General features: G+C 38.7%; 3 long non-coding RNA genes across 3 annotated transcripts in view; all 3 read left to right on the top strand.

Moving 5' to 3' along the window:
- The window catches only part of LOC138724234 (uncharacterized), a 3894-nt gene extending 771 nt beyond the window's left edge, over positions 1–3123 (top strand). The window contains exon 3 of the long non-coding RNA XR_011337996.1: positions 2983–3123. This is a non-coding gene — a long non-coding RNA (uncharacterized lncRNA). The remainder of the gene's footprint in view (positions 1–2982) is intronic.
- Positions 3124–13131: 10008 nt separating this feature from the next.
- On the top strand, positions 13132–44608 carry LOC138724024 (uncharacterized). The gene is made up of 3 exons (XR_011337965.1): positions 13132–13196; positions 13710–13869; positions 44475–44608. It is a non-coding gene; the product is annotated as an uncharacterized lncRNA (long non-coding RNA).
- A 24490-nt stretch (positions 44609–69098) lies between these two features.
- LOC138723907 (uncharacterized) overlaps positions 69099–72089 on the top strand; it is a 6436-nt gene continuing 3445 nt past the window's right edge. Inside the window, exons 1-2 of the long non-coding RNA XR_011337941.1 lie at positions 69099–69126; positions 71546–71673. This is a non-coding gene — a long non-coding RNA (uncharacterized lncRNA). The remainder of the gene's footprint in view (positions 69127–71545; positions 71674–72089) is intronic.

A 72089-nucleotide genomic window follows, 5' to 3' on the forward strand; every position in this document is an offset into this window, starting at 1 on the left:
TTCGTATACCCTTTCTGAGTGACCTGTATTAATTTTTCCTACAGTACTGAATAATTAATTCTTCCTGAGGAAACTGGAATTATACATTGCAAGCTTCAAGCATCAGTGCAACCTGAAATGAGCCCTCTAATATTTATCCTGTATTTATTTCTGCTTTTAACATTCAAGTAATGCAGTAGATAATTCAGAAGAGTATGTGATCAAATGCAACTTTTGAGCAAAGAGGGCAGCGAGGAATAACAAGTCCTCTGTTGAAATAACCTTTAGTGATTTGTTTCCCAGGCCTTTTCCTTTAATTCTACTTTTAAATTGACTCTGAGCTAGAAAAATTATGAACATTCTCTGCTTTGGAGCGGTACAGAAATTAATATTTTCAAAGTGTTCTAGAAACATTGATTAATCCATTATTAGTATGTATATGATTGGGTGCAGCTAGGCAGAATAACTGGCTTATGCCCAAACTGTGGCGTGCCATGTATGGACCATCATCTTCATAGTGTGGTGTCTGTTGGACTGTGTTAGAATCTGTAATTTCCAGCTTCTTTAGGGAGAAAGGTGCTGTGGGAAGAAAGAAAGTATTAGAGCTCATGAAGGGACTATTTCAGTCTAGTGCTCCTGGTGATGAAGATGATGAAGTGCCCCCTTTAAGAGGGCCTTGTATTGTGCTGCACTTCTCCTTCAAAATTAAAAAATCAGGGCTCAAACTGCCAGTCTTTCATGGGCAGGAGACACTAGAAAGCTGAGTGTAGGTCTCACCCAAACCCCTGAACTGAGCAGTATGCAGAGTTGAACATAAATGGATTAAAGATTTTATGTGGTTATTTAGGGTTTTGCAATGTGGCAGTTGAAGCAAGCTCTGAGCTTTTTTTTAAGGAGAGAACAGTGTGTTAGAACAGAGCAAAAGTGCATGAAATTACAAGCCCTCTATATTTGCCTTTTTCTGTGTCATAAGTCCTCTGGCACCTGTAGCACCACCATCCTGTCCACAGAAACCTCACCTGGTGAATACAGTGTTCCATCAGGAAGATGCTGGCACTTTCCAGATGCTGGTACAGAAAAGCATGTCACAAAGATTGTATTTCTGACACAAGTTTCTGTAACGTGCCAATACGAAACAAAGACGCTCTGTCAAAATCAAATCCTTGTCAAGTTTGTACGTAATCTTCCTTGTGACCTATCTATCTCTTTTTCTGGGGCATCACTTTAGCAGGGTGGCAGGTGGCTGTCACTCCAGCGAGCAGAGTGTTCCATAATCTGTGACCTCTCCGTGGGGTGCAGCATTGGTCTTGTCACATTCCTGTGGATCAGGGTTAGGATTTGGTATGTCATCCTAATATCATAGCACGAACACGTATCAACTGAATTTGTTTAATTGTCTGGCAGGAAAAGGAGAACAGTAATACTGGGAACATGGGAACAATGTAAAGAGCATAAGAAAAGCTTACGCATTATTTTTCTAATAATATCTAAGTGAAGTAAGAGTAGAAGTGGAACTGTCTTTCATCTCAAATGGAAAAACATATCCTCTTCTTGAGAATGTACCTTTCTGTCCTTCATTTCCTTCTTGGCTACTTCTAGTGATTTTTTTGTGATGATGTTTCAGGAAAGGATGTATGCATAGGCTGCCTTAAACACGGTTTAAAAGTCAGCCAAGTGGTGAAGCAGAGCCTGTACATTCCAGGGCAATTTTAAATGGCCTCTCTTGAGGGCTTGATTGTGTGACCACCTGAGGGACACTATTTTTTTGTAAGAGGAGATAAAATCATGGTGCTAAAAATTACTGCACATCAGAGGCGTTCAAATCACTGTGGGAGAAGTTCATGTCAGCAGTTACTCACCTGTTATTTCCAAGAGCTTGCAAGCTGGGTACAAAAATCGTCTCCACTATGAACCTTTAAAATATCAGTCCAAACAAATTTCCTGGCTATGCAAATTAGAAGTAAAGAGAAACTATATCATAGAAATACCAGAGGTATTTGAAAGTAACTATTTCAGAGCAATTTCATCAACTTAATTTGACCATGCGTGAACACTACTGGGATCTGGTATAGTACATTGAGCTGTTAGCATGTGGTATAGAAATGTAAACTGCTTATATCTGTCATTGACAGATGGTACATTTCATAGAAACTGTCAGGAAGTGTATTAAAATAACAAAAAGAAATCTAGAAAGTTTCTGAAGGGGCTACAGATTTGTGTTGTCAAGACCATGAATCTATGTAGAGTGATCAAAATGACAGCCAGTAGTTCATGCTTCTCTCTAATTGCAGAGTTTGAAATGAGTTGTGCCTGCCTTACTTGTGATTCCTCCTTTTTCTTTACATTGCTGACCTTACTATTTACAGTGCTTTATTGGATTTAAGTTATTATTCATATGCAAGTTTAAACAGTTCCTCTGGTGGAGAGGCTGAGATAAAGTCAGTGCAGTAATACACCTTCATATTACGCTACAGCAACTTAGCAAAGCAAGAAAGCACTGAGCTGTACAGAGCCTTAAAGGTAAAGGTTGTGAGAAGGGAACTACATCAGAGGCAGTATCTTTTAAGAGAGTTACAAAACTTGGCTTCTTTGATTGTGTGTTGGAACTCTGGAGTTTCTGAGTCTGGATAATGTTTGTACTTGTCCACATACTGATGAGTAAAACATCCCAGCCCGGTGTCTAAAAGGCAATTTTGTTCAGTGCTGATCTTGTAAATTTGTTAATTAATGTGTTAGATACAGACTTTATACTTTGAGAACAACATATCCCGGGCATACTGTCCTCCTGTTGCATATTTAATATGTTAGTGTAACAGGGAAGACTTGCAAGAAACAATAGGAGGCAAAATCCTAAATTTGAATATGAGAAATGTGAAGAGGTTTTCTGGTAAAAGCACTTGAGAATTAAACTGTGATGAAGACTGCTTGTGTTCAAGAATCTCACAAAAACAACTCTTTTCTAAGAGGTCTTAATTCTGATTTCTGTTTTTTTCTTCCATACAGAAGCTAGTTTGTCACGCTAATGGAGCCAAGCAAATGGCTATTTGTGAAAGTTGTGGAGGCTGAAAGGAAGAGATGGGACTCAAAAAAAATCATCCTACCAAAGTGGTTGGTGACATAAAAAAATCGGAAACTGCTGTGTAGCTGAAGGTAATGGGGCTTATATCTCAAATTCTCCTGCTGAGAACTAGAGACAATTGCGTAAGGTAGGTAAGCTATTAATAATTGCACTACACTTCTTACAGTTGTACTCTAAAGAAAATGTTGGTGTTCCAGTCTTTCTCCTCATTATCAGAGATGGCAGAGGAAAGCCAGTACTGAAGTAAATGATACATAAAGTATTCAGGCAATGTTTTCTTAATTTTCTCAATAATTAGCTATGGATGGGAATGAACTATCTGGTAAATGACTGCAACAACCTTATTAGAGTTGTTTTTAAATGCATGCTAGGATAAATTTAAAATGTGTATCCTTAATTTTATTGGAAGAAATGATCTTCCAAATTCTTAAGCCAGTACTTTCACACAAACTTCTTCAGTTGACCTGTCTGCTTGTGTTTTTCTCCAAACAAACCACAGGATTTCATTAGCCTTTCAGATTTTCTGTATAAAAATTTTTTAGAACTTGGTGCTGCACAGCTTCAGTTTCAAAGTCAAGAAATGAGTGCTAACTTGGAAAATGTCAGCTAAAGAGAACAATAACCCATCAGTGATCCAAACCAAACTAACAAAGGTGTCAAGATCAAATGTTAGCAATTCCTTGGGCTTGCAGAAACCCTATGGACAGAACAGGGGTGGGTGCTTCAGCTGCCGGTGCAACAAGAATTACTAACACTCTGTGCTGGAAACAAAACCTGTAACAATGATAGACTGTTATAAAAGCACAGAAAAGACATTCTATTTATTGTCTTTTTTCCCCACTTCCAATGATTAAAAACCCCCAACAACCCACAAATTGATATTCTGATTAAACCCAAGGACATTACCTGCCTATGGTAATGACAGAATTAAGCAAATGATCCTTCTATTGCTTTGTTCTCAGGTCTTTATATAATTCTCCTCATATTTTTCTTGTCATTGAAATATCTGAAAGCCTTTCTTTTAAACAGTGTGACTAGTTTCTCTCATAGGTGTGTTTCTGTCCTTCTTTTTCAGTGGGAGACACATAAGCACTGATTGCCTTGGTTGTTTCCAGGTTTTATTATCTTTTCAGTTTTTAAATAATATCTAATTTTTAACTGAGCATTTGCTAGGGAAAACAAGATAGTTAAAAGACCTCACGAAACCCAGACACAGAGGTGGTTTTGTAAGTGATGTGGAGTTATTTCTATAGAAATCTCTTGCCAGATGGACACAGTAATTGGAAAAGCATGAGATGGTGAAAAGAAGGGCACGGTATCATTAGAAAGGTCCACGTTACTGGGAAACGGCAACATAACATTGTGAACTCTCTGGAATTCTATAAAGAATGAAGAACCAGTGTGGTTACAGTGATAAAGGTTGACTCAAGCTCTTTACCACTGATGGATTGCCTCCAGGCAAGGCACAGCTTGGCAGAATTGCTGCATCAACTGCATTTTGCTTCATTGATTAGCATCCTATTCCAGATCTGTGACAGCTATGATACTGATGTATCTGAAATCTGATATATGGTATCTGTATTTATATTTCATTGCACAGGTCTTCCAAACTCCAGCTGAAATACCTGTTATGGATACAACCTAATTAGATAGTACAAGTTATTTAATCAGTTTTGTTTGCTTGTCCAGTTGTATGTTCTGGTTCAGTTGCATGCAGATTTTCCTGGTCAATAGCAGACTTCAATATGCACTTTTTCCCACATCAATCGCAATGCATTAGGTTTCCTTTAAATGGCTTTCAGAATAAAATTCTTGTAAACCTGCACATAAATGATTTAAAAATTAAATATTTGGTCATTTGTAGAGTTACTTGAATTTTCAGCGAACTATCATGCAGTAGAAAGAATGTGTAAGGAAAGCTTGTTTCACTGAAACCATTAATTCTTGGGAGTTAAATTCTCAAAAAGAGTTTCTTATAATATTAAGTGTACTAGGGTTAAATCAGGTACCGCTATGATGAGCTCTGAGGTTGTAGCTTTCTCATCTAGACATTGTGAAGGCAACTTTCAACACCCCCTGTGAGTGGAACTCTGCATGGAGTGAACTCAAAGCCTCCTGAAACTCCTTCCAGCATAAAGTGCTTAATGACTTTGTGTCCAAGAAATATGAAAGAAGTGTTATTATAATGCTCAATCCCCGTGTTCACATGGGTTCACTAATTAGATTCAGAAAGTGTACATGTTATTTCAGGTTGTCAGACTGCTGATACCTGAGAAGAGAAATAGCAACCTGACTGAAGGAAAAGCAGCCCCTTAAGTACCAAAATAATAATGCAAAATAAGCAAAGCGCTTGTTAACAATGTCTGGAAGTTTGTCGTAGGACGTGATCTTCTAGTAGCTGAAGCAGAAAACGAAAGCAGAAGTAGCCCATGTATTCACTCATGCAGGGAGGTTTCCATTGTTAACTTGATTTCCTGGCACTGACCACTTCTCACATGAGCCGCTTCCCTCCGATGAGGCCAGTCTGTGCTTTTTCAGTCTGTGTCTTTGACAGGACATCACTGGCTGATGGTGAAAGTCACGGCATATTTGTAAGGAGCAGAGGGCTCATCGATTTACACTCATGGAGGAGGAAGCATGCATTGGAGAATGGGGATTTTATTACCAATGGAATGAAATGTCTTCCTGTCTAAGTAATACAATAGTGGTATTTTTATGTGGATAAGTATTTCTTTAGATATGATGACTCTGGGAGGGACAGTATGTTTCCTGCTGCAGATTGCTTTTTTCTTTTTATGTTTGTTTTTTTTTTTCCTACCGAATTTTTAATTGTTTTTGTTTTCCTACTGCTTTCTAAAGACTCCCTATAAGAATTCATGCTTCGGGAGATGTGCACACCTGGGACCGAGCTGGAATTGCCTCAATAACAGATTAAAGGAAATGCAGGAAATAATTGTCTTCTTTTGATACCTCCTTCTTCATGCCCCTCTTCCCACGCCAAAAAAAAGAAAACAGCAAAGGCTGGGAAGAAAACACACAGACTGCACCAATCTACAGCAGAGACAGCAGAGAAAATAGCCTTTTCTCAGTGTTTTTGTCATTTCCAGGAGGGATTCCCTTTTGTGTGACTGGAATAGAGGGTTGCTGAGCCTCAATACTCCCCTGCTGCTAGTAGTTACCTGTGATCTCATTGTCAAGGTTTACTTCTCTTCCTCTGCATTGACAATTGCATTAATTATACGGTAGTGTTGGTCCATGTGATGAACCTGAAAGTTCTAGGTTTGGTGCCAACTCACACGTATGCGTGTGCATGTGTGCATATAGAGACGTCAGGACTATCAAAACGTTTGTATGTGTGGGAGTGTGCATGTACATATAAGTGCCCATGTAAATATATTTGCACGTGTGTTCATGCACATCTCACCTGCAGGATGGAATTTCTGTGAATTCTTTCACAGCACAAAGGGAACTCAGTCAGTAAATTACTTGAGTTGTAAAGTAAAAACCATAAGGAATAAAACATGTCAGTACTGAGATTTAATTCCTCTTTTAAGTCTTTTCTGTGCTAATGAAACTTGGTCTCCAGGAAGGTGGAAACCCCCAGGAGACTGTCCCTGAAAGCCTGACTCATGCTTGCTCAGGGAGCCTGGGCTGTTTGCCCAGGAAGGTTTTTGTACAGATTGCCTGCTTCATCATGAAAGATGCTCCCTCGCCACTGAAGTCTTTTTTGTTTGTTCGTTCATTTGTTTTTTTTCTCGGGAGACGTGCGAGATCACGGCAGTTGGCAATAAGGGCTGCAAAATTTTACTCATAGAGTGGCCTCTGCATGGTGCTACAGTTTGGGTTAAATTAGAGTCAGTTTTATGACTAACTCAATTGCTGTTATTAAGTTCATTCTCTGAAAACTAACTGCATGTTTCTTGAGACTGCGTTCTTGTCTAAAGTGATAACACAGGGCACTGGTAAGCAAAAGTCACCTAACCAAGGCTGTCCTCAAGGTGGTGGAAAAGAAGCCGCACCTGTGAGGAGAAGCAAATGGGACAGGTGACCCTATACTGACCAGCAGATAATTCCACCCATATATCCCATGCTCAGAGGAGACTGAGAGATCATGAGGGTCTCGCTCTCTTCTGCAACACCAGACACCCAGTGAGGACTTCCTCTGCCTGGTTACTCCTGATCCCAGATCCGTGTATTTCTGAATCTAATTCCTGAGTCCAGCTCCCTCCTGGCTTTTGACCCACCCCCTCGTGTTTGCTCTGCATTTCATAGAATCATAGAATTACCAGGTTGGAAGAGACCCACCAGATCATTGAGTCCAACCATTCCTATCAAACACTAAACCATGCCCCTCAGCGCCTCGTCCACCCGTGCCTTAAACACCTCCAGGGAAGGGGACTCAACCACCTCCCTGGGCAGCCTGTTCCAGTGCCCAGTGACCCTTTCTGTGAAAAATTTGTGAAAAATTCTGTGTAATATTTCTGTGAAAAATTTGTGGTCATGTAAAATCATCAAGGGGTGGAGGTGCACCTCATATATTTGGATATATTTTATTACTTTCTAATTATTTTCATTGTTACCATTATCATTCTGTTAAGACTGTAGTTCTAGTTTCCCACCTGTAAGTCTTTTTCCTCTCATTTCCCTTTCCCTGCAGGGAAGGGATTTTGGAGGCTCAGCTGCACAGTTTTAGCTGCCAAATTTGGTTGGGTGGGGCTAAACCGTGACACCCGGCCATGTAATTGGGAGGGAATTTAGGGCACCAAATGGAAACTTTTAGAGCACTACCATCTCTGCTGAGTGCATTGAAAGGAAGCAATTTAACATTGCTTTCTGCATCACCCCAGCTCAAACAACACAAGTGATTGCTCTGAAGGCTCCTGCACTTGACAGAGTCTGGCTGCTGCTTAAGTGCTCGATTAAGTAGGTGCCTGATACAGTGAATACAGGATTTCTCCGAGGGCAAGAGCTGTATAGTAAAACAATTATTTCTCATGGGCCTTTTAATTGTTGTATGATTCCACTGAATAAAACCACTAAGAAGATGACAAAGATTTGCTTCCTTTAGGTGATATTTTACATTGGTTACTCTGATAACCATTCATTGATTTTATATATTGCTTTTACTAAACTCACTTTCTTTTAGATGATATTTTCATTGCAATGTAGCATGTTCTGAATATGTCAAGGTGGAATCTTATTTCATTGGTGTGGGGTTTTTTTTTAATAGCAAAAAGAAAGGCCTTTATTTTCTCTGAATGTGGTGATTATTTTTCTGCTCATGAAGATTAAGGGCCAGAAGTACTGTGGCATGAAGCCATGTGTTTATATCCACAGGTCAGATACCACACTAGTTCATCAAATATGTTCTGTTTAACATCGACTTAGCGGTAACTCACCAAATATTACAGCCAAGTCCTGGGGTCTGCTGAGCAGAGGTTAAGTTTGCTATGCTGTGATAAACTGTGCCCCGTGGTTCTGTGACAGACTAACAGCTCTGTCTTCTGGAGAGGAGGAGAGTCTAAGTCCAATCTACTTGGTGCTCATGACCCTTTACAAAGTTTAGTTTTAGTGGTATAACTGTTCATATTCTGCCATGCAAGCCTCTTAAAGCAGTCTGTTAAAACTTATTTTACTCTGAGCAGTATTGACCATGTATACCTGCAGCTATAACGCCTATAAGCCAGCGCCAGCTTCAGTTTGCCATCCTTATGCAGACTATGTCCTGCAGGGAGAAAGCAGTTGTGTAAGAGAAACATCCAAAGATACATTAGAGAGGATAAAACTTGCAACCCTGTATCTCTGTTAATGTTATCAGTTAGAGAATGTCTTTCGTTGAAACAAACTTCTGATTTGTAGTAGTTATTTCATATTAGGATATATGTTAGTTTTTATATAATACCTTAGCTGTTGCTGGTGTTTTCCCATTGGTTCAGTCTGTTTATATCCTCCTGTTTCTATATCTCCACATATAGCAAGAGTTTTCCATGTAAAAAACTACTACAACTGTGATTTGCTCTAGAAGTTTTGAATTCTTCAGTGGAAATTGGCTCTGGCTGCCCAGCCTGATGGACCGCAGAGGCAGAGCAATACAGTGAAATACTCTCTTACAGAGTAGGGAGGCAGAAAGAAAAAGGAGCTTCAGACACTCTTGTCTCCTGGAAAGGTGAGAAAAAAGAATTCTATAGCAAATGGCTTTTAGTCTTGAGAATGCTTCGCTATATCAAGAGCTTCACCACTGCAAGGTTCAGTGGTTGTCATAGATATTTACAACCTGCATGCAAGGAAACTGTTGCAGATGGCAGGTGGAAAAAAGTACAGATGCATAAATTTAGTGAACGTACCTCTGACCGACTGGGGTATAACTGCAAAGCACAGTCTGCTGAAAGTAAAGAAAAAAAAAGGAGTCAGGAAGATATATGGGTAGCATTAGTCTTTCATGATGGATGCAGTGACATCACCTTTCTAACACGATTGCTTTTTAATTCACTTTAAGAGACTTTGGCTTTGTTGCCAATAGGAAAAATGAGATTTTTGGGAAAAAGATTGTGAAGATGCTGTGATTAATCTTGAGGCAAATCTTGGACTTTTCTGAAGAAGTCTCTATTAAGCAATATCCTAATTTTATCCTTTTCTTCTTCTCCCTTGGGATATAGTCAGTCTCTTGGTTTTCCAGCTAGAGGGAGCAGACAGGACTGCTCAGGATGGATTAACTTCTGTTCAGTACTTCAGGAATCATCGTGAGTGTGACTCCATTTAAGTAACACTATCAGAGACATAATTTATTATCTAATTGATAAGAAATATAGCCTAGAAAGCCTAGACAATGAAAGCAACTTCTACAGGAAATATTTCACTAAGAGGAAGAGTCATGGGAATGTACCAAAGGCAGAAAATTGAGCTACAAATTAAATAGGTAAAAATATTTCTTCATACATAACAAAATTCTACTTTTTTTTTAAATGGAACTTGGGAGTGCCTCGTATTATTTATTTGTAGATGTGACTTAGTAGAGAGGTCTGGAGAGGGAGAATAACAAGAGAAGTAGAAGCTAAAAGGGAAGGGAAAAGAGCTGAGAGAGCTGGAGGGAATTAGGGAATAAAGACATAGGTGGAAAGTCTTTTATAAGAGAGGAAGCACAAAGCAATGGCATTTCTGATCTCTGAGGGTATGCTGAGGTATGAAAAGATGGAAGATATTTCATGCAGGGCTCTCAGGGGTACATCACCTGCCCGAGGGCAGAGCCCAGTGTTATCAAGGATGCATTTATGTCTCTGCAAAAGGTGTTTCTGCTGCCATGGAGAATTGTTTCAATTTCATTCCTATGCATCTTTTTTGGAGTTTGAGATCATCTAATAGATGCTGCTCTATGGAAGTGTTACTGTTGAGCACATGATGATTTCTCACTTCTGTACGTGCTTTGTGAATGTAAGTAATCTATTGCTAGATGAATTTCTGTTCTTTACATGCTGTGACCAGGAAGAGATTTGATTTACCAGCTGCTCTTTTGCAATTTGTCCTTTGCCATCACTACCCCTGGGAATAATACTTCTCCTCCCCTGCCCTCCTCCAAAAGACAAACATGGCAGCAAAAGCTGCTCTAATTTAAGGTGGGCAGAGAGGGAAGGTGTGATTTAACTATCAAATATTCCATGCTTTTACAGTTTTGCCCTTGTAAACTGTAAACAGGGGAGGTGATTACTCTGTAAAACTCAAAGGCAGTCGCATCAGACCATCCACCTCTGTTTTCCTTGCTCATGTGTCTCTTCCAAACTTGTCCTTCTGCACAGACCCACTGCCCTGTGCATCTCTTCCACAAGCTGCAGCTCTCTCCTCCATGAGTTTAAAACAGTTCTTTCCTTTGCCCTGTAAATTCAGTGTTTACAGTGCACTTAAAAATTAAGGCAAAGCCTGAAATAAGGGAAAGAAGAAGGAAAGTGGAAGAAACCATCAAGTTGCCAGGGCAGCTTCAGGAAAATGATTGCTGAAGTTCAGAATTAAGCAGCAGGTGTCAGGGAGGATGCTGTGGGCTAAGAAGTAGGTAAGAGCATTGTGCTGGGCGAGCGTAAGGTCGAAGCGCTTGCAGTTAATTCACAGAAGCTATAAATGAAATAAACATGAGGAAGCTTGAAATGTTCTCTACCTCACAGGTTTTTCAACCTGCATTAAAACAAAGACTCCAACCCCAGTTTCAAGGTTAGTTTCCAAAATCAGGTTTCTTTCCCATGCGGATATACCTTTGCTCTATTCTGTATCTAATGCTATAAATTATGGGAGATAGTAAAGTTTCTAATTAAGTTTTTGAAGCTCTATACCAAACTTTTCTCTCAGCGATGAGAGAATACAAATCATTTGATGATTATTTCTAACAAAGGTCAACCAATTGGTTTGAGAAATACAAACCAAAAGGTTGATTCTCAAGTATTTATTATAAGAAGATGAAGAAGCAGCAGGCTATAATTCATCTGGTAGAATAAAATCCTTGCTAAATCATCACATCATAAAGAAAATTGCTTTTTTAATTTAATATTTCTCTTTCAGCTGTTTCTATAGAGACATGCTAATTTAGGAACTTAATTTATTATCTGGAAGAATATTATGCTAGATACAAGTTTTCCCCAAATCACTTCCAAGTGAAACCAAAGAGTCACATAAGTGAAGCATCTGAATAAAAGTGCAAATTGCCTTCTTCATTATGGCATAATGGAAAATCATGTAATGGCACATTGTTCCTCTGGCAGAAAAGGAGTGGATAAGAATGTTCTTCACTGCTAGTTTTGTCACTGAAATACAGTACACTCAGCTGTGAAAGAACAGCAGCCTTTTTGCTAAAGATGTAGCATGATAAAAAAACCATTTCTTCCTTGAGATAATGTTGGTCCTATCTAGAACTTGACCCAGCATTTGCTGAAAATTTATAACAATGACTAATAGCTCTCCTGGAAACCTGCCACTGGATCTTCATTAGCCTTTTAACAATTGGACAAAAGACTTTTGGTCTGTATAATTTACACAACATGAGGTGTCTCCAGTCCACAAACAGTGACACAAAGAGGAAATGTTTACGTTGTCAGCAGGGATGAGCGCCCCTTCAAATCCCTCTTCCTACCAGGATGCTGTGTGGACACATGCCGCTCTGATTTGACAAGGGCCAGGACAAAGCACGAAGTGTTTGGAGGACCTCAGTTCCTCAGGTTTACTTTGCCCTTTCAACCTTCCCTCTATGCTCCTCATCTACAGCTCTTGAAGTGAAGATCAGACACTCCCACTATTTTCCCAGATAACTGGTTAATCCTGCAAGGATGTGAGGAGTGGGATTAGTCACCAACAAGGGACTCTAAATGGGCACGCTGTAGAACTCAAGAATACTTCATTTCTGAAAGCTGGTAAGGAACAAAAACTAGCACGATGGGTTTGTGATATTTTTTTATGTGACCTTAAACTATCACTTAATTATTTTCAGAAATATTTTATCAAAACCATCATCACTAGAGCTTGACCAAGTTGATTACCTTTAGTTTGACTGACCAGGTGCATGACACATTTTGTTCTGTCAACTTTAGAAGTCAACATTTTGTTCTGTCAACATTAGAAGTGCTTGTATATTACCAAATGATGCTTATTTCTTAAAGTGTGTGAAGGGATAATTCAGTTAGTTCAGATAGAGATGTCTCAGTTAACAAACTGCAAGCCAATTTCGATCTTTGTTGAACTGCAGAAATAAAGCGATTTCTTTATGTACTTTAAATGTGGTTTATGCAGACCATAAACTATGTTATAGACTCTGTATTAAAAAAAAAAAAACAACCCCCACAAAAAAACCCAAAAGAATGCTGTGCTGGCCTAGTGCAGCAAATAAGCTCTGAAACATTAGCAATATTTACAAATAAAAAAAATGTTTCTTTTATCTATTATACATGACATATGATTAAAAAATATCGATAAAATGAAAGATTGTTGGTTCTGTGGTACTATATTGATGTGTAGAAGTTTTCATGTGTGGTAAGGAAAAACAAGCAGACTGGGAAATGCCATGAAGACATTACTGCAATCAGTGAAATTATTTTTCTTTCCAGTCGCCTGTAGCTGTGCAGAAATTCACTTTGTGTTCAGGTTTCTGCATTTTCAGTGGTTTCATGTGAGCAGACTGGTATGGATTTGTTTCATGAAGTCTGCTGCAGCCTTCGTGCTCTCCTATGGCATTGCACATGCCCCTAGCCAGCATAAAAATCCCTAAAGCTACCTGTCTCAGATTAAGAAAATCTTGTATACTTGCTCTCTTGTTCTTCTTATCCAATTCTGGACCTACTTGGGAGCCCAGCTCTGCAGGAGGCCTGGTATTATAATGGACAATATCAAATGCTTTAATTGTTTTTAAAATGTCCTATTTTGGTTTTTATTTTTCCTTTTATGCTGCAGACACATACCCTGGCTTTATATGGGAAGCACTTCACCTTTACTACTTATGGGTATTTCTACAGCACAAAGGTATAAAGATGAACTTTGTGATCATTATCTCATTACTTTACCACAACTGGTCTTTATTTGCTGTTTGCAGTTGATTTCCCTGTCTAATAAAACATTTCTTTTTCATTTCCCACAGATTGATCCCAGGCTACCAAAGGCTAAAAATCTGGGTTTTTTTCTCAAGGGTTTTCATGTTCCCAGCTTGTGAACCTGGAGGATATTGCTGCTACTATTCTCCCTTTGTGCTCTGCTCATGGGGCTCCAGGCTAGACACCAGATTCTGGCAAGGAGACAAAAGCATCCAAAACCTAACTACAAATCATTTCACGCCTGGGACTGCGAAGGTAACTCTTGATGTCCTATGTAACACCTGATGTTTGCATCTCCCTTGGGGTGATGCTGACCTTCATCCCTGCCCTCGATGCTCACTGCTGGTTAACCTGCTGGAATTGCTTGTTTATTTATTTATTTGTTATTATTTTTTGCTGCTATGACATATCTGTAGAATTGTTTGGAACATTTTTTAGATGTATGGATTAATTTGGAATTTGTCAAGATATTGGTTTTATTTTCATCAATCTACTAATACAACTGCCCAGGCTACTCACCTGAAACATAGATAGCACATTATTTTAGTGAAAATGTCATGGTAAAATTATTATGTGCATTCAATATGCAGCTTTCACAGAATCACAGAATTGTTTAGGTTGGAAAAACCTTTAATGTCATCAAGTTCAACACTAAACCTCATGCTGCCAAGTCCCTAAGTGCCATGTCCACACGTCTTTTAAATCCCTCTGGGGCTGGTGACCCAACTGCTTCCCTAGGCAACCTGTTGCATTTCCTGACAGCCCTTTCAGGGAAATAATATTTGCTACTATCCAATCTAAACCTCTCCAGGCGTGAAGGAATGCATGAGGTCACCACCATGAGCAGATGTTCAAAACCAAAGCGTTCTGAACATGCACACAAATTTCTACCTTTTGTTTTCAGCAGGAGAAAGCAAAGTTGGTGGCCTGCTTCTTAAAACTAAGCTTATGGTTTCATTTCCTGGGTGCTATTAATTTAAAGAATTACATTATTTTCGTCATATAGATCTATATAAATAAAAAGCTTATTGGCTGCTTCTAGCTTAGAGGTGGCACGGTGGCTGGCTGACCATTGATTTGAACCCTGGAGAAAAGGATTGTCTTTCTACTGCTCTTCTAGGAGTTAGGAAGGCAAGATTTTGGATTTTTTCTGAGAGGAAAGCTGAGAATTAGTCATTGTTCACAGGGCTGTAACTGAGTCCTGTCTTGGAGCTGCAGCAGCTGAGCGGTAACAAAAATGTGTTCAGAAAATGCAGTAAATGCCCAGAAGAATTATTCAACTTAAGTTACAGAATAGTTACAGAATATAAACAGCTCAGCTTTTTCACCTCTTTTAAACAATTTGATATGATTACTAGCACATGTAACTGCAAAATTAAGGACTAATCAATGAATTATAATGAGCGTCTGTGTTTTCACCAGATAGCTGTTCTATTTCTGAACAACCTGTGACAAGGTACTTGAACTGATAGCTTGGATTAGATGTTTGGGTACTTCTCTTTGGCTGCTTCTCTAGAAATTGGTAGCACCAACTGATAGTATTTTTATGAGCACACACTGAGACAAATATCTGCTAGGGAAAACTGTGATATTTGGAGCATTAAAAATGCCTCAGTTGGTCAAATCAACATCCTGGTCAGTACCACAAAGCTGTTAACCCTCCTTGCCTAAAGATGTGACCAGCAGCTCTGAAAATGAGTAAATTTCTGTCAGTTTGCATCTGCATAAAGTTAAGCTTCCTTATCTGTTTCTAATTATCTATTTCTAATAACACACCCCAAAATAACTTCACAAAATCTGCTTACACATATAGCCACCGTGTCTTCTGGCCTTACCAGGAAAAAAATAAAAGGAGAAGGTAGGGTTTCCCAGAAAATAGTTACGAAAAATTCATGCATTGCTCTTTCATGAAGTGGGAAGATCACAAAATGATAAAAGCATCTTCAAAGAGTGGCAGATTTTAGTGATGTGCACTTCTCATGTGCCTCCAAACCACGCATCAACCCTTTCTTATCAAAAGCATAGCTACAGCCGTGTGTGCACATTAGCTTTAGACCAAATATACGTGCGGTACTTCCCAGTGTGGTGCAGACTTCATTGTTAGCAGCCAAGCACAGGCAGAGTGCAATTGATTTTCTGATACAGGGCAGTGGTTGGAGAAGCAATATGATCCTTGCCTGAGGAAGGATTACTCGATCTATATTAGACTGTGATGAAAAAACAGAAGTTAATCATCATCAGAGACAAGTTCAGCTGATAGATTTTGTAATCACCATGTGTTAAGTTGTGATGATTTACTGATGGTCGTATATAGACTCTAGTGAGGTTCTCATTCAGAGCAATAATTCTTTTTGGTGTAAGCAGTACAGATCCTATACAACAATAAAGTCACTGGATCAAACACTGCACACTGGGAGGTTGCTTATTCTTATAAATGAAATAAATCATGATATGTGTTTAACAAGTATGTTTTCTTCTGATAAGGAAGTTATTGATGGGTAGAGGAAAGGAAGAAATGAGTGGGTAGAGGATAAAAGTGGCTGAAAGATATAGGATGATAAAATCTATCAACATGAAAAAGCAGAATCAAAATAGGAAGACTGGTCAAACAATGGAAAGCGCAGAAATTAAAATGAAGAAAGAAGATAGAGCAAGAGCCACATAATGGGGTTAGGAACATTAAATGGAAAGTAGAAGATTTGAAAAAAATCTCAGTGTAGCGTATAAGCCATGTGGTGAGCAGAGACCTTGGGTGGTCTGGAGGTAGGAGGTAGAGAGGCAGTTGTGGAGAAGTGCATGTGATTAATGATGAGGTCCTCAGTGCCCCATGGAAAACACACCTTTGTGGGAAGGTTCTGCTCTCCCACGTTGCTCTGATTGCTACTTGCTAAACCCCTCAGTGCTCTCAAACCATACTCTTGGGTTTTGCTTTCTACACAACAAAGCAAACTACTTGGCCTCCTCTGAACTCTCCAAGTGGTCCATAGGTTTGTTAAGGGCAGTGCCAAAAACTGGACACAAGTCGTTACTTCTGGGATTTCCACTCCCTGAATGTGGGTTTCTGCCTCCTGCACAGACCTCCAGTAGGTTCAGAGACCCACTTTGCACAAAAAGTGAGTAATTTTATTCACCAAAACTTGAATTATCTTCTTCATGACATTGCTATTGCCATCTTCAGTATTTCAGTAGATCCAATAACATGCACTAAAAATAATTAAAGATATTTGTGCTTCCTTTTCAGTTTTAATTGCTACTGTATTTCTAGATCACGGAAAATTATATTACTTCTCATTGATTGTATTTAAGTTGTATCGAGGAGGAAAACATAGGGCTTGGGTTCCCACAGACAAGTTTCTGACACAGAGCCTATGAACTAAATACTTTCCTGTCATGAAAAAACATTTAAGGTTGCTGTATTTTATTAGAATGGGCTAAAATATCTCTGCTGATAAAATTTTTGTATCTGTTTAATTGATTCTAAAATCACATTGTGATTTTTTTTGTCAGCATCATAAGAATGATCTTTTCTTTGAAAGTAATTACATATTGACTGCTGATTTTCAAGCTCTGCTGAAACTATTTTGAGAAAGATAAAGTTTTATTAGAAGTAAGGAAAGTAAGTGCAACAAGCTTGGCAGAAGCTTTGCCATATACAACTAACTTCTGTAGGAAAGGATGACAGATCTTGATTTATAATTAGGGAAACATAACCTTTGATTTGTTACTTTTTTCTGAACAATTCTTTTTGCAAATAAAATTAAGTATTGTTTTGCAGAAAGGCAGTATTCAATGTCCTGAAAACGCCTCTTAGTGTTTAAGCTCTCATCAAAAATGAGACATTTTTGCAGACTTTTGTTGCGTGTTTTTGTTGGCTGAGATGAATATAAGTTGCAAATCTCCAGGAAGGCTTTCTTGTGACTGTTGGCACTCTGTTAATTCTGCAGAAATACATGTGGCTGTGGGGAGCAGCCACCCTGAAGCTTTTTTCCTGTGCCACAGGTCACTTTTTAGCTCTGCCATCCTTTGCTGAACGTGCTCTGGTATATTAATATTCCAAATGTTAAACCATTAAAGCCTACCAGTGAGTTAATTACATTAGAGGTTACTTTTAAAATCTTCCAGTGATACTCTCCTGGGGAGCTGCATTTCAGAGGCACCATTCGTCAGCAGCCCTTCTCGTGAGAGAATTCCTCGACTAAACTGAGAGCAAAGAGGATTGAATGTTTTCAGAGCATCTTTAAATTGATGTCTCCGAGAGTAGCTCTGGTGCCAGGTATTGGAAAAAAAAAAAAATCACAGAGATACTGGAGATGAAATCTGAATAACCAATTTTAGCTGATGCTCATGTTTTGACTTTGTGGAGTCCTTAAGCACACATTGCTCCTCACCAACTTAAACACGATTTTCTCATGTGGCTGGCCAGAGTTAGTGCTGTGACAGCATGGCAGCAGTGCTGTACTTCTAAATATAAGAATTCAAAGTGCGACCTTCCAATACCTGAAGGGGCTACAAGAAAGCTGGGGAGGGACTGTTTACAAAGTCGTGTGGTGATATGATGAGGGGCAATGGGTATAAACTGGAGAGGGGCAGATTTAGACAAGACTTAAGGATGAATTTCTTCACTACGGGAGTGGTGAGGCCCTGGTCCAGGTTTCCCAGGGAAGCTGTGGCTGCCCCATCCCTGGAGGTGTTCAAGGCCAGGTTGGATGGGCCTTGGGCAGCCTGGTCTGGTGGGAGGTGTCCCTGCCCATGGCAGAGGGGTTGGAACTGGATGATCTTTAAGGTCCCTTCCAACCCAAACTATTCTGTGATGGACATGCATTACACAGATGCTGTGTTAGAAACACAGGTAGCAGTAGGGTTGGTTGAATCAAAATAGCTTCTTTCTCTGGGTCTTCTCAAAACCCAGTCTGGATTGAACTACTTTTTAAAATTAAAAATAAAAATAAAAAAAAGAAGGTAGTGAGTGGTAACAAAGCTCCTCTGGCTGCTCTTTCTAAATAGAAAAAAGAAGATTACCCAGTCTAATTCCAGACAATTAATATGCCCCTTCATATCTTGTCTAAACCATAGTTAGTCCATGCAGGTCACCAATACCAATATTACTGAGTTTAAGGATTTAAGGAGATTTGAAAAGGATTATATGTTTATATGGATAATAAGAATATTCTGTTATTTATTAAACAGGGTAAATATACTGCAGGGACCCAAAATGCTTTTGTTTCAGAGTAGAAATATACCACTGAAGGTTGAAGTTAGGATTTTGCTGTTATCTGTCGATGTTTGTCCCCAGTGAGGTTTGGTAATCCAGAACAAGCAAAGGTGTGAGATGCTCACAGAAAAGCAGCACATCAGCTGGGTATAGGCTGTGGGTGAGTTGGACAAGCACCAAAATTAATGCATGGTTGTCTGAATATCTTGGAGAACCAAGTCATTCCAGGTGGGAGTAGTTTTTAGTCAGGGATGCATTTATGACTTTTTCCACTGCTAAGAAATAAGGAGATTTGGGTATAGTTGCTTTGATCAGCACTGCATCCTGCCGTGTAAGAGATCCCTTTATGGGAAAGGGGAAATTATCTATGGAAATCCTGAGAGCAAACCTCAGTCACTTTGTCATCATAAAACCCTAGTGAAGCATTTGTACAGAGACTGAAAGTAGGTCTTGCACAGATATAATAGCCCATGAAGTGCTAACTGAAAAAGAGAATATGTATCAAATATCCTGATGTATTTAAATTAAAAGACAAGCCTTTTTACCTAACTGATTAATGGCAGGCTGCATTGGGTAAATTAATTATGGAGAAGGAAAGGCAGAAGAAAGTGAAATACTGTTGCTGTTGTAGTGGGATTAATTGTTCTCCATCTGTCTGTAGAAACTGAAGTGAAATGGGAGATCAGCTCTCCTGGGACAAAAAAGGAGAGCTCAAAATGTTGGTTGTTAATATCAGAAAAAAATCATTAAAATTTTGACATTCCCTGAAGTTCAGGAAACACCCTACTGCTTATAAGAAATGAAAAACAAGTATGAAACAAGTCAAAATGATAAAGCCATAATTCCCCATGACTTTGATAGGTGAGGAAAGTTTCCCCAGGGAGGAGAGTGTCAGTCAGCTCTCCAATGGCCATTAACCCCTTGAGCTCCTCCTAGGAGGGGTCTGTAGTCTGTGAGGACAGAAGCTTTGGAGAGGTTGCTCCCCAGCCTCCCTCCTAGCTGGCAAGCAGGTCTCTTCAATCTGCAAAAGGTAATAGTCAAAATAGGAGCCAAGCTTATAATTGATATCTGGCTTAGACACCAACAGAATTTGCATTCATGTTTAATTAAAAAAAAAAAAACAAATGCACAGAAGTCTTTTTATCTTACTAAGGGACATAGTTCAGAAGCTCAGTGAGATAACTCAGCGTTAGCTTTGTTAACTTTTTAACTGTTGACCAAAATGTAAAAACAACAACAACAAAAAAAGAGATTTATTGCCTGTATAATGCCTTAATCAGATAGCCTCATTAACAGAGATTATCCTCTTTATTCCTAATTACTTCTGCTCATTTAAATGGTGTGTCTTTAGAGACAGAACTGAGGGGCAAATCCCTGACTGTAATGAATGACTGTTTAATCTTCTCTTTTATCAAGACAGCATTAAGAGTAGATGGAGTTTGGGTTGTAGATGCAGCTTGTGGTAAAAAGTAGATCACAACTTGTTCACAATTTGTTGTGTTCGCATTAAGAGAACATGCTTTTTAAAAATGCTCTCACTCTTCAGTCTTTTTTGTTCAATGCTGAGAATTCTCCTGCTAATTAAAATCCCAGATCCTTGTCAGTGGTGTTGTATTTAAGTACCAACGTGTGCTTTAGTGTTGGAGCAGAAGGGCCCTGGAAATTTTCCTTGGGACTGAAGGGTGCCTTGAAAACATTTTTCCCTCATGCAGAATTAAAGGAGAAAAATTAACATTTTAAAATAAGTTCACGGATTTTAACTGGCTAAACATGCATATACCTAGGTGAGAGTTGCTTAGCATTAAGTCTTAGACCTGCATTTTAGGTTTCTATTTTGCTGTTGTCACAGAATCACTAGGTTGGAAAAGACCCACAGGATCATTGAGTCCAACCATTCCCATCAATCACTAATGTGTTCACATAGATCATATATAGTCTTTCCTATGCAGGGAAAGCCTAAACAGCATCCAAAAAAGATTAGATTTGTGGTTTATATTCAAGAAAAAAAGCCTTTATCTGGGGTATATTTACTGGTCCCATAATTTTTTTGACAAAACCATTAATGCTAAAAGTAAAAAATTGCAAGTGCTCCTTATGATGGAGAAAGTAAGAGCAAAAATGGAACAATAAAAGAACTTAAAATCAAAACAGCCAGGAGGGAAGAAAGATACAGATGTGTTCTCCAGCTGTGTTAATTTGCAAACTGGCCATTAGCCTCTGCCCCGTTATTCCACAGAGCTCACCAGAATAGAAAAGTGAGAAGATTATTTTTCCTGAGAATTGTAAAGAGATGCAAGGCATTTAATTCTTCTGAAGTGTGCTAAGGAAATACTATGTTCCCCAGCAAATGCAGCTCAGCTGTATTTCAGTGATAGCAATTGTGAAGAGCTAATTTGTCCATTAAAGTCTGTTGCTTTGCCTTTATTACATACAAAATAGAAATCTGAACTCTGCTAATGTACCCTTTTAATGCAGGATTAGTGTTCAGCCCTTTCACTTGGGTGGTACCATGGGGTACTTTGACCTAAATGTCTGCATTCAGGAAAGGAAATACCAGTTATGTACACTAATACACACCTGTTGCTGTTTAGAAAGAAGTGGAAATTCTGCATTATAATATTCATGATCTCCAAAAGAAAGTCAGAGGAGACTATGGCCCAACTTGCTATACTTCATTCTTCCAGTTTCCGCAGTTAAACAGTGGGGAATGATTGAAGAAGAGAGAGGAGAAAATGTGAAAATGCCCTGGGATTCATAAGGCACCAGCCCTGATAGTTGTAGTTTTAATTCTCTTTTATACAGAGATGGACTGTGAAAAAGATGCACGTTGGTTAAAGGCAAGGAGTTATGATATAAACAGATGCACAGTATAACTCATAGTGGTCAGTTCAGTCAAATTGCTGTAAAATTCTCACATGCACAAAGAAGGCAAGCAATTTCCTTGTAATTTCAATCAGAGAAAAGGTTCCCTTAAAATGAGAATTCTTCTGGGCAATGAAACTGTGTTTTATTTCTAAACTGTGCTGCTGTGTTTAATACGCTTGCACTAAGTGATGTTCTTGCAGCATGTGTGTGCACATGTAAGTTTGGTGGCCTTTTGTAATATGGTTATGCTCAAGATTACATCAAATAGCACAGTTCAAAAGTGACTGAAAAGCCTGGTCTGCAATATCTCTTTACAGTGGTTGAACAGGGTTTTTTCATTTCATAGATCATTTACAATTTGCTGCAGTGATTCTACGAAGTCAGTACACATCCTCCAGACAAAATGAAGAACAGAAGTAAATAGAATTTTTTTTAAGATCCCTGTTGTCATCATTACGCACGTTTGGCACCAATCTTATTTCACTGTATCTTGCCAGATTGCCTAGAGCACTGTTTGGCACCTGGATATAGAATTCAGCTAATTTAATTTCTAGAGTCAATCTTGTCATCACATCTTTTCCCACTGCATGTGTATGCACCTTCCATGTAGGACCAGGGAAGGCAGGGAGATCCAGCTGTCCAAAGCAGTTTGACAACCACCTCAAACAGAGAGTTTATCTGCTGGCATTTTCAGTATCAGTACATGCACAACAAGCCTTTCTTCCCTCTGCAACGTCTTTGGCTTGGCTATATCCTCCCCTTTCTTGGAGGGATTCTGGTTCCTTCCTCCTTTTTCCACAGGATGTTACAAGGTAGAAGCATTATTAACAATTTTATAGGTTTTATTTGAGTGACCTTGGAGGCAGTGACAAAAATGGAGAAAATTGATGAGTTTACTTGTGATGTTTTCTTTGAAAACTGTTCATCAATCTAAAATGCTGCTTGAGTTTTTTTGACAGTTGTGTATATTTGTAGTGAACTTTAGGCAAACTCTATCTTCAAGTACCTGTTGTATTTTTCCACCATTAATCTGCATGTTGGAACTAGAGAGTTTTAAGGCTATCTCTGTTTGGGACCTTGGTTTAAGAGATTTGAATAATTATGAAGGTACAATGTCTGACAATCCATCTTAACCTTTGATTTGCAAACTGAGTCTGGACATTTTACAAGAGTTGTGTCTTTAGATTTTATCTTCACCATGGCAAGGGAATCCTAAGATCATAAAATCAGTTAGGTTGGAAGAGATCTTTAAGATCATCAAGTCTAACCAAGAAAGAAGCAGCTTCCATCTCTTGGTGTCTCAGAACCACTTTTGCTCAGTGGAGACTGAAGGAAAAATAACACAGTATCCAGTTCTAATAACTTTAAAATTTTAAGCATTCTCATCCTGTTTGTTGTTGCAACTCTGTTCTCCTCTTTTCTCCTGGCTTGTGGCTGGTTTTATCTCTGCTCCCAGAAGTGCCTATGGTTTCCTCTTTCTTGTTATTGGGGAGATCAGAGTCTGCCAGTTGTCAGATGAAACATCATTATTATTATTATTATTAATGTCTATTCTGATTCCATTCAACCTTTCTAGATACCATGTACTGTCCAATTATGCAGATTTTAATAACTTGGCCAGTTTTCAGCATTCCCTTCATCAGATTTAATTGAACTTTAACTTCAGTCATTTAAGACTTGATCATTACTTTCAGGGCATGTTAAAGTAGGTAGTAATTATATCTGTACAGTATAATATAAGAATCCTTATGGGTTTTTAAGACACTTTCCCAGTTTCTCCACTTTAATTAAAGAATTACTTTAAAACTATCTAAGAGGCTATTATTTTTGAAGAGTGGTTTAATATTTTGACCCTTCTTCATGCAAGAAATAAATTATTTGGAAGGCAAACTTTTGCAGGTAAGGAAGAAAGTAAAGCAGATTGAATCACTGTTCAGAAATGAAGGAGAAATTTAAAAAATTGTGAACTCTTTGCAGTGAAATCGTCTGCCTGATTGCCTTTCTCCTGTGTGGCTGAGAATTGCAATAAAACTGGGAATACAGCAAAGATTAATGATTTTGCAATGTTAGCTTTCTTGTAGAGGTGGATGAATCCTTGGACAGACAGCCTCACTCATGTTTTCATCTGAGGTGAATTCTGCTGAAAGGATGTCTACAGAAGGGACAGAAATTAATAAAGCTGTTAACATAACCACTCCTGTTAACTTGATAAAATGAAGGCAAAGTCTGATCTGAGTCTATCTGTGCCTGCAGCATACAGAGGTACCAAAACTGTTGTCAATCATGCTGATTTAACTTGGTGCTTTGTAGGTCAGGGTTTTGCTATTAGTTATCTCAAACCCCACCTTACAAACTAGCACAGGTTTCCTGCCAGCAAACTTCCACCAGCTCCATCCAGGAGCATGTTGGAGCCCCTTTCTGTACCATAGGCTTAGAAAAGTGCTGGGATCTGGAAATATCTGCCTTGTAGGACTGGGCTGTGTGTTATCTTGCTGCATCCTGGCCTTATTTTAACTGGGGAGGTTGGAACTGGTATATGGGGACATACGCCACATTAGTAGAATGTGGCCGTGTAATTTCCTATTTTTCCATTTTCATAAATATTTTTTAAATTAATCTGAAGCGCAAGTAATTTGAAAATTCACAAATTTGGGTGGGATTTGGAACAACTTCGAGCAGGAGAACAGAGCAAATGAATATTACGATTGTAGTATCTCAGTGTTACCATGATCTTTTGGTTCTGACAACACTCAATGGACTGTGCTAAAACTGGTGGTGATGGCATTGTAGACTGCATTATTTATAAACAGGCTAGCAAATCCAGGCTTATTTATTCAGTACATAAGCCATTAATTCATGATCATTCCAAGAATATAGCCAGAATTAAGATTAAAATGAAATTTGCAGCTTGTGTAAGAAAACAGATGCATTGCTAAAGTTTAACGGACGGTGCCCTATTGAACAAATAAATTTTTGCTGCTAATTAAATGTTGTATGCAGTATTTTAAGAATAGATCCATACTGATTCTAATACTAGAATAAGGGTTTAAGGGTTTTCAACAACATCTTATACTTCTATTTCATATGGAATCAGGATATAAAAGTAGTAGAAACAATAAATGTTGTGATGCTATTTGTTAAGAGTAGTTAAAACTTGAACAATTTTTAAATAGACCTTACTCTTAGATGTTGGCCTGCGAAATCCAGGGGATACATGACTAGCGGGCAGTGCATTAGATGCCAAAATTGGTGTTTGATTTTTAAATCTTGTTTCCATTTCATAGGAAAAACAAAAACCCAGAAAATCTATATATCCAGATTTGTATCCCCTTTTTGTATCTCAGGGATCAATGAAACCCTCAGAGTTGGAAGAATTTGTTCAATGAAGTAATTTCCCTACATTTGTAAAAGCCAATCTGGAGAAAATTCATAGAATCATAGAATCATGGAATAACCAGGTTGGAAGAGACCCACTGGATCATCGAGTCCAACCATTCCTATCAAACACTAAACCATGTCCCTTAGCACCTCGTCCACCCGTGCCTTAAACACCTCCAGGGAAGGGGACTCAACCCCCTCCCTGGGCAGCCTCTTCCAGTAGCTGATGACCCTTTCTGTGAAAAATTTTTTCCTAATGTCCAGCCTAAATCTCCCCTGGAAGAGCTTGAGGCCATTCCCTCTCATCCTGTCCCCTGTCACTTGGGAGAAGAGGCCAGCACCCTCCTCTCTACAACCTCCTTTCAGGTAGTTATAGAGAGCAATGAGGTCACCCCTCAGCCTCCTCTTCTCCAGGCTAAACAACCCCAGCTCTCTCAGCCGTTCCTCATAAGGCCTGTTCACCCGGTTCTCTTGCATGTGCTTCATGATAGCACTCAAGATCACCTGCTCCATGACTTTCCCTGGCACTGAGGTCAGACTGACAGGCCTGTAGTTCCCTGGGTCTTCCCTGTGACCCTTCTTGTAGATTCAATTAATAGAAAACTATATCAAAACTTTCTTAGAAAAATATGTATTTTACATGTTTGAGAGGCTATCTGTATGATTAAATACATTTTTACACATGTTTTATCTGGATTATAAATGCAGATGTTTTAGTGTTTTGATCCATTGGAATTTTAACAAACCCAGGAACTGAGGAGAAGAGTGAATTAAGGATGTGTAGAATCTTAGTAGATTTCGTCATCTTTCCATTTCATTTCCTTGTACAGAAAGACCAGTTTTGTTTTATTTCCTGTAATGTTCTGTTCCACTCTCTACACACAATAAGTAGAAACCTTACTCTGTCTTAGGCTTGACTATTTCAGTTCCTAGACCATTACTGGTTGTCGGAATGATTTTAGGCTTTTTAGCTTCATTTCATCTTAAAATCATTACATAATATCTGTTGTTTAGGGGACAAATATCTGGCCCTCCTGCTAGAGCAAATGACACCCACTAGGTGTCTTCAGGAAACTGAAGAAATTAGGATATTTATTTCTGGTTTTAATTTGCACAAATTATCATGATGTTATTTTAGGAAAACTGGTGTTTTGCCCACTTCAGTGATAAAACAGACAAGAGGACAAGGAATACTTTTTGTTTTGTATTGAATACCTTCATTATGTATCGTAACTCTGTTCCTTCCAAAATTCTATATTTAATCCCTTCTATTGTAGTTTTTCTTGAAGATATGAAATGTGATGGCTGCTGAATTTTGAAGCTATCTCTATGACAGAGAACTCTGTGTCCTGCTGAAATTCTGCTGAATAATAGAGACCAATATTATAATTAAACCATCCTTATAATAATTATTTTCAATTACGTGCTAAATAGACTAAGAAACATGACTCATTATCAGTTACTCTTGGATAATTCAACTACCTCGTCACTGAAAGTGTCCAAATATCTTTTCTCTATATCGCACCTCAAAAAGAAGAATGGAGCCATGAATTTCTTGTGACCAATGACACCATTTGCTATTAACCATATTTGTAAATAACAGCCTCACTAAAATTTAGGATTAGCTTCCATAAGGTCATAGAACTGTTGCAGGGGGAATCTTAATAAGTGTATAACTGTGGGTCTGGAAAACAATGAGATGAGGAACTTGCTAATGTGTTTGAATGGATGTGCCCTAGAGTATTTAAATAGGCGTTTATGAGCAAAGAGAATCAGAAGAAATATATTATGTGGCTTTTCTGGCAGTGTTCATTTGCATTGCAGAAAGCGTGCACTGGTGTCAGCATGAGAAAGCTGATAAGCTGCAATGCAAAGATCAGAAACACTAAAAAAATGAACTGCATTGGGCACTTGTCATCCGTTTGTACAGTGACTGTTCAAGATATGATTTACATGTCCTGCTCTCTGCATTGATTTGTTAGGAGGAAAGTTATAATCATGAAGAACCAACAGTTCCTGTTCACTGAAAATTAATCAAGTAAAATCTTGATCACTTAAGTGAGCAACAGCTTTTCTTAATATCGGAAACAATGAAGAATACAGGTTTTAAACAGTTTTACTGTTTTAAATTAATAACTTCACATCTGCTTAAAAAGATAACACTGTCCTGAATAAAGCATGACTTTCTAGCTTTGTATAATGACTCTTTTTCAGATGATATTACAGAGAGCCATAGAATATGAGATGAACCTTAATTAATATTCTTTCAATTACAATATATTTCACTGTCAAATTCTTCTAATATTCATGAACTAGTGAGGAGCTGGTTATAAATCTAATGACTAGGAAACTAAAAGAATATGAGAGTGCAACTCCATCCCCTCCTAGAGAAGAGAACTATTTAATTCTTACCTTCCATGCATTATTCAAATCTTTGCTTTTAAAAGTAGAGGCAGTCCTCCAAATTCTGCAATCACTTATATGCAGAAAATACATAACTATTAAAATTTCATTGAAAGTTCATTTCAATTTTGTTCAAATTTCTTGATGGGAAATGTAGCCTTGTGTGGATTACATTCTGGGGCAGTATAGAGCTTGGTTTTTTTTCTGATTTCTGTTGAAAGTAACTATAATGATTCTGTGTTATAGCAGCTTTAGTGATGGTGTTTTTCAGGCTCTTTCTGAAGGAAAGGTTCAGGTTACCAATATTGCCACTGGCAAGAGCAGGTGAGTTGGTGATACTGGGTTGTGGCATTCGCTATCAGATAAGACTCTTGTTTAAACCCTAAAAAAAGTCATAAAAGCAATAGAAGTAGTTTTTACCAATCACGTTGGAAGGGATCAGTGCCAAATGTTCTCCCTTTTGAGGTGTACACCTTAAAGTTTAGCTTCTGTGTGTGTGTGTGTAACCTGTTGACCTCCATTCATGATCTGTTAGCAATCATCTCTGGCCCTAGTAGCTTGTGGTTGATTGTAGTGGAGCCCAAACAGGCCACGCTTGGCCCCGAAGTACCTGATGGATTGCTGGGTTTGAGATATAGTCAAAGAAAGCCTTGCTTTAGACTTTGGACAGGATGAAATAAAAAAAAATTTTCTCAGAAAATTTCCACAATGACTTAGCAAGACATAAATTTGATTTTTACTACTTTTTTTTCCCCTATCCAAGGCCAGCTGCATTTAGGCAATGGAGCTGGCTCCATACAGCCCATATTCAGGATATTGACCTCAGACCATGCGGGGTGTCCTTAGAAACCTGGTGCTTGTGGCTGGCTCCTTGTCATCATCACAGCCAGCCCCTACTGGGTGCAGTCCTTCTTTTTGGATAGCTCACAGAGTAAAAGCCGTTTCCATGGAATGGATGCTCACACATAAAAATGCTTTCAGATTCATGCATTTGAGATAAAAAGCACATTTAATAAAAGTTAGCAAGGCAAACTACTATATATACAGGTTTTGTAATTAGAAAGCAGCTTTCCTTTGCTATGGCATTTGAGATATAAGATAGGACAGTGCAGTCATAAAAAGAATAACTGTTCAAAATAAGCTGCATTGTGAGTGAAAAATAATAATTTTAGCAATAAATAAATTACAAGTCATGTCCATAGTTCCTGTAGTTTAGAAATAACAGCTGACAAAAGAAATAAAATCTCGATAGTAAAGTGTGAAAGAAACCACTTTTCTGTTGACCTGCTCTAAAAGTCATTAACTAGCAATGTGCTGACAGTACAGGAGAAATAACTTCACAGAAACTTTTATTAGTTTTCTTCCTGAGTTTCAAGTAATATCAGAGCCAGTTTAGGAATTTAATATGAGAATTATATAGCATATCCTTAATTATTTCATATTGCATCATTTCAGTGGATTTTGTTGACTAATTCACAAAATATAAACCTCACCAATCATTTTAAACATTAGGTGGCAGTCACTTTAATAATGAAAAGTAATCCTACTTGGTAGTAATTTAAGATCAAACCGTTTCCCATGCACTGGAAGCAATGGGATTTGTTTATATTATTCATAGATACTATAGTCTGAATTCCTTCCTTACTTTCAAATTTACCTAAATAACCTGTTCTTAGAACTACTACTTCCAAAACCCACTTTCTCAGCAGAGATTACCTAACCTTATGATTAAATCAGCACCGTCTACTGAAGTGTGGACTGGTGGACAGCAGAACCTACTCCAAGTGGACAGTGATTTGCATTGATGGAGCTGAAGTGGTGCCACAATGTGGAATTTAATTCATTACCTATACCTACATATATAGCTTTTTAATTGGCACATTTTACCAATGTCCACTTATAAAGAAGTCAAGAAACAGTAAAACCCACTGCTATTTATTTATAGTGTTTTGGGACAACCCTATAATAACTGGACCATGAGTGACTGATGCTACATCATCTCAAGGAGATATACACAAGACAGGAAATTCCCTTCTCTCTGGCCAATTTAAAATGACACAGTCTGTGCATTACCTAGACTAAATCATATTTTTTTTATCAAGAAGAGAATATTTTTCAGCAAAGAAAACACTGAACTCCTCAAATCAATTTTATCTAGGTTTGTTTTTAATAAAAATGTCTGTAATCCTTTTTCAGGATTGAAGTACACTTGTACTTGAGCACTTGGGGGCTCAGACCTTCATTGTTTAGTGTGTTGCAACTTTCATAAATTAGCAATGATGGATTTTGAGTAAAAGTCTCGTGTAATTTATTACTATTTTGTGTGTTACAGTTATTGAAGGACACAGTCACATTAATTCTACCCCTTCCAAAGAAAGACAATATTAAATTTGACAAGATTTAAGTCCAGGACATGACTAGACAATAACACTTGATCTTGTCTAGGCTCCCTTTCCCATAAAAGACCGGACCAGATGGTCTTTTGAGGTCCTTTCCAACACTGGCTGTTCTATGGTCCTGTGAAGATCATTGTGTGCCCTGTGTTTCTGCTACATCAGTTGTCTGCTCAGAGCTGCTCTTAAAAAGGCAATCCAAATGAAAAAAAACCCTAGTAAAACAAAACCTGAAAAGAGTGAGTACTCAAATCAAGAAAGTACTCCAATATTTTTAAAGAAATACCTGGGTATAAAAGTGCCTGCCGCAATGGCACACCAGTTGTCAAAAATGAAATAATCCTGTTAAACTCAGCAGGCAGTGCAAACCCAACCCCATGAGTAATGTTCCTGCAGAAGATGGTGATGCTGACAGATAGTGCCAAGGGAGGTGTGTTGGAGCTGGGGTCCAAGACCAAGCTGCTCAAAAAAGTTCTCTCTACTTTTTGCAATGTTTTTTACTTAATGCTCATGGTCATGCAAGCTTTAAGAAGGAGGAAAAAATAAATCGGGACATAGAAAATAATATCTGATATGGCTTTTTTCAACCGTGGTCCCATCAACATTCAGTGCTGATTGACCTCATAGCAATGGTTCCCTGTAGACTTCTCAAAGCTGAAGGAATCCAGGATTTGTCAGATTTACTTCATTTGAGGTTCTCAGGACTTAGTTGACAGGTGAATGCATCAAGGTGATGCCCCTGCGTTCCCAAGTGGTAAGGACACCACAGGTTCTCTCCAGAGCCCTTGTATTTCAGTTGTGTTTCCCCATCAGTTTAAAATAATCCAGATTTCCTGATTTTTAGTTTTTATTTTATTTTTTAAAAACTTTATTTTTCCAACTTAGAGAGATGAACTAAAAAATTGCTTTCCTAGGGGAATGAGATAAAATACCTCTCTTTTGTATGCTTAAAGTGAATTCTTATGTCATCATAATTTCTGCTGCAACAAGCATATTTTCCTGTTTTTTTGGGACTTATAATTTTTATTTAATAATGTGGTTAAGATTATTATGCCAGTTAACAATACAGAAAAATAGTTTGCTTAAGTAAGTAAAATCCTTTAATGTTTTTCTAATATTTAAAAAAAAAGTAATATAAAAAGATGTTTACAGTGTTGCTATTTATTTAATTTAAATATAACAATGGGGTTTAAAGTGTTATAATTATTTCAGATGTCTTCCCCCTCTGATAGAGATTTGATTCTTTTCCTATTTGAATTCACTAACTTGCAGGAAATCTTAGAGCTTTTATTGAAGATATGATAATTTAGTTTCTACAAAGCTAACTGAATTAGCTGTTAAACATTCCCTGCAGCTTTTATAATCTACAAAGCTGGGCATTCAGTGAATAAAAGCACTTAGGAAAAGGTAGAACTTTTTGCAAGAGACATTTCTTTAATTTGTTTTAATGTGTGAAAGTCATCGCTGAATGCACCACACACTACAAGGATGTCAGCGATGATATTATGTTCTTCCTCCAGTATATTGTAAATTAAGCCTCTGAAATCCACTGGCTCTCTATGACACAGGTATCAGTGTTTTGTAATTGCAGTACAAATTGCTTTCCAAGGAGATCGTGTTAAGCTCTTGATTTCTTCTGTGACATTCCTGAACAGGTGAAGTACTTTATACTTATCATTAAAACCCAGTGATCTATACAAATCACTTCCCAATGTGGTGCTCATCCTGTTAGGTTGAGACAGATAACGGGTGCATCCCAGATGAGCTTCAGCTTGCATCTGGGTGACAGATAAGAAATTTCATTGGACAGGTTTCCGCTGTGATAGACAGAAGTAATATCTCTGGCAGCAGGAGGACTCTAGCACTTCAGTCTCTATAATGTGAACACTTTTGGAGTAAACAGTTTTTATGCACAAGGAGATTTATGGAACATCTCAGAAAGTACTCCACCATGCATGCTCCCACATGGAGTTAAGGTCTCAGGTGCATGCAGAAAGCCACTGTAGATTAGCTGATGCTTAAACACCTACCCAGAAATGTAAATGTGACCTAGAATTGCTTGGCTGAACCTTTAGGGAGGGAAGCTAATTGATTCAAAATCAGAGTTTTCATAGGGAAAGTTCTGTATTGGTAAAATTGTCCACCTGTATTTGGCAGAGGAGGGGAGAGAGAGGAGGGCAGCTCCAATAACTCCCCAGGTGAAGCTGCTTTTCAGCATCACTTATCTGGAAAGTTAAGATTGTAAATTGTTCTGATTGGCCCAGCCATGGTCTTTTTTTGCATTTTCTTTGATATATGGCAGTAGAAAACAGTGAAATAAAGGCAATAAGCAGCATGGGAAAATGTAATCCACCTCTACTCTCATTAGGTGCTTTTCACCTTTTATACCCATAATTGAGCTCTAAATACTGAGAAGACAAAACAAAACAAGAAGCTTAATCTGCCAGGCTTCCTGATGCCTTACTTGTTGTGTGTGTTCAGCTGAAGGCAGCAGACATCTGTGGTTTTGGGGAAGTCCTGAGTATTGGTGGCAGTCTTGTCCATGGCACATAGATAACTCCTGTGCACTCAGCAAAAGTTGGTATTTTCACCTAGAAAATAAGCTAAGTGTAATAAAAATGAAGTGCCTCCTTTTCCTGACACACTGGCCAGTATATTAATATCTAAATGTTGAAGCAGTGCTGGTAGGGGATATTTCTTTAAGTCTGAAGAGTTAAAACTTTAAAAGTGAATTCAAGATAATTAATGAAAGTTCTATTCCACAGGTTGTTGCTCCATTTGAAGTTAAAGCAATATGAGGCATTGTGTTCTTATGGGTAAACACATAACCCAAAAAGGACAAACCATTAGGAACTGGAAAAACAACCCAGCCACTATAAGATGTTTGTTGTTTCTCCTCCAGGTAGGGAAATTAATTGTGGTTTTGTCTTGCAAAAAAACATTTTGTGCCCATGTCATCAGTAGAGGCTTTAGTAAAATGTCAAGGAGCAAGAATTCAAGCCTTCCTGACTCAGGGCTCAGTTTTTAGGGCTTCCCAAAAGGAAGGTGCCTGTGCACCAGGGCAGCAGGTGGAATTGCTCAAGAAAAATACTTCTTTGTATTTGCATCATAGTTCCTAGGTATGTAAGAGGGTTTCTATGCAGTCATGATGTTTCCTCATATAATCAAATATTAGATAAAATAGCTCAGTTGTTAAAGAAGGTAGTTACTGGGGTCTCTTGTTCCTTTAAATTTTAGGTTTTTGAACTTTAGGCATTTAATCTTTTACTTTGTCAGGAGTGTGGTTGTTCTTATATAATGAAGTAGAAAATAGCAAAAATTGTCTCTGCTAATAATGATGATATTTTTTCTGTTTCTCTCTGCATGTAAAATGACTGCACAATTAAATGCAACATAGGCAGGAAACAGAACTAGCTTTGCAGTTGATCTAGTTGTAAAATAAAGTGCTTTTAGAAAACACAGGTTGCCATGGGTAAAATGTTTTGGTTTCATTTCCTTTTTCTATAACAGGCATAAGAGAGGACTTGAGCACAGACACTGCTAGGAAATGAATCTGTGGACAAGGTGCCAGTGCTGATGACAAATGCCATTATGCCAAACCAGCACTGCACTGCAGCTTGCAAGGTCATGAAGAGTTGCAATTTGGTACTTAGATGACACTCCAGATCATGTTGCTACGAGGGAATTCAGGTCAGTACTATCTGATTTATTGCTGAAATACCTTGCTCCACTATAGAGGACCTAAACATTCTTTTATATGGATGCAGTGACTGGTTGAGAAATGTTATTACAAGATATGCACTTTTTTTCCTCCCTACTATGTGATAAATTCTTTCAAAATGCTTTACACACTCAGAAATGTTTTCTATACTCAGGAAAAAAATCAACAGGGATCACTGAAAGGAGGATATTAGGCAGGGATGACTTAAGGCAAAACCTGCCATCAGCATTGTGCCCAGCAGCGCAGACTGTCAGTGCTCCTGGGCAGGCGGGGACAGAGATCTAGGGACAGGGACGCCAGGTGAAAAACCTTTAATAAAGTGTAATTAAAACTTGTAGGAGAATAAGGAAAGAGAGCCAGTGTGCTTGTTATTTACTGTTTATACTGTATTAAAATCTTAGTGGTAACTCGGAGTTTATAGGGAAGGGTTGATGTTGTCCTTGACAGGATACAGTTTATATTTCCAAAGTTATATCAAGAAGGGTTTTAACAGAAAAACTATATTAGACTAAGAGTTGTTCCTGCACTAAAAAGAATCAAAAAATCAAAATGGTTTGGTTTGGAAGGGACCTTTAAGATCATCCAGTTCCAACCCCCTGCCATGGGCAGGGACACCTCCCACTGAATTAGGCTGCCCAAAGTCCATCCAACCTGGCCTCAAACACCTCCAGGGACTGGACAGCCACAGCTTCCCTGGGAAACCTGGGCCAGTGTCTCACCACCCTCATCATAAAGAATTTATTCCTAATGTCTTATAAAAATTTTCCCCATTCCAATTTAAAGACTTTCCCCTTGTCCATGCCTTTGTAGAAAGTCCCTCCCCAGCTTTCCTGTAGCACCTTTCAGTACTGGGAGGCCGCTCTAAGGTCTCCTGGGAGCCTTCTCTTCTCGAGGCTGAACAACCCCAACTCTCTCAGCCTGACCTCATGGCAGAAGTGCTCCAGCCCTCAGATCATCTTCATGGCCAAAAAGAGAAAAACAGGGTTTGATGTTTGGATACAAGACATCTGACATTGTGGTTTCATAGCTGGACATGTTAGCTGCTGAAACTAACCTCCTAAAAGTGTAAGATACCAACCCTATCTTTCACTGTGTGTTTTAGGACTACTTGCTGTACGCAGTAATGATGATGGAAAACTATAAACAGTTACTTACTAAAAAGTTCAGAAACTAATGGGCACAGCTTTTTTGATTCAACTTTTTAAGATACAATGGAGACAACAGGAGGCCAGGTTGAAAGCTCCTTCTGTCTCCTCCTCACGGAGGAGCATGAAGCAGGAGGTTGTGGGTTTAACAAGACTTATTCCTCACATCCTGGGGGCAGATGAGAAACAGACTTTTACTTTCTCTCAAAAATGATCTTAGAAACAGAATAAATCAAACAAATAGATGAGTGCAGTTCCTGTGCCTTCTGAAGTACTTTTTGTACATTGCCAAACTCACCTCCTAACATTTTTCTGATGGAAGGATGAAGGAGGAATAGAGAGAAAAAAAAAATCTTGTTGAGAACAGACAGCTTGTATGAAGAGCATGGGAAATCCAACATTCCTCTTCGTGGTTCCCCTAAAAAAGAAAAAAAGAAAACAATGCACGTTCTGAAATGACAATCCTAAGTACTGTCTCACAACGCAGAGAAAATAATGGAGTTTGATGTGTGTTATCTAAGGGAGGAGGTTCTGTGCAGCAGTATTTTGACTGCCCCTGCTTCACTTGTCTCCTACAAGCTGTGGTGTTTGACTGGGGTTGTAAGCAAGTGGAGAGTCCTAGATGCCATGGTTTTACACACGAGCAAGTAAAATATCATTTTCCTACATAAATAAAATTATAGCTATAAATTACTCATATTCTACATTCCGGTATTTTTATGAATTCAAAAGATATGAAAGTACATAACATGTCTCTCAGAAGACTTTTTAGAATATTTATGAAAACAATTCATAACATTAAATCCCATTAGTTCTAGATTAGCACTTGACATTTGTCAGGCTAATAACTTGCTAGAGGGGACACCCTGATTTTCAATAATGCTTAATGGGTTTTCTTCCTGATATCTATTTGGCAGTGTTATTCTTATTCTTACTTATACAAATGGCACTGATCTGACAGGACTGCATTTTTATCTGGAATGTAAACTTTAATCTGTACTTTTCTGCTAGCTATGTATATGCACATGTGCATTTGGCATACCCAGCTAAACCACTGCTCACATTTTTTGTGTGCTTAACCATCAGCTTAAACATGACAATTCACACCCATTAATAACAGCAAAATCATATTTTTTTTATGCCAATGCCGGTAAATTTTTTACATAGTTACATGCATTTTTGGAAGGAAGTTTGTCTTGGTTTGATTAATACATCACAATTGTTTATGAACCGTGTCTGTTTGGCTGTCACACTCTATACCAGAGACAATATTTATAGAGGTTTCTTAAGATACTTATTTAACTTTCCTGGTCAAACCAAATCCAGGATGTAAGAATAACTGTATCAAGCAGGTATGTTTATATCAAACATACCAAACTGTATAAAATACTAAGTTGGGTATGAGAATTTGAGAAAGGTATTTTTACCAAAGCCTGTCACACACCTGTGTCTTCACCCTGCAAGTTCCTGATTGCACTGGTTGCATAGTATCTGATGATTGGGAAGCAACACTTAATAAGAGTGTCCTTATTAGACACTTAAATCCTGTTATCCTAGCTCTGTAGAGTTTCTCCCTTATTATAATCTCTACTTTTACCTTCTGATTCTTACTTATCTACCTAGGCTAAGTCTGCGGACAGGAAGCTCCAGTTATACATGACTTACACATACTTTCATAAATTCTCATTCATAGAAACATAGAATTATATTATTTACTGAAAAAAAGCATGTTTTCACCTGGGAGCTCGTTGTTTATATATGCAATTGTGCTGACTTTGGCTATGAAGTTAAACAAATGCATCTAAATTGCCACAAAAGGGCTGGAAACCATAAATGTGGGTAGTAGTAAGCCAAAGCTCTGTGAAAACAGTGAAAGATGTGCCTCTGTTTACAAACTGTGGTATAAGCACTTTGATCTCTAACTTAAAATCAGCTCTGAAATCCAGAACTGAGTGCATTCTCAAGGAGAAAGATGTCTGCTTGATGCCTTGGCTGCATTCCCCTTCAGGTGACAGGAAGATGAAATAGGTTTAAAGTGTCTGATCTACCATACATGCAAACTAAGATTATTTTGGTACCTATCCATATAGCTATGCCCTAAAAGTTGATGAGTTTGTAGCACATGATTAAATAGAAAACTAAACTGGCATAAATTTTGTTCAGTGTAAGGCAATCCACTCTGAACATGGTCTACTGAATCTTTCCCACCCATAACACTTTGCCTGTGGCTTTAAAACGTTATCATCTAAGCAAAATACCAGCTTAGTTAGCAACAAAACCTGAGCCTAAAAATTTGTGTTAATCCTGGAGATCCCATGTGACCTCTTTGAGTGTGAATGGGGTGCCAGAGATCCCTGCTGCTACAGTTGCTCAGAGTCAGTTTGACAAATTGGTCACAGCATCAGGCACTTGTGGTAGAAATGTGTGTTTATTACAGAGAACATAGAAGTGTTATTTTTCTTGAAGAATCAAAAAAGAAATAGTGTCTTATCTCACACTTCTGCAGCCTACTTTGGGTCAGGGCTTAGCTCAAAAACTCTTTTCTGGAGATTTTCCTGTGATTCCATTAGTCTTCTCCTTTTTTTTTTTTCCCCCCTGTTTCCAACTTCAAAACAGGCAGCCTGCATACATGCTTTCTACACCTTTGCTTTTGTTGGATAAATGTATTTGTGTTTAGACTGGAGCATACAATCAATGACATGATCTTCCTCCCTAATGGAGCACAATGAATTAAGCCAACTAGTTTAAGGGTAAGATGGTGGTAATTTCAGTGAGTATGAAGTTCTTCAATAGACTAGAAGAAAGGCTACATAAGTACAAAGAGAATAAATTGGTGTAGATAAATTTAAATGAAAAAGAGCAGCCTTTATGCAAAATAATCATTGTGTACATCATAAATGGTTTCTTTTTTACATAGCGTCTACCACTAAAAATCCACTGCTAGTTGTAAGAACATTTTAAAGGCTATTAAAACTTATAGCTGTGATATACACTCGTAAGAGTAAAAAAATACAGGAATCATTTATAGTGCTTATTATAATTTCTGGAATAATCCATTCAGGTCTCTGGAAGGTATTTCTTTTTTGGGCTGCTTTTATTGGAAAAGTGTTCCCTGGAGCCCTTTGTGAGATAATGATCTGGCATCTTGTTAAACAGGGAGGTTGTAGAAGTTGCATGAGAGGAGTCTGTGTACTTCACATGTTTGCTTTCCTGCTTCAGAAGGTGCTACTGTATCCCAGATCTGGAAAACATGAGGAGTATCTATAGTGGAACATAAAGAGCATGAAATAAGTAGGGTAATCTATAGCATAGTCACTCGTTTCCCATTGGGCTGTTAATGGAGCACATCTCACCCTCTGCATAGCAGATGTTAATGACTGATCCGTGGAGAAGCAGCTTTGTCTTCAAGTGAAAACACTGCTTAAGGAGGTGATCTGGTGAGAAATCACTCTAGAGCTTCCAATAAATTTGCTGTTTATTTCCCTCATCATTGTCGCAGTTATTGTCATCTCTTTCATATGCATTTTATTCCAAATACTCATACCCACAAACAGCTAATATCTAGGTGGGAGTGCTGTGACTCCATAGGATCTCCATCTGTGGTTCAAACTGCTTGGAGAGGTCCAGCAAAATGGGAATGAGGTTAGAGTTAATTAATGCCATCAGACAATGAGACAAAGGGCAGTTTGAGCTAAATATTGCCCTCTTTGTGTTTGGGAGACCCCAGGATCATGGCAAGGAAATGAGGAGGACTGAAGATGTCATTATCTGGAGCACATCATGCTTGCTGGCTTAGCATGAAGCTTTTGAAGAATTTTCTATGTGCCTTCATTATACGGTCACTAGCTTAGGAGTCTTCTAATATTTTCTTACATATTCTTCATAATAAAAAGGCACATTATTTGGTTCCAGTACTATACAAAATCAGCAGTATCTCAGGAAAAACATCTAAGGGTCATTGCAGCTAGATTGATAAATATTATATGACTACTGAATGTTCAGTAGCTGTAATTAAAGCAAACGAGAATCTTGCAATTAGCCATAGGGAGAGGGGAATAATAAAAAGTAAAGCCACTGAAATTATTTATTGCAGATGTTTAGACCCTGATGTCCAGAGACTCTCATATTTTAATGTGTGTGCACTAACTAGCTGTTTCGGGTTTGGCTGTCATCTGCAAAATGTATCTCTTTTCTCTTTTTTTTTTTTTTGTGCATTTTCTTAGAGCTAATGAGGATTTCTCCAGACATTTTGGGGACTGTGTATGAACTACTGGTGGTATGGCCCACTCTTTATGCCACAGCTGAGCCCTGTTGCACCGTAGTAGTTTCTTATTAGAAATATTAAGCCCTTTCTGATTATTGCTAGAGTGTGTCTTTTTTTTCAGTTGGCGTGGGTTTTTTGACGCATCTGGAAAATATAGTGCATTTTGCTTATTGAAGAGAGTTGTTTGAACTGAAGTTGTTAAGTGTTTATCAAAACGTAGGAATGTGTATGTGACTCCCAGGGACTTACAAGAGCCCCAGGGCAGGAGCAGCTCTATAGTCTGAGAGGTCATTGCAGATGGCAGCAAGGATAGCCCACCAAAAGCCTGGTTGACTTGGCAAGAGATGAATAAGGTAAAAGAAAAGGACAACAAAGGTAGAATATCATTAATTGCTAGGAAATAGCAATTTGTTTCCTGAACTTATCCAAAAGCATTTTTCTTCCTTACTTTCTGATTAGTTTCTGATGGGTTACAGACCGGCCTGTAACTTTATTACTTCATTCCCTCATAAAGACATTAATTGACATTTAAGGATGTTTTATAGGTACTGCCTGATTTAGGACCCTTTCCACTTGAGAACTGAAAGGATTTTTAAGGAGTGTTTTCAGCCCATAATTTGGCTTATGCTCTGAAGAAGTTACCGGAATCTGTATGGAGCAGATCAAAAGGCTGCAGTTGTTTGCTGTTCATGATAAGTTTTATTAAAGAATTTAAGATAAGTGTGTGACATTCAGTTTAGTTGAGGCCAAAATGAAATCACAAGCCAATCTCTAAGGATTTATAAAAGTGCTAAGTTCTGAGAGGCTGGCTGAGCCCATTGGGCGATTAGAATGGGTAGGTGCCAAAGAAGGGGACAAAGGGTCTGTGCTACATGTCCTTGCTGATCTGTGAAGAACCTGACTTGGGCTTCTCTCATTCTTCTGCTTGCCACTCTGCTTTTGGAAATCACCCTCTTGAGCTACTGTGTTGTTTCTGATTTATTTATTTATTCATTTCTGTGACAGAGAGCAGCCATTCTGCTGTTCACCACTTGAACATTTGCTGTAGCCGTGGGTATCTCACAAACACAGGCTGCTGGTTGCAGAGCGCTCTGGGAAGGATTGCAAGGGTTTGATTTCTATCTCTGGAGTAAGAGCTTTCCATTGTGAAATAATAATGTGCATTGCTACCCATGACAGAAGCTTTGAGGATGTTGAACATTCCTGCCATCGTACAGGGCTAATTATACACTGTGTCAGAGAGGTGATCCTGCCCTGTCATGGATTTGAGGGGGGATTTGGGAGTTCTGGTGTGTGGAGGAAATCTGTGGGTGTCACAAGCATCATGCCCTGCAACAGACCAGCACAGGGACAGAACCAGCTTTGTAGCTTTGTCTGTTCTCATGCCCAGTAAGTGATTTCATCAGCAACTTGTGAATCTTGGTCTTACCCAGTAATTCTGCTTTTGAGCTGTTTGCAGTTCCAGCAATAATCCTGGTTGTTAATTCAGGGAATAGCTCTCTGAGCAGAGCAGTTTTTCTGGCATACATCTAATATTGTGCAAAGCAAACATATGCAGCCGCAACAGCTTCAGCAGCCTCTGCCAAACCCTCTTACAGGTGCGACAAAGCTTTGTCAGTGCTACCTGCGCTGCCTTTCAGCTAAATCTATATCCAGATAAGTACCTGCAAACCAGATCCCAAATCTCAAGTTAGACACAAACAGAAAATGAAGAACAGTATATGTTATTACTATCCTGAATTTTAATCTTCTCTAATAAGCATCACAATTCTGGTGATATGAATTGAGCTTTATGTTGATATTTAATACATCCATCTGCCGCAGTAGTCCAGAAGGACAATTAATTATGGATGTAGGCAAGAGATCTTGTTATGTATTGGAAAGATGCCATAGCAAACAAAGGGATGTTTTTTAGTCTCGAGATCCTGGCATCTGTAAGCTGAAAGGCCTTCATGTTTGTTAAGATATACAAGATTTCCATTGGTTCTTTTTTTCTCATCCAGTGCTCAAATCTCAGACTCACTGGGCAAATAGCACTGGTTCCAGAATTTTGGTATGGAATGAGATGATTTGCAAGAGTGAAAGCAGAGGAAGGAAATGTAAATCCGTACTGTCATACCACCAGCAGGCTGGACCAAAAAGTACTGATCAAAACTACTTTCAATTGTTGGGTTTTTTTAATTAAATAAACCTAGGTTTTTTTCAAAATGAAAACATTAGATTGAGTTTAGACACAATGCAATATTTATTCTTTCCCTTAAATTTCACATCTACACTGATACTATCACAGAAATTCACAGTTTTTTTTCATCAAAATTCAAATTAATACTACGTGGTGAAAGGATGATGCTGAGAAAATCATAAGAATATTTTTAAAGAACAAATCTCCCATCTGCCTTTGATACCATATAGTTAAGTGGTTTACTTTCCCAAACTTTTCTTCATTACTAACCACCTTATGCTATCTATCTATCTATCTATCCATCTATCCATCTATCCATATTGACTACATGAATTACTCATTTATATTTTTTCAGGCTTTCACCAACACATGATAATTTAATACTATAGTTTTGTTATTATTAGAATTAGTTAACCTTGGTCTTGATCAATATAGAAACCAATTTCACCAAACACCTCAAATATTCTGACAAAAATGCCACAGTTGCATTTTCCTTTCTCAGAACCTTCTAAGGTACTAATGATTGAATTGCATCAAGCCAACTACTTAAGCTTATATTTCACATCCTTGCATTTTTGAAAAGCTAAAATATGTCTTAATAGGATTGCAAGGAACCTTTGCAACAAAAAGACGCATGCATTGTATGGGAAATATCAATTACTGAGGCAAACCAGAAATTCCCTCATGAGGAAGTGCTCGGTTGTGGCTGAATTGAGTTCCTGTCCCTTGAAGTCCCTCTTCTCTGGCAATGGGAGACAACACACTGAAGGGCAAAGGGATCACCGAGTAACCACTCTCATAGGGCAATATTGCTACTAATAATTATAAAAATCTGAGAAAAATAATACAATTAAAATGCTGGCATTGACTGTGGGCTAAGTGAGAAGGTGTTGCACAGCAGGTGAGCCTAGGCTAACATGCATGATTCATTCCTATTCAAAGAATTCTATTGTATTTCAAGAAATTCCTCCTCAAATGCACTAGCTGGAAACGTTTAAGTGACTAAACTGTATTAAATCACACTTTGGTTTTGTTCTGGTGCTTGGATTGGGTTTGGTTTTTTTTTTTAATCCTTTTTTTCCCCTTTTGCAATTAAGTTTCTATTAAATGGAAAAGGAAAGTGTTGTGTATAAAATTAAAATAAAGTAGAAAGTCAAGGGTCGCATCAATTTGTTTACCATATTGCAGGAGCATTTAGAAATTGCCCTTGTGCTATGGATATCCAGATATTGTCTTATTTGTTGTAGTTCATAACAATTTGATGATGAGAAAAAAATTATAATTTGGTTTTACAAGAAGCTTTTACTGTGCCTATTTGTATGCTTTCTTCATCTGGAGGAGGAAAGTGTTGCAAAATCTGGTAGATATCTCTGAATATCTAATAATGGAAGGTACTTTTTGGACTTGATTGCTGGATGTACATGAATTTTTCCTATCAAGCAATAGGTCACGTCGCAATAGATCAGGCTGCCCAAGGCCCCATGCAACCTGGCCTTGAACACCTCCAGGGATGGGGCAGCCACAGCTTCCCTGGGCAAAATATCAGGCAGCTTAGGAACCTGAATTGACTTTCAATGATGCTTTGTAACTCAGCTTTGAAATTGAGTCTTAGGTTCCTGTATCACCTCTATGGTTTTGAAAGGATCATCTTCGACTGCTATCACATTTTGTAGAATTTGCAGTCTGGATGGGAGAATTTGCAGAGAAAATGAGATGCCAGTAACATGAAAATTAAGGAAATGAACTGTAGAGAAATGTCAAGTGAATTATTTCAGAAATTTCTTCCATTTCACTGTGTCTTATCTAAAAATTTGTATCAAATGGAATCATTAAGTATTTATATTATCTTAACTTTCATCTGACAAGAAGCAGATCAGCTTACACTAGCAAATTTAGTATATAGGAAAGTGGAATTTGAAAAAAAAATGTACATAAAAATCACCGCAGAAAACATGCCAAGAGCCTTTTTTACAAATTCTGCTCTGAGATTTATAATCAGATGTGTTAATAATTGACCCAAGAATGCTTTCTGCTTGGAGATGGTACAGTCTAGGGTGTGGGGGTGAGGCTCCTGTTTCTTCAGGACTGCAGTTTACCCTCTAGCAGGGGTTGCTTTTGACTCATGCCTTGTAGATATCTGTATGGTCCTCTAGTAACCACAAAACCTTCAACTTCTACTGCAGACATAGAAATCAGGTTTTTTTGAATGCTGACTTTGGAGGTATGCAGGGGATGGGTCCCAAATTACAATCATGATTAAGGTAGCAGCACCCTTCTTCCAGAGTAGCAAAAATGCTCTGTATTTTAAAGCAGCAGCACATCCCTCTGTCTTTGGGCTCTCCAGGAGTGCAGCAGTGAAGGTTTCTCCCAGTGTGGGAGATGTGATGCTTGTCATATCTTGCCTGTCTCCCAGGCAATGGCAATTATAAGTCCTCCTCACATTTTCTTTAAAAACGTAGAGCACCACTTATTTAAAGCAAAAGTACTACTAAACAAATATATGTTGTAGAGAGAAGATGCAGCTTTCCTGGGCATATATCATAACCCCCTACTTTTATTCAAGGCCTTGCAGGTCCCACCCAAGTTCGACGTAAGCTGGGTTTATTCCTTTTTGAACAGATCATGACTACCTCTTTATGCAGTTTTCCTTCTTTATATGGCAACTTCTTGAAGTGGAACAACTGTATATATGAATATGTGAAGCAGTGATTTACATTAATTACCTCCTAAGTGAGTGATTTCTCCAGAAACCCCCACAGTGCAATGTACATAGATGCATACAGCATTCACAGCAAAGACACCCTGCTCTTTGAAGATTTCATGCTTCCTGTGCCACAGTTAGATTTGTCATGTTGAAGGGTATCAGCCTTCAGGGGCTGCTACACTGGAAAGAGAACAACATATGTTAGAAATGCAAACACGTGTCATTACATCTATTAAGGGGACTCTTGGTGAAAAACACATGTAGGAGGAGTCTTTCATACACTATGAGCTTGATCACCTTTATGCATTGTAGGTGAAAATGTGAAAGCAACTCTTTGTTGGTTAGTACTGAGATGATAGAAATTAGTAAACAACAAAAAGCTTATTGATTTCCAGAGCCATAATATAATTCATAATTTTATCTTGGATTTTAAAGGACAAGCAAAAGGAAATTTAATGTCATCTGGGCATCTAAGAGATGGAAATCTTAAGCAGTAAAAAGTCTCAGTTTTATTGAATGTGTTGTATGAATGCACTAACACAGATATTTAAAGATGGAAAATAATTGATCCTATGCCTTTCTGAGTTTTGAAGATGGACATCTGTCTTGGAAGTATTAGTTGCTTTTGGATAAAAAGAACCATCTCCCAGGACTGCCCAGATAAGAGGCACGGGTGGCTACCTGCCACAGCACTTGTGTCTCTCATTATCTGATCTGTCTACCACAACCTTTGGAGTAGTATCATTATTATTTCACCTTTGGCACAATGCTGCAAATGCCTGCCACGCTGCTAAACCTTACACACCAATAACATACGTTGTCTCTTCATTACATTTGGCATATTGCGTGTTTCTTATTTTCCGTCAGTAATAGGCAAAGGAGGTGCTCCATTTTTTCTCACCTCACAGTACAGGCAACAGGTCATGGACTGGTTTTCAGCTGGGATTCCCACTGAAGGCATTCCTAGATGTTGCATGTAGCCATAATGTGCCCTTCAGTAGGAGGAGGTAGCATGGCCATGCTGGTTGACTATTCTGGGACTCAGGAGAGGCAGACGGGGGTCAGGTATGGTGCCAATATCTTCGGGCTGTGCAGAGACAAGGTTTGGGCCCCACAGGAGTTAATGAAACAGAGAGCAGCAACCAGAGAGTGCTTGTCAGGAAGAAACATGTGTCAAATGAAACTCATTTCCTTCTGCAGAAAAGTGAGAGACCTTGAGGTCTGAGGAGCAAAGGAAGAGGTCATGGGCTTTGCCTTAGTGGTTTGTTAGAAACTCTCTGCAGAGCAGAGAACTCAAATATCACCTCTTCCATCACCAAACATAAGCTGTCCTTGATTGTTTTTGTCCTAGCAAATGGATGCTACTCTTTGGTGATGAGCAAACTAGAAAATACTTCGGTTTTCTTTTCGAGCACAAGGGTATCATTCTGCTTGTTTATAAATTCAGAAAGATAATATTCATTGAATAACCTTGATATATCTATCCATCCCACTAATGGGATTAAACAATTCCTATGTTTACTATTGTTCCTGTCATATTTAAGCCCCCAAAGTCCTTTCTCTTCTATAGTAATGTTACTGCTTCCAGGGATGAATTTTCCCTTGATGTCACTAACCATACAGTCTCTTTGTGCTTTATAGTCTGCTTGGAAAGGTGATTGGCACCACACCTGAGAATAAGCGTGGGGTCCCTTCACCTTGCTGCTACCACCGCTCGTGAGTGTCAAAGCTTGCTGCTGCCTCTGCTCTACAGACAAGATGCTAAAATATTCTTTGCAGGGACTTTCCCTTTGATATTTGGTATGTATATACATGGATTCATAGGCAGATTCTAGTGCGCGTAGTGGATGATAGTGAATACTATATTTAGTCTTTAAGTGCACTGTTCTGTATTTATAATATCTTTTTTTTTTAAGGTAAAGACAATATTTACGGTGTGGGGGAAGCAGGAGGGATGACACAGAGAGGACAAGACAAAAATAGAACTTGTGAAAACATAAAAATTAAGATTTTTAGTATCATTTTGAAATTCTGGATAATTAGAGGGGGGAAAATGTCAGTCATGTTATTGTGACCCTTGTATATTAAATCCTTAAACCTTAAAGATTCAAGGTTATGGAATCACAGAGCTCTGAAGTAGATTTTTAGACATGTTTCTTTGTTTGACAAATCCATCTATGTGTGGATATCCCTCCTGGCTGGATATGGCAAGTCAAAAAACAAATTGAAGAAGAATATCATCACCCTTCCTTCTCCATATCCATTTATGTTCCACACATTCAAGGCCTGGAGGACTGAAGCTCTTTTGGCACTCATTTACTTAGACATAGAGGAGTTATTTGCCGAGGGATAGAATAGTCCCGAGGGAAGCCTCTCCTGTGGAAAGTGAATCTGTTTTGAATACCTCTATCACAAAATGCCCACCAGACAGATGTAAAAACTAGTTTACATCTATTTTCCTTGGAAACAGGCTCTGGCTTGACAATTGAATATTACCATGTATTCTTTCCATTCCATTGACATCTCTGGATCCGCACATTTTTATATTTACTCTGTCCAAGCTTGCTGTGCATAACTAAATGTATTCTTTGTAACTATGACTATGTCTGAACAGAGTAATGTGGCTTCATCATGGAAAGTAAATAAAAAGCAGATGCAGAGCTTGTAGATGAAAATTACTGTCATGGTAATCCAGAATAGGAAGTAATGTCTGGCTAAACAGAATTAAATCATTTAGCTTTTGCTTAAGGTGAAAAACTAGGAAAAAACCCCCCATAAACTATCGAACAAACAAGAGGGAACAGGCCTAAGAAAGAATAAAAAAAAATCCCTCTAACAATGCCAGATACAAAGAGATACAATTTTCAGACTTTGACTGAAACCTACAGTGTCACAGTGTCCTTTGATATGAAACTCGATGCTGGTATTCTAAAACAAGCCCATCATCCTTTTAGTGCCACAGAAACAAATTTTTAATGTGGAGAAAAAAAAATTAATTTAAGCCATATTTATTTCAAGGAACTGCAAGATGCAGAAGATCTGAATTCAGAAGAGTAGGGAAGACAAGAATGAAGCAAACTCATAAATTCAGTCCCTTCCTGCCCTTTAAAGAGGCTGTACTAGAGGAGACTTCTTTTTGCAGAGATCCTCTTTTCTGTAGTCCTCTGTTATACAGAAGCTTTCAGTTGAGTCCAGATGCACATTGGTATTGGTGTGGATAGGACTCAAGCACTGCAGTCATCTGAGCCCATCTTTCCTTCCATGCTGAGTTAAAAGTGACTTTGCGTTCTTTGAGAAGTACGTTTGCAGGCAATAGCTACTAAAACTGTGAAAAAAAATTCTGCTTGAATTAAAAAGCAGAATTATTTGGCCTCCCTTTACTACTAATGGGTTTAGCAGTGGAGTGTGTTGTCATTGCATTACACCTGCTGAGATAGTGGTAAAAAAATGGCATCACTAACTGTCTACTAATAATTATGGAACATATTAACAGTTTGCAGTGGCTGATTTAATTGCTTCTTCCCTCAGCAAAAGAAATTTTACAGACTTCAGACTACTCTTATTTATGACACATTTAAAGCTTTTTCAGTAGCCTCAGCAGTGAATTATTGAACATGCGTGTAACATGTGAAAGTCCAATGTGCTAATGTCCATAATTGTGAAGTGTTATTGAGTATTTACACTATTGCTTTTGTTGCCACAGTTTATTTTCCCACTTGGACATTAAAATCTGAGCCTGGCTAAAATAATCTTTAAACGATAAAACTAAAGATAATTGCATTTAAAATGGGCTTTCAGTGTAATGAACTATAGTAACATCGTTTCCTTTTTTATTTGCATCTCTGTTTACTGAACAGGTCAGATGAGTTGGGCTGTGGTGAGGAAGACAGCCAGTTTTTCAGTTCTGCTGTTATCACCTAGACCATCACCAAACCTGGTGCTTTTGCCGGCAAAAAAAAAGGGAGATCAGGGAGGCCAGAAACGGGCTAAGGTGCCATCTAACATCTAGAATCTGGAACATCTAACAGTACAGGTGCTAAAATGGCTACTTTGTACTCAAAGCATTGCTGGGTGAAGCCCAGTGTATGGAAAACGAGCTTGCAAGAGGGAGGATGAGTCAAGATCCTCTTTGATGCCATTGAGAACGGTCTTGCAGAGAAGGACTTGGGGGAGCTGGTTGATGAGAAGCTCGACATGAGCCGGCTATGTGCGCTCGCAGCCCAGAAGGCCAAATGTGTCCTGGGCTGCATCAAAAGCAGTGTGGCCAGCAGGGCGAGGGAGGGGATTCTGCCCCTCCGTTCCTCTCCTATAAGACCTCACTTGGAGTTTTGTCCAGCTCTGGAATCCTCTACATAAGAAGGACATGGAGCTGTTGGAACAGGTCCAGAGGAGGCTACAAAGATGATCCGAGGGCTGGAGCACCTTCCATATGAGGACAGGCTGAGAGAGTTGGGGTTTTTCAGCCTTGAGAAGAGAAGGCTCTGAGCAGATCTTATACCAACAATCCAGTACATGAAGGGGCTACAAGAAATCTAGGGAAGGACTGTTTACGAAGTCTTGTAGTGATAGGACTAGGGGCAATGGGTATAAACTGGAGAAGGGCAGATTTAGACTAGACATAAGGAAGAATTTCTTCACCATGAGAGCGGTGAGGCCATGGTACAGGTTTCCTAGGGAAGCTGTGGCTGCTCCATCCCTGGAGGTGTTCAAGGCCAGGTTAGATGGTGCCTTAGACACCTGAGGACGTGCCCCTGCCAAGGCAGGGGGTTTGGAACTGGATGATCTTTAAGGTCCCTTCCAACCTAAACTATTCTATGATTCTACAATTCTATGATGAAGACCAGCTGGACCAGTTTTGGTTTAAAGTCACCCAAGGGGATGCATACTTTGTACCTAAGCAATTAATTGCACTTTATTCCATAGGTACTCCTTCTGTCCATCTCTGGTGCCTCTCTGTGCCAGCACTCATTACCTTCTCACATCTCATTGACTGCAAGGATGTACCTTGGCCCAGTACCACGAAATGCTGTGCAGACCTACTTCATCCCCAGAGAATGATTTTGCAGTGTCATGAGTATTGCAGCAGGAGGAAGTTGGATGCTTTAGGTGCATGAGGAAAAGGGGTATGAAGAGGAGGCACATACAAATGAAACTGCTGCACTGACTCCTTGATGAAACGTTCCCTCTATGTGTGACAGTCAGAAGCGTTGCTCTTGTTTAACTTCTCTGCCTGCATGTGTCCATGACTGAGTTTTACTTGTGCTCTTCTACGTTTTATGGATTTTTGACAATGCACCAGTCAGAGCAGAAACTTTGCCTGCTTGACATAACATGGCAAATTAGGCCACTATATAATTAATATAATTTTTTTGTAAGGCTATGTTAAAAGAAAGTTTTTCATATTGTAAAGGCAAGCAATTGAAGGTCAAATTCATATTTGTCCCTGCAACCTTAATGCTTCTCCATACATTTCCATCCTGTGCATTGAATGGAAAAGATATTATGTGAGCATGTAATTACAGACTGTATTATAGCACAATAATTCCCCAGCAAGACAGCTAAAGACTGACTGAGAGCTAATCTATCCAAAACCAATATAGCAATCCCAGCACAAGCTGGACTCAGGCCAGGATGTGAGCCAGGAACAGCTTTCATGACACTGATTAATGCCGTTTAGCTGCTGATGGATGGAGAACAGACATCCCCTTTTATCCTCCTAGACCACTCTGGCATTCAATCCTGTACCTCTATCCTGCCTGAAAGTAAAAGCAGAATGTTCAAGAACATGCTAACCCATTTCGAGCTTGTTTACCAAGAAGCAGTGACAGAAAATTGTTTTTCTGCAACTAGGCCTAACTGTGGAGCTTGGCAAGACTTAGCTCCAGCCGAGACTGGCCAGCAGCAGAGCCTGAATACTTATACATTGCTAAAACTGTAAAGGCAGCCTGGTTCTAGGAAAGAATCAGCTCATAACTCTATGGAGAACAGCACTGGGGTCTGTAGGAGGAAGCTGCAGCTGTGAACTAAGTACATAGTGGTTATAATACTGTATTTGTTATTATTTAAAGAATAAGAAGATAACTGCTGAACTCATGCAGTGTTATACATGCACGATGGACCTGTCCTGTTGTTGATTTTGACAGCTCCCTAAAGAATACAGCTAAAAGGAAGAAAACAACAGTTCTGGGCAATTGATGGGTCAGCCAGAGCAGAAATGAGGGGGAGGGGACGAGGGAATAGACATCTCCAACTACAAGGTTTTGTTCTCACTAAATTTGATAAAACCACTTGGAAAAATGGGTTTAATGGCTTTTCTTAATCCGCCACCCAGCACTGATAATGCTTTTAATGGAAAATAGGAAAGAATTTGAAAGAAAATGCTTGTTATGCAATTTCCTATGTTTCTTAAAGTCTCAGACTACCAAACCAAATTCAAAGCAACTTTGGGAATGTTAGGGTATTTTTGAAATAAGTGGATGTTGCTGCTATATTTCAGTCGGCTGGATCAGCTAAACTGACAGCTAAACAGAAAATCCATTAGAAAATTTATATGTGTACTGCTTTTTGGAAGTTGGAAGAAAACATATTTTGATGCTTAGATACAAGAAGTATGATGTTCAGGGACTGGAATAATCCCCATAGGACACAGTTCATTCGCAGTACATCATCCAAGGACAGTCAGCTTCAGGCTCCACTTTAATTTCCCGGTGAGCGTCACAGTAATATTTAATGTGCAGACAAAAGAAACTGCATCTAGTGAATATTTATATCAGAAAGGGAAGGATTTTTTAATAACTGGTAGTACATAAATCCAGGAACAGGAGAGACTGGAACAAAAATTGAAAGTTCTAAGTAGGCGGGTAGTTTGGTTGTAATTTCTAATTAGAAAGGAGTATGGAAGGTAACCGTTATATTCATGATTCATTTTTATATAGATGGAAGAATAAGAGTTTCAAGCCAATATTTTGCAAGTATTTCCACCCAACGCATCTGCTGTAAATCACATCACCTGCTGTAGCCAAAGCACCATTAGTGTTCTCTATCACCCTGGGTTGGTGCATTTGCACATCATTGTCACACCATGCAGGCTACAGCCACTAGTCCCACCTGGGTGCCAAGGTGCAGGGTCATACACTATCACTTGGGGCTGATTTCTTGAAGCAAGGATTGAGAGTAAAGAGGTGGAACAGGGCAGGCAGGGAGTAGTGCATAAGTGAGTGAACTCTTCCTTGAGAAAGCCTACAACAAGAAGAAATTGTGTCTGGTATGTATTTATTTTGTAAGGAAATAGATTCAAGATATATTAAAAAAAGCGCAAAGATTTACACTTCTTTAGCTAAAGTTATAGTACTTTCATGCAATTTGACAGCATCATGCAGTAGCTGCTGCTTGATGCATACACATTACTCCAGGACATAGTCAATGTAAAAAGACCTCTGGTAAGGAAATAAGAACAAAAACGTACATTGAAAACCACTTTATATCCATTCTGAGTATTCAAGATGAGTTGAAAGTGCAGCAAATTACAGCATCTATGGTGTCTTTAAAAAAAAAATATTGTCTGAGAGAAAAATTTTACCATTTGTTAAGGAAAAATCTCATCAAAGGGAAACAGATCTTCAAAGCACCTCCAGTCCAGCCTTCTGCTCAGAGAGGGTCAGTGCAAAGAGGTCACTTAGGGCCCTGCCCTACTGAGCTGTCAACATCTCCAAGGATATTAAATGTACAAGATGATATTGGAAGATTAGAGGCAGAAATCACTGTAGATTCACCAGTGGCTTTAGCTTTGAATGTCATGTGAACTCTGGGTTGGAAAACCACACTCTGAGAGCAAAAGCTGCTGTTGAAAATGTACGAACCCACAGTGCCACTTCCAGTTGGCAGCTGAGATCCATTGAAATCTCATTAAGCAAATGTTTCCCTTGAATATGAAAGAAGGGGGAGGGAAACTCTGGGTTTTTTTGGTTTTATTTGTTTGTTCACTTGTTTTCTTGTTTGGGTTGGAAATGACCATGTCCAACCATGTCACCTAGTCCAACCTGACCTTAAGTGTTTCCAGGGCTGTGGCATCTACCACCTCTCTGGGCAACCCGTACCAGTCTTTCACCACCCTCAGTGAAAATAATTTCTTCCTAATGTCTAGTCTAAACTTCTCTCTTATTTTCATCCACCAGGACCCCCAGGTCCTCCTCTGCAGGGCTGCTCTCAAGCTCTTCATCCCCGAGCCTACATCAATACTGAGGGTTGCCTTGACCCGGGTGCTTGACCTTGCACTTTGCCTTGTTGAATGTTTGCTATTTCTGAGCAACCATTTAAGAAAAGATGTCAAGTGTAATGAAAAATGAATTACAAAGATTGGGACTGTGGTAATAAAATCTGGTGAGATCTAGCAAAGGGAAAATATCTTGTGAGAAGAAGCATTAGAGGTGGGCAGAAATTTCCTCAGCGTGAATAACGCAGTGAGCAGCAGAGACAAATGCGACAGAAATTACAGGTGTGTTTTTCCGTGAGTTCCTGATCCAGCTTTCACTTTGTTATGTCAAACTCAGCATGCACTTGTGCACTGTTGTCAAGGAACAAAATTTACCTGTGTCCAGAGTGACAGTAAAAAGCTTTTCTAATAGTTATCTTGCACTCCAAGTACTAGACTGGGAAATGAGCAGGAACGTGCAGCATGCAGATGAATAATGCCATCACTTGGTCTTGCTCATAGAGCAGTCGAAATGTGAACATTAGTAATTGCAAATAAGGCGCAGTTGGGAGCCCACTGGTGGAACAGATGCAGAAATGTAAGTTACTGCCTCTCAGCAATTCATTTCCAGCCCTTAGCTGAGACACAGTGGCTGAGGTGCTCACCACCTCTTGTAGCTGTTTCTCTGCAAAGTAAAACAGATTAACATCAACCCTGTTCAGCAGCAGTTTGAGTTAATCATCTGTTCTGTTTTGCAGTAGATGACTAGGCAAGGTGGGTGTAAGCATCCTAGTGGATGAATGGTTGGGAGCAGCTGGAGAGAGTCATCTCCTTACTCACTGATACTCTCTCACTGGGACAAGTCTGGTGAAGTCCCAGGAAAATGCTTGGATACCCATGTGTTTGTCAGCATGTGGGACACATATCCCACCCCTCCTAAAAGTAAGGGTGAAAAGCCAAGGTTGAACTCTTGCTCTGAATTCTGACATTGGGCTGTAAGGGCTCTTGGGATGTGGGGTGCCTCAGAGCCAGCTTACTTCACCCTTTTGAAAGACCCACAAAGTCAACTTTACATGAGAAAAGATAGAGAAACACACTGGCAAATACTCTCTCTTTTCCACACCTGCAGATTTTTCATAGAAAAAATGAATTGATTGTAGGAGAGAATAATATTATAAATCAAGCTGTATTTCTATTATAATGACAAAGGGAGAATATACTTTCTATATGCTAAATATATTCATGGAGTTATATTATGGTAACGTTCCTCAAATTGATGGTATTTATCAGTTGGGGAAAACAAATTGCTATATACAGAAGAAAATAATTAAAGTAAAGGGAAGAGTAATAGCAGCATCAGAGCAGTCAAGTCTAGCAACGTCTTAACAGAAATACTGATGTTCTTTTGGATGCATGTCAAAGAGAAATGGAAAGATAGCAGTGCAATTTCTTCTACAGTTACAACTACAAAATATCTTTAAACACTTGCAGTCATATATACCCAGGATGAAATTCCATTTCCAGCAGACTGCCTTGTCTTTACTTTCACTGATAGGAAAAAGAAAAATGGGTTACAAGGGAATTTTTGTTTATTTGTCTTTCCGGAAACTGTTGAGTGCCATCTATGCTATGCTTAGCCTAATGTTTCAGAGGGAAAAGGACGAAAAAATACAACCTGCAAGAACAGGGATCATTATAGGGAGGCCCAGTGGTGCTGTTATGCTTATTTAAGGGCGATATTGGTTTTCCATCATTTCTCCTCCCTTTTTTTCTTCCAGCTGCTAATAGTTTGTCTGTTATGTTTGCCCAGGGTGAAATTTTGTGTGGAAACGTACAGGTCAGGACCAGACTAATTTCATGTAAGTGGGCTGAACTCAATTCCATGCTCTTAAGGCAAGGGCTTGTTTTTTAACGTAAAGAGAGCAGATCTGAGAACATCTGGAGTGCAAGAGGTATTGCAGCATCCGTATCTCCGACTCAACAGTAAGGTGCAAAGCGAATGGGAGAGGCACATATCACCTCGTTATCACCCTGTCAGTGCCTAATTGAACAGCTGCAGTGCCGCAGAGTGTGTGAAGCATTACATGTACATTCACCTAATATATATACATATCCAACAAGCTTGATGGGCCTTTTATTACAATGCAGGAATATAGCACTGTTGCTAAAGCTGTCAGGGCTTATATTGCTCGAAAAATAATTGTCCAGTCTCTGAGGACCTGGTTAGTGCTTAACACAACAGTTTTTCTAGGTCATAAAATGCAGCATGACATTAATGTACTGCTACTGCGCCTTACGATGCCAAATGCCAAAGCTAACTTTCAAGGCCTGCATTTCTCTGGCTTTACTAGGGACTTCCATGCTAAAATTGGGAATATTCATGCAAAGTTTGCTTCTAGAGCTCTCCCTTGAAGGAGACGATACTGATAACATATCTCCAGGTGCTGTGGTTGCAGCACACTTGCACCAATGAAGAAGTTGTTTTGAACATTCTGTTTTGCTGCACACTTTCCTCATCCTCCTCTTGCAGAGGATTCCCTCTTTCTCCAGAGGCACCAATCAGCCAATTTGATGTCTGAGTTGTTCTGGAGCTGTCTCTTAACTGTGACTTCGCCCAGTACCTACCCTCAGGAGACATGACATATTGATGCTTACATAGTAAGTAGGAATAAGTGGGAATTTATAGAAAATATATTTCTCAAGTTTTTTGAAACTCTACATGCTTATTTTTAACTCCAGCTTCTTTTACAGATGTTCTTATAAACAGAAAACAGCTTGTTAGCAGTAAGAAAATGGAAATTTCCTCTGTGCAAAACAAGCTTAAGCAATATACATTTATGAATATGAAATACTGCACTCTTCATTGCAATAACAAATGTGTGTCTGTATTATACATAAAAGCAATACATTACAGTCATTAAGAAATATATAGCATTGACATTATTTGAATTGAAATGAGCATATGCTCAAACTAATAGAACTGAATGAAAACAGGTGAATTGTGTTTCAGAACTGACGGAGCAACTGTGTAGGAGAATAATTTCTGGGCATAATGTGTCTGTTATCCATCAACAGCATGGTAAGTGAATAGGATACTGGTAAAGGCATCTACCCAAAAGTAGATTTTTATTGTAGCTTCACAAAAAATGGCTTTTCTTACATGTTAGTTAGCACAGATAAGCAAAAATAAGTTAACAGGTAGTGAGGTAACCCAGGTACATTCCCTAACTGGAGACAGAGATGAACTAAATAATGTGTAGCACTAGTAGCAAATAAATTATATGTATTTCTAAATTTTCCAAGTTGTTTGCATGGGTAGCTAATATACTACTTTCAAGCAAATCTATCTTTTTGGTGTTGCCATGTCTTCTGTTGTACTTCTACTGTCCAGTACTACACACAATGTAAATATTCTACTCGCTGAATGAGGGCTTGGTCTTGTCAAACAAGATGTTAACTGTCAGTTTCCGAAATGTAAAAGAATTATAACAGATCAGTTTATGAATGCTAATGTTTCTAGTGCAACATTTGCATTACTTTTCATACAACAGAAAAGTGATCAGTCTGACATTAAAACAAGTCTTGTATTAAGCAAAGTAAGGCCTAATTTTTTTTGCTAATGGAATCTTACATTTCATTTGCATATCTTTTATCAACAATTTTATGCTTAAAAAAATCATTGCCCTTTTGAATCATGTGAGACTCTTTTTACTGTGAGGCTCCACTAATTGGCCAGCCTCATGTGTGTAATTAGTTTAATTAGCACTACAGCTTTAATGAGAGCATCAATGTCTGCTGTATGCACTCTGTTCTTTACTGGACAAAGTAAAAAATTATGTTTCTTAATCAGCTGCAGCTGAACTACTCCAGTCCTTACAAGACTTCATAGAGTTCCTGAATAGAGGTAAGATATTTTGCCTTCTCTTACACATTAGGCTCTCTATTTTCTGTAGAATGTCCGCATTCATTTGGGCTATACTTAGAAAATGTATATACACTTCGGGTGTGCTCAGTGAACTGGTTTTCTCAGCTTTTAAAATATGTTACCTTGGCCTTTCAGGTAATCCCTAATTAATAATGGCACACAAACCAAACAGTATCCTCACTATCTGTGAACAATGTCTGCGTAATGAATGAGGAGAAAGAGACGTAATGCATCTTCTTTAATAGAGGATAAGGATATTTCGCCAAGCCCTGTGAAAGCTTGACATTGAAAACAACTCTTGGGGAACTGTCAAGATGACAATAGAAAAAGCATTAGTAATTTATCAATGTGCCATTAGCCCTGCATGTTAGACCTGACACTGTACAAAGTCTATACATCATTTTTATGTTCCACAATAGAAAAATTTGAGTGGAAATGGAAGTGTATGACCTCTAGGCTACATTAAACCAGTATTAAGAAAAAGATCATTATCTAAAAGGTACAAAACAGTATTAATTCTCTCTACTTGTCTGTCTATCACTGAGCATTTCTGTTCTGTTTACTCTCATGTCACACGGCTTTTGATGCATAAATGTTCAACAGAAGCTCAGTTAGTCAAGCACAGACTTAAGAAAGAGAATGAATTCCCCAGTATAAATATAATAATTCTTAAGGAAGTAGTAGGGTTGTTTTGTACTTCAGACTTCTCTTTCCAGGATGGTTGTGGCAAACTTTGAATTCAGGTTTCCCCTTAAGAACCAATTTATGTTCTGTATGTATTAAGAGAAACACTTTTAAGCAATCACAACACATGCACGCACAAAACCCCCAATTTTTTTCTCCTTAAAAGTACAGTTCTTTAAACAAGAAACTTCTGGAAGCAAGCTAAGCTGTTTCAATTCAAAGGACCCTGCTTTTATTTATCACGCAAATACAGCAAACATATTAATTTTTGACTGCACATGCCAGCCATTGCATGGAGTCTGAGATCAGGTACTTTAAGAGTAAAGTTCCATGATGGGCTTTTTTATTGTGAGAAAGAAACTATCATCATCAAAGCACCACAGTGTGTCTTCTTCATTTTGCATCTGAAGGCCAAACTGTTTTGGAAGATTACATTTTACCTGCAGATATTTGTAATAAAGAGTATAGGAGTGCTTCTCTTGTTTATGTGTTGACTATAGCAAAACTCATATAGTGCTTAATGTTGTGTTCCTGCTCATTGCAGAGTCAGTGCCATCAGTCTGGGAGGCTATTGAAATGAGAGATTTAATTTCTGGACTCACTACTGGTTCAGGCACAGGCTGCCCTGACAATAACTGTTGTTTTGTATTGCACACAGAGAAATGGCAAAGGATGTCTGCTCACGGGGGAACTGTTCCCTGGGCCCACAGCATTTTGTTTTTAATCTCTGTGCTCAATTTGTTTTATTTTAATTTCAGTTGACTCTATTACTCTGTTGCATGTTGATTTCTAAAAACTATTTTTATTGATTTAAGACCGTAAAGCTGTCGGAATAATGCAGTAATGTAATACGATAAAACAACAATAGGTCTTCCTTTTGCTTGGCTGCAGAACAGCCTAATCTTGGAGCGTGCAGCAAGTTTGCGACAGAAATGCCCACCATGATGCTACAGTTTGGCACATAAATACACATTTAGACAGCTAACCACATGGTCTGATTTTCACAGGAATGAGGAAACTTCAACTAATGTAAATACCAGCTGTGAGTGTTCACCCCCTAATCAATCAGGTGGCATCTGAATGACTAGCTGAAGGTAAACAAATAGGAAACAGAGTATCTAGGGCTGCTCTCTGATATATTAGGTAAAAACTTCAGAGATGCTGCTGAATTAAGCTAGTGCAAAACCACCAAGGAAAGGAAACCTGTTGGAAGTTTTGCTTTTGCCTAACCAGCACAGAAATTCACACTAAGTGTTTTTCCTTATTTTAGCATGATTTCTATCATTGTGATTCCTAAACCTAGTATGGCTTTTATTTTTTTTTAGTTCCTAATTTTAAATTAGAATATTTTTAACCGCTGTTTCTTATCCTAGTTCAATCCAAGGGTTATACTACTTTTGTTTTAAAAGGGAACAGGTCTGAATTAGGGGTTGTTATAACCTAGAGTGATATTAACCTGTTGTACACTGCTGTGTAGGCTGCTTGCAGAAATGAAACGAGCAACAGGTCTTTGAATCACAACAATAAGACTTTGTGCAGCTCTGTCCCAGGCAGCAGAGGAGATAGCAGCAGGGATGTGGAAGGATGGGCTAGATAAAGGACCTTAGGGTGTCAGCTCCTGCCTGGGGCTGGCTGCACCTTTGGAAGAGCTTGGGTGATGCCTAGCCTCCTTGTGCTTGTGCCAATGAAAAAACAACATAAAAATCTTATTTTTCTTTTAATAGAAATGTGCACAGTGTTGGCACAGGCAAAAATTATAGAACTGAAAATTAGCCTATCATTATATATACCGTTATTATGATATTATTTTTTTTCCCTTCTTTATGGTATTTGGTTAAAGGTTTCTTATGTGCTGTCTGGCAGCTGGGGGTGGGGGTTAATCCAGAAGAAAGTAGCTGTTTTCACAAGTGCAGTGGTACACCAGCTCTTCAATTTAAGTTCCAGCACTAAACAGTGCAGTAGGACCAATGACCAGCTGTGCCAGTGGCATTAACGGTGCATTTTACATCGGTGCAGTTCATAAAAAGTCTGTTTAAAACACAATGTTTATAGCTAAGTAACTGTATGTGTATATCAAATTCTGTGGGAAGATAAAAAAGTAATTCAGGATAGGAATTATTGCTTGATTCTGTTAAATTGGGAGAGATTCAGATGGAGAGATGCTGTGATGTGTGTTTGGGCTTGCTGAGGGCACCTGCTTCCCTTCCAGGGGTTTTTCTTGGGTTGAGGTCACGCACATCCAATGATTAAGGGCATAAAGACAGGGGAGCAGGGAAGGGATCCCAAAAACTGGCTTAATAAAAACCTCCTAACTGTAAATGGATAAATGAATATTAGAGTCTGGCCAATGAAATACTTAAATGGCTTTTGATTGACACGTTGCAAATAGGATCCAGACTCCTGGACACTCTGATTTACCCAATGAGTGATATATAGCAGGCTTTCTGTCAGTGGCTCCTTGAAAAAAAAAAAAAAAAGGTGACAACTTAAATATCTGTCAAGCGTTGTAGAAATATGAATACAGACACAACTGACATTTTTCCCTACACCTTCAATAAGCATAGTTGGGATGTATCTTTGTCATTTAACTTAGTGATGAAGAACACAGTTAAGGAAAGAGCTGTTATTATTTTCTAGCTGCAATAACTAAGATAATCCTTAAGTAGTAGGAATGAGCAAACAAATTTAACTGTCTTATTTAATGGAAAACAACAAACTTATAGTAGGGTGAGTATAGTTCAATATGTATTTGAAAACTAAACAAGACCTACAATAGATCATCTTCTACTTCAAAAATTTGTTTTAAAATTATTTCATAATTTAAAGCCATTTATACAAGAATGGTAATTAAATTTATTCATCAGAACATGGAAAACAAACAATGTTGAGGTTTTGGTGGTGTTGCTGCCGAGGTGAGCAGTTCTGAGAACCTTGAGACAAGTCAGAATATATGGTGGATATGGTGTTTTGTGCCTCGTGAGCCTAGATTAAATTGTCTGATTTATTACCTGTAGGTCTCTGCTCATTTCTCTAAAATAAACATTTAATTGGTATGCAAGAAATCAGCCATTCATGAGTGTCTATACTGAATAAAACAAAAGGAAAATATTTAGATTTTGTTTTTATGGGATTAATATATTTGTTGCACAAGTATTATCTTAATCCAGGAGCCATCCTTCAACAAGTTACAAATGAGAGCAAGGTCTTTCTGCCAATGGATTTTGTTTAACCAGCTCTGATTATTTAGGAGATGTTTGCAATTCTGAGCCCCTAAGAGTAATAACTTTTCCAAACAAATTAATGTGAAAACTCCCTTGGTATCCCCCAAATAATCAAATTCTTTTGTCAACAACATCTCCAAATAGTTTTCATTGACTTTAGCAAAAATATATTAGAATTCCAAACATATCCTGAGGCACGACTCTTTCTCTGCGATTGGAAGATTGTTAATTTCCAGGTTAAATAATTGTTCTGTTTTTCAAAGATCTCTCGTCAAGTTCTTTGTACAGCAAAAATGATCAGAAGAAATGAAAGCTGAAGTGCCACAAGATGCATCAAATGAGAAGTACCTTGACTCCCACTGTCCTTGACCTCACAGGTGAGTAACATCTTAAACCTTTGAGCAGCAAGAATTGCAGAATTGCATCTTCTTCTGAAGCTTTAATTGCTGGGTGCTAGAAACAAGATAAAATTCAGAAATACTGTGCAAATGTGATGCACAGAGAAGTATCGCAGCAGCAAGGAGCTATGCTGGATTAAACTGTCTAGCGGGGCTCGTTTGCTGCCACTTCACAGATTGCTCAAAACAGAACCAGATGGCTTTCCCCCCGCTTTTTCCTTCAGAGATACTTTGGCAAGCCAATACCCACAGGAATGGTAGATATTTTATGCACGCGAAAATAGCACAAAACAATTTTAATAAAATATTTGAAACTCCTGGAGGATCTTTGTGTTGGGAGCTGAGCAGGCTGTAAATAATTGAAGCATTAATGATGATTAGCACCCCTGGGACGAGCTGTAGAGGATTACAACCTCATGGAACTATTTACCTTGAGAAAAATGACAAAACTTCCAAGGACTGATGGTTCCTTGAGAGAAGATTTGAAGCGGAGGCTGCACTTGGCTTGAGCCTATCCGCTATCAATTCCAGTTCATACAAAGACATTTGCTCCAATTATTATTATATCCCTGCCCTTTCTTGCCCTTGAAGTATTGGTACGGTGGCTCTGAAGACAGATTCAATTAACAAACTGGATGGATGCTGACCTTTCTGGGACTGTTATTCTATCCTTGATTTGCTTCAGGGGAGGAAGATTTCTTTCATGTATATATATGAAATAGTAAATAAATAACCCAAAACTGATTTATAGTTTAAAAAAGAAAAGGGAAGGGAGAAAGAAAGGAGAGAAATGAACTGACTGAGAGTAGACACTGGTATTAGCAGAATGGATTCAAGAATTTTGGACTTGGATCACTCACCAAGAAGCTGCCATCCATCATGATTAAAGATTTGTCAGAGGATTTCTAGAGTAATTTTTTCCAGGGAATGAGGTAACTTAGCTTAGTGCTTTTCATGTTTTTGTTAAGCTTGTGATTGATTTTCTGCAGACCAACAAGGAATATTTTTTTGTTCCTATTTCACACCTTACAGATACTATCTCTCACCATCACTTGTAATTGCCAGGATGGCAGGTCTGAGAACCCCTCCAGGCAGGCAAGGACCAGGACCAGGGCCAGGATGCTGGGCAATAAATGCATCTAGGCAACAAGTTTCTTCATGTTCCAAAAAATGTTAGCTTTATACTTCTAAACAGCTTTCTTCCCTTCTCCTCTCCACCATGCACTTACATGGAAAAAACTCAAGCAGTGCTTTGGTTTTCTCTAAAAATGATGTGATTATTGGACAGTATTAATGCTTGAGAAATGTTGAGATTATCCTGCTCAACACGTAAATATTTATAGTTATTGTTGTTATAATTTTAATTATAATTATTATTTGTTTGTTGTAATTACTTTAATAATTTCCAAGCTACAGTGTTACAAGCATGAAATTTAAATCTTTTAAAATGCTTACTCTGCTACTTTTCATCTGAGTACCAGGTTCTTCCATGAATTGTGCCACTTACACTGGTGGGACTGCCTTGAATTTCCTTCTTTCAATTTGCTGCCTACCCTTTTCTGTCTGTTTTTCTATCCACTTCTAGCAAGTAACAAAACACCATGTTCAGATACACAAAGTCTAGCAATCCCCTTTCTTAGAGCCAGACTTAAGCATTTCTATTTCTGGTCTTGCCTGCCTCATCCTGATGTCTAGATCACGACTTGGAAAGAAAAAGTGAAATTTTCCTGCCAGTTGGAAACGGCATAAAATGTTTCAGATTATTAATGTTCATAAGTCTGCAAAAAACTGAGACAAAAAAAATCTGTCTTGGACATCATGGTAGATGAAGGAAAAGGTCGATTTTAACATTAATTCATAAAAATCTTTCCTTCCAAGTGGTGGAAATAATAAAATCCTATTATATGGTATTGCTGTAACCTTAGGTTACCCAGTAAAATCAGAGAAGTCTTTGCAGAAAGAGAAGGAATTAGATATTTCAGATAACTCTTTTGTATATTGTTACACTACATACTTGCACAGGGGCACTCCTTCCCAAACAGTATTATAAAATGCATCATTACTTATACGCAAAATGTATTAACTGTGCGTTCACTCTCTATTTTAAGTGTTCTTGGATCAAATGATATTTATTCTTAAATAAGCCCCCAGTGAACCAAACGCCAACATCTCACAAGGTACATGGTACTGCCGGTTCAGTGATGGGCCAGACTGACAAGGGGAAATGGAGACATCAGGGGTCCTCCACCATCCTCTGATGGTCCTGGATTAGAGTAAAGTGTTCCTCTGGTCTGACAAATGGAGCCTGGTCCACCAAACTGTACCTCAAGGTTTAGTGAATGAAAGTGTTCCTGCAGCACTAATGACCTGCCTCAGAAATTGTACATCAATTGTCATTTCATCACAGGTTTAGGGCACCTATGACTACTAAAAAGAAGAGTGACAGATGTGCAGTTATGCTGTTTATACCAACTATAATACCTAGATGATCTTTATTTTGTGTGCTGCTGGAAACCTATTGATGATCTAGTTTTTAACTTGATGAAGACTGCGTCACAGATTTGATTTATAAAAGAGACTTATTTTCTGTTTTGATAGAAACTGCAGACTTTTCTGCATAACTTATTAAAGTGTAGATTAAAACTGACGTGCTGATTTGTTACTGACTTTGAGGATTTCTTTCTACGCAGTTTGCCTCCAGCATTTAGCAGTCCACTGAACTCATAGCTTGTGCATGAATCCTCCTTTTTTGAGTCTTGGGACTCATACTGTTATTATGTGTGCTGCATTCAACCAATAAAAAGGTAAATAGAAAGACTGAGTTTATGCCAGCAAGTCACAATAAACTGTGCATTGGCAAAATATTTAATCATGCTAAAAATGGATTCTGGGCCCTTCCACATGGTTTTATTTTGGCATTGCAAAGTGAACATTTTTTAAAGGTCAGAGTTTCCAATTTCCATATTCTTCTTTTGCTTTTATTCTGAGAGTTAAGTTCCTTTTATTAGTCTGTTATCTAATATTTCGGTACCAGGACTTCTGACCTTTTCTGTAATATTTTTACCTCTATAAATGAGCTGTCCTTACTGCATAGTAGTCCCATGCGCACACTTTCATATACCCATTTCTAGTCATCTGAACATATGAGAGTCATGCCAGGAGTAATAGGAATGCTGCACACCTGAGTGCATTAGCACTCCACCAAGACTTAACAGATCACTCTATATTTAGAAGAGTCTAACTTTAAGTGTACAGTTCCTTACTGAATTTTCTGTGTTTAACTCTTCCAAGTTATGAACAGGACAGAATCCAAAGCATGTTCAATCATATTGTCTTGGTTTTGCTCCATACTTTACTGGCTGTAACGTTCTTATAAGCAGGACAGGAACTGGTAAAAATCCAGCTCGGTTTCTAATTAGTCTCATATAGGAATATGACTATGAGCCTTGATCTTACATAAATTGAAAGTTAGTATTGTGTAAATAAAAATATTTGAGCTCTGCAATGTGATCAAGTAGCCCCGAGACACTGTGGCATTGAAAACAAAAATCTCAGAGTTAAAAGCACCTTTGTTATTTTCTATTAAGTGTTAAAGTTACAGGCAGTTTTAGAAATATGAATGGCTACACAAATGTTCTAATTTAGAATCACTCTACCCAGCCACCTCTCATGGTTTTCTCTTTAGTAGGGTGGATGGTATTATTATTTTTTGTTGTTCAACTGCTTTTATTACTTAATTTTTTAATCAGCAGTCATATGCTTGACATTGAGCAAAGGCATTTGGATTGTGCTTTCCTTACATCAGTTTGCATTTTCTGTTGTTAAAGTGTGCTTGAAATTCCTTTCCCAGCATCAGTCTGCATATAAATCCGCTGGAGTGGTACCGCTTCCACAATGTAATGCCCTGATTTGTAAGCATCATTGTCTGCTTGATACTGTATGCAACATTGGTTGGCAAGCCTTGATTGGGATGTCAAGCCAGACACTGATGTGATACTAGATGGGAAAATCTTCTTTTTAGTTTATGATTTCCAATTCAACCCAATAGAGTAACGACAATGTAGTTGCCATCGATTTAACCTCTATTTTATTGTCTGGGAGAAAGAAACCTTATTTATAGCATTTGCTCTTTAGATGATCAAAGGTCTTTGCAATGTCACGTTTACTAAAGCATTTATACCTCAGCACAACTGTTTCTTCTGTCCCACCTAGGCAGTAAAAAACTCCGGTGTAGAAACTGGGTTCTCTAAGGCTTCTGAAAGCTGATTCTTCTCCAAACTGCAGAAGTAAATCTGAAAGCAGATGTCCCTTCATGACGTTTTGCTCCTAAGGATTCCAATCTCCAGTAACTGGAAAGGAGAGGAACTTTTTTTGGTCTATTAGGTACATGGGTTTGCTTTAGGACCAGATAGGTGTTTGTTAGAAGGCTGTAATGTATTCTCCATACCTAAACAGTGTGGTCTTTCTTTACAAGGTTCAAACCTTAGCATTTAGGAAACCACCAGCTCATTTTCTATTTCCTTTCAGAAATCTCCACAAAACCCCTCTTGTCCTGACCTGTTCTAATCTCCTGGTTCTCAGGCGTTAATACTTTTCCTTTTCACCCACTTTCAGACTATTTGCTGGCATCATCCAGCAAAGCCGTGCAGGGTCTTGCACTTGAGCTTTGACCCTGGGCTCCTCTCTCCAATCTCTCACTGTTTCTGATGCTGCAAGTGTCAATAATTACCATCCTGGTGAAGCCATGGACAGTTGAGATCTCCATTTCAGTCATTTCTGGAAGTTAAAGACATGCTGTTATCTTCTACCTTATGTTAAGAAAAACTCAAGGATAGTCAATTTGCTTCAGGAGGTTTGGCTGGGGAGGGTTACCTGGAGCACAGTAAAAAGTGTGTCTCCCAAGTCCTCTGCTAACACTGTTGTGGCTGTTTCAACTTTCCTCATCATTTTTCTCCTGCAGAGTATTATGAACAGTACAATAAAACAGAAGTTTATATCATTTCCTTTTCTTTCTGTTTCTTTGCATCTTCCCTTCAAATTAAGGTATTGTTCACATCTGTCTCCCTAGGATTTCTGTGGATCTCTTAAGTAGTAAACTAGGTACTGATGGAAATTAAAGACAGGAATAACAACAACAAAAAATTAAATAATTTTCTATTTCTCAGATATAAAAGAGACTGTAACCCTAATAGGTATTAAGATGACTATTCTCAGATCAAATTGACTGATACTGCAGTACTTTCACAGACATTTTGTGTTTTCTGATGAATGAATATGAGCAGAAATGAAAATTAGAAATTTGACAATCAACATCAGAAGTGTTAGTTTTCTACAATTTTGTCATTTATTTGCAAGAAACTTAATATATATCTTCTATAGCTTCATTGCTCCTTCTTTTATGAAAGCTCTATATGCCCTACTATTCTATTCAGTGAACTGAAATAGCTGTCAACATAAAAGCATCTTCTCATAAAAGCATTGGGAACCAATGTGGTATATTATTATGCACACTAGTATTACCTAAGGAAACATTTAAAGGCTTGAATAGACATTTTTAGAGGGAGTGGAAAAGAAAACTACTAAATTAAAGATACGTTTTTTCTTGATTTAATTCAATAAGATATTTCATCTACCAAAATTCATATGCATGGGGTGAAGAAATTATCTTTTAATGAGAAACGATGCAACAAAACTATGTTTTCAATGTCTGGACTCACCTGCTCTGATGTGCCTCCCTGTCTGTAAGACTAAAGCCTCATCTCCTCTCTTTTCAGTGATGTTTCCACTCACTGGACAGCACACAGGGATCCCACATGTCCTGGTCAGACATGCAGCCTCACAGGGACACTGCCATACTGCTTCACCCCCTCCAAAAACCAGTTTCTGGGTCTCGTCGCATCAAATAAGGTTTGTTTTTTTTTTTACTCTTTGGAAATCTTCAAGTTGTGTTACTTTGTATAAATATACCTTGTAAAATAATACATAGGCTGCTGTTCCTAGGTCAGAGGGGAAGCAAACTGACCAAAATATTGCAAAGATATCACCTTTTGAGCCACAATCCCCATTCCAAACATGAACTGGGTGGAGGCTGAGGTAGGCAAGCATGCCCGGTTAAATGAAAAAAAGAGAAGGAGCTGTCTTGTAGTTTTTTTCCCAAGATTGCTGTTTCTTTGTTTGAACACTGGTATCAAACATAATCACCTCTCTGTGACATTTGCATCACGTGGGCTATCCATTTGTTGCAAGGTGCCACAGTAAGACAGCTTCATCTCCAGGAAAGTCATCAGGCAAAGGGCAGACAATGCAAGGAGATCTTCTCTGTGCAAAGCAAGCCTTAACAGCATCTGTGTTATGCTTGTCTTCACGGCAATCTCAAAGAGGAGCAAACTTTAGGAAAAAGTTATGGATGATGTGGATAGAAAACAGAGTATGTCGGGGAAAAGTTTGATGCGAGCCAGGGGCACATTGACATTCATTTCAATAGAAATTGGGTTACTACTTGTATTTCGATTCTTCTGCCTGTGATAACATAGTACACGCCATTTCCATCCTCTTTTTATTCCAGTTCATACATTTCCCAGTTTTTGGGGTCATTGAGTGTGTTCATGAGTTTAATAACAGACAATACAGTGTGCACTGTATATATTAGAACTTTACAGAGCAGATAGCTGTGGCGCAAGGTTACTGATGTAATGCAAATATGCTTATTACTGTTAGAATTTCAGCCAGGGAAAAGTCCAGACATTATCATTTTGAGAAATGGGATTTTTTTTTCCATCTTATTTACAGTGCACAGTTCACTGGTAAAGACTGTTAGATCTGAAATTGCTAAAGGTACTCAACCTCAAATATATTTGAAGCCATTCTGAATGAAGAAAAGCACACTTGTAATAACAACAATAATAAGTCCATCGCAAGGCATGGACTTTCCATCTCATGGAAAACTTGTCAGTACTACAGAAATTATTTGCAGAAGATGTTGGTACCTGCAGTCAAATTTAATTTAATATCAGCATTTTGTATTTTAAGTCAGGGTTTTGGTTGACACCCGACTCAACATGAGCCAGCAGTGTGCCCAGGTGGCCAAGAAGGCCAACAGCATCCTGGCTTGTACCAGGAATGGTGTGGCCAGCAGAAGCAGGGAAGTAATTTTGCCCCTCTACTTGGCATTGGTGAGGTTGCACCTTAAATCTTGTGTTCAGTTTTGGGTCCCTCACTACAAAGAGACATTGAGCTGCTGGTGCTTGTCCAGAGAAGGGCAATAAATATGTTGAAGGGTCTGAAGAGCAAGACTCGGGAGCAGCTGGGGGGCTGGGGTTGTTTAATCTGGAGAAAAGGAGGCTGAGGGGACTTTACAACTACCTGAAAGAAGGTTCTAGGGAGCTGGGTGTTGGTCTATTTCCCCAAGCAGCAAGTGATAGGACAAGACAAAATGGCCTCAAGTTGCACGAGGGGAGTTTTAGATTGGATAGTAGGAAATATTTGTTTACAGAAAGGGTTGTGAAGCACTGGAACAGGCTGCCCAGGGTAATGGTGGAGTCTCCATCCCTGGATGTGTTAAAAAAGCACATAGACATGGAAATTTGGGACATGGTTAAGTAGGCATGGTGGCGATGGGCTGATGCTTGGAATTTATGATCTAAGAGGTCTTTTCCAACCTTAGTGATTCTACGATTTGCACAAAGGACTGTAAATACAGGCATGTGTCTGTCTGTCCAGCCTAGGTTTTCAGCCCCAGGACTCAGGGGAGAGCTGCTGGGGTGTTGCACGTGAGACACTGTCTTTGCATGAGCTGATGAGATCCTGTGCCTGAACTAGCTTTGGCACCTTGAGAATATCAAAGCCAGGTGTTTCCACTCCGAATCGCTGTTTGACACTGATCTTGTTTACAGCTATTGCTGAGCAATTTTATTGACCCCTGCCTCAGTTTCTCCCCTCTGTTAAGCACAGCGAATTATACCTGCATGTTACAACTACTCAGTTTAGAGTTCAGACTGAGAACCAAGTGAAACATCTGGAAAGTCTTTTGACTGGGAAGCTCTGAAAATGATGTCTTGTCTGTACATTGAGTGGCAATTATTCTAAATAGATGATTTTTTTTAAGATAAACTTGAAAACATGCATATCTTAATGCACTGGGAATTCATTTTATTGTATTACGTATAATGCTGTAGATGTACTTGCAGCAGTACATTAACAGCCCACTTAAGCAATTTAAGTGGATGTGACTAAATGCTTAGATTGGTGACCTGAAGTGTTTTCATTTTTAACATGGCTTAAACCACTGATGTTTGAAATGAGGACATTTATTAGACCTTTGCTTTCACAATAAATTACTTAAAATCAAGCAATCTAATCATAGAAACAGACAGAATTAGCCAGTTAGAAATCAAAGGCAGCTGAAATAAAGAGTTTACAAACAAGCTAAGGGCTAAAAACCCACACACAGATCCTAATGCAGTACCATTCGTCCTGGTGGACTGAGAGTACCTGGAAGGGCACTTACTTAATGCCTACATAGCTGGTGATTTAAATTACTCATCTGCCATCACCACACTAAGTTGTGCTGTTTGAGCATCATAATTGCTGTCACCACTGGAAGCAGAAGCTGCTCTACTATGTGTAGAAAATCTGGGGGCAGGAGGAACCTGCCAAAATGGGAGATGGAACATTTTGCAGTGATGCTGGGTTTTGGAGATACTCAGCATGTAAGAGCAAAAGTGAACTGATAATTTACTATGTTTGCTCTTTCCAGCTTCTCTAGGAGCTCTGATAAATCCTTGTGCTGAGGATTAACTCTGCTATGTAGAGGATGTGGAAGAAGAGGTAAGCGAAGCCAATGATTATTAACATTTTTGAGGATTACCACAGTTACATCTAGTTCAGCCTGTGTTTATTTCCCTGATATGACTGTCCTTCAGAAAATAAAAACCAATAACAGGAAAATGCCAGGAAGGTGAAGAGCTGTTAGGTATAAAAAGTGATGTGAATCTTGTGCAGGAGGAAGCAGCAACAGCCCTTACATAAACCTGTTGGTTCTTTTTTTTTGGACAGTGTTATCAGCTACTCTCTTCTTTATTTGAAATAAAGGCAATAACAGAATTCAAAATGCTATAAACTAAACACTCAAGTTCTGTTTGTTCACACATACCCATGTGAAAAATGACCCAATAGAGGACATACATCTCCTGACATGTACTCCAGACCTTTGCTGGACCCCTATGTGCTTTGTGTGGGACTGTCTAGGTACATGAAATTATGCCAAAAATTTGCTAATGCTGTGATGTAAATGTTAAATCCACTATCCCACTGTAGTATTTACATTGGCGGTAGAAGAAGTGGACTGCCATCCTCCTTTGGTCTGAAACGGTATCCTAGCCTGAATCCTCATCCGGAATTATCCCAGCAATATTAATGAATCCAGTCTGTGCATCAGCACTGTTGTCTATAAGCTGCCCTGTGCATAGTGATGTGCGTGCAACAATCAGCTTTTTCTGTTTTTTCTCTGTTTCTATTGAATGCATATTATAGAGTTTAATCAGTGAAATGAATTTACTAGTGAATTTGTTAATAAGCTTGCCATAGCTGATGTTGGGGGTTTTATTCTGTTCCTTTCCTTTTGTTATTGTTTCCATATATTTAAAAAAAAGGCTGCTGCAACTGTTTGACAGCTTTTGTTTATTTTCGCTTTAGGCAAATGACAAGGATAAATTCAGTTACAATTGCTTTGATGTAAAGAAAAGTTAATAGAAATTTTAGTAGCACAATCAGCTTAAGAGAATTTGAGCTCATGACCTTTGCATTGTAATGAAGCCCATTTATCTGCCAGGCTGGCAGTCTTTCATTCCCATATGTGGAGGTATTCAGTTACTGGAACTGGGAGAATAGGTTTGGAAGAATTCAGAAACATTTCTTCTGTTTTGTTTGAATGCAGTTCTATGAATTCATTGGATGCATACAGAGTTACATAGCATGTGTCCTGAGCATTAGCCATGATATCAAGGTGTATCATAGAATCATAGAATCATAGAATCACCAGGTTGGAAGAGACCCACCGGATCATCGAGTCCAACCATTCCTATCAAACACTAAACCCTGCCCCTTAGCACCTCCTCCACCCGTGCCTTAAACACCTCCAGGGAAGGTGACTCAACCACCTCCCTGGGCAGCCTCTGCCAGTGCCCAATGACCCCTTCTGTGAAAAATTTTTTCCTAATGTCCAGCCTAAATCTCCCCTGGTGGAGCTTGAGGCCATTCCCACCTGTTCTGTCCCCCGTCACTTGGGAGAAGAGGACAGCACCCTCCTCTCTACAACGTCCTTTCAGGTAGTTGTAGAGAGCAATGAGGTCTCCCCTCAGCCTCCTCATCATATATAAAGATGCAGGCTTAATGTGTGTAATTAGCTAAATGTTTAGGAAACACAGATCGTATTTAGGGGAGTCTCCTGTGTTTTGAAATGAACCCTGTTCTTGGCAGCACAGGGTATTTGAACTAGCATCATCATTTGTGTCTCCTACCAAGCAACACCACAGGCTGGTCCTTTCAGAATATGGGAGCAGGGTGTCAGTCTTAATATTTTTCACATGTGGATTTGCACAGTGCAAAACTTGCATATGTGTTGCTAATATCAGCCAAAATTCCTGTAGCCTCCTGTATGTCTTCACGGGGCGTGCTGTAGGTCGCTGAGATTTCACAGAGCTCCCAACCAATATGCTGCCCCTGGAGCACCTGCCCTTGCTCAAGTCCATCTTGCCTGTGACTCAGCAGTATGTTCCTGGGCCACCAGTTAATTCCAGGGGCAAAAACTTTGCCTGAGAAATGCTGCTGCAGTCTACTGGCGTGGTTTTGACCCCTGCAGAACCTCCCTGCTGAACAATAAGGCACAACAATGAAGTGGTGGGATGAGATTTCTTTGACTGCAGCCTGTGTCATATTGACAGCGGCAGGAGTTTTTGGCCTTGTCACCATATCAATTGCCTATCAAGGTGCTGGAAAATGGGAAACTGACTGCAAAAGCCTCCACACATCCCCAGCATTTCACAGAAAGAGGCAAGGCTGTCAAACACCTCTGTGTGCTAAAAAACTGCTATCGGGGTTCTGCACAGGAGAACTTTCTTCCCCTTATTCTCAGTAAATACTATGAAACACCTTTTGCTTGGCAGAAACATGAAATTCACTCATGAAAAGGAGAATTGCTATAGTTGAGGTAGTAAACAGAGTTTTTCTTTTGTATGACTATGCACAGGTATTTCATTAGAGTTTCAACAATGAAAAAGGAGTTTTGGACGTCATGATCATAATGGAGATGAACTGAGGAGAGCTTGCAAAAGAGGATGGATGTCTGGAAGAAAACCATCTATAAAGGAAGCACAGGTAAGTGCTGGGAAAGAGTACTGGGCAGGGCTAATGCTGGTGTGGAACGGCTGTAAATGGGTTTTTAACATGGGATTGAGCACACAGGAGTGTGTTCCTGGAGTAGCAACAAGAGCACACTTATGCCAAGCCTGCAAAGCTAGAGATTGAAATTGTCTCCTACTGAGATCAGAGCACTGCAATAAACTAATTTTCACCCTATTCCATGGGAAAAGTAACTTGTGCTGTAGCTTACCCCTACTGCTCTATGTGTGTTGTTAATTACATCCTACTCTATTATCATTGTCAATACATTATACAAAAGAAAGATGTACATTTTAGGATGAGTATGCTTGGTTTTTTGGTTTTTTTTTTGAACACTGTAAATCTGTTAAAGAAAGTATTTTATACTTTCTCATGGTTGCCTGTTAGAAGTG

The sequence above is a fragment of the Phaenicophaeus curvirostris genome, chromosome 9, assembly GCF_032191515.1.
Source record: "Phaenicophaeus curvirostris isolate KB17595 chromosome 9, BPBGC_Pcur_1.0, whole genome shotgun sequence".
Lineage (NCBI taxonomy): Eukaryota > Metazoa > Chordata > Aves > Cuculiformes > Cuculidae > Phaenicophaeus > Phaenicophaeus curvirostris.